Source organism: Cololabis saira, chromosome 2 (assembly GCF_033807715.1).
Source record: "Cololabis saira isolate AMF1-May2022 chromosome 2, fColSai1.1, whole genome shotgun sequence".
In the NCBI taxonomy this organism is placed as follows: domain Eukaryota; kingdom Metazoa; phylum Chordata; class Actinopteri; order Beloniformes; family Belonidae; genus Cololabis; species Cololabis saira.
The window spans coordinates 41742610-41814698 of NC_084588.1; the positions used below are offsets into that span (position 1 = coordinate 41742610).

Below are 72089 nucleotides of genomic sequence, written 5' to 3' on the forward strand. Positions count from 1 at the left end.
AAAAAAAAAGACTCACATCTGTACTTTTGCACCAGTCACACCCAGAGTGTCAGTGGAACGGCTCTTCATTCAAGGAAATAGATATGGTGCAAACCGCATCCCATAATGAGTCTGAACAATTTGTATTATTTAAGCGTAAAATACAGTACAATGTATTTTATAGACTGGGTGGCAACTCTATGCAGTCAGAATGTTTACCAAACCAACACAGAACCAAAAGGCCTAAAATTCCAAGCTCCCATGCATTGAATAAAACATGGACTTTAGTGTCTGTGGGACTCTGGTCCAAATCACATAGTTTACAGCTTTCATAAGAATAATATCTGGAAAATTGTATAACATTTTGGTGACTTCAGTGCATTGAAACCTTCCTCTCCAGCCGTAACCAAGCTCCAATTTCTAATTAAGTATTGTTTTGCAAGCGTGATAAATACACGCCACGTAAAGAATCACTAGTCTGACAACGTATCCATGCAGGTTCGTTGCATCATGTTAGACCAGCAGTACCCCAGAATATTCCACAACACAGGATATTCTAACATTTTTTTGTTCCTGCAGCAGAGACATCTTGCCAACAAGCTGCAAAGTCATTTTAGTGGGATTCAAAGTGCTGCATTTTATGATGCTTGGATCTTTCTCTGTGTAAAAGAGACCGAATGGAGCTGAAAATGCTGCAAGTTCACAAACCTGCTGAGTGATTTGGATCAGAGTAAACAAACCACGTTGTGTCGGGAAGCTTGCTCAATGACAAGTAAAGCTATTCATTCATTCAAGCACCCAGATTGATCTACGTTCAGAGGTCATTGGGTCCATTTGTGTTTCTGTCTGACTTTTTAACAAAACAACTATAAGTGTTTTATTTTCAAAGCCTACTAGCCTGTAGTCTCTATACAATATTCATTCGTTTTGGATGCTAAAGTTTAAATTGTGCAGAACAGAAATTCTTTTCTAAGAGTATTCTGCTTTAGTTGTATGCTAAAGACAAGCTAATGCATATTTTGGTAAGTTTAATCGTCCATTTCCAGTAATATTGTACAAAGCTGCAAGGCAACCGTTTGGATACATACATGTATGGAGCAGCGCCTGTCCCAGGTTCATAAAGTATTACATTTTCCCAAATGAAAAAGACAGTAAGTCCTGGTAACAGCATGTCCAGGTTAAAAAAGTTAAACATTAATGCTGACAGAATCTTCAGACATTTTCTCACCTGACAGATGCCATGGCAAGAATAACGTTTGACTGTGTCTCTTAACAAAGGAATATGTGTGGAGCAGTGATTTTGTATGTCTTTAATGACAATACAAACAACCTTTGAATCGTCTTTGTACATGAAATGTGCCGTACACATAAACTTGCCTTTACATCTGCAGTTCAGGGGAGGTTTCTGTCTATGTTGTCACACAGGTGTGTTTGCCACTATGGTGCAGAAAGCAGTGCCAGTGATATGTACATAATGATAACTCTGCAGCAAAAATCCACTTTCTCTAATAATGCAATACTAAGATTTTATTTCTTGTAACCATCGGGAGAATACATCTAAAACTGCACTTTAATGTTACTGTGTTTTTTGCATGAATACAGGACTTATCAATATATATTAGACATTATATTAACTCACTCATTCATCATCAAAAACAGGATTTTTTAAAAAATCCTCAAGAGAACAGTGAACGTCGTTGCAGCTTCTGTCTCAGACTAAACTCACTGCCCCTTGTGTCGTGTTGAAAATGTTAACAACTTGTCTAATGTCCATTAAATCTGGAAGACCATAAAATAGCCTTATCTTTAACATTTTCACTTTTGGAGCCCAGTAAAATGAACAATACAGTCAAGATACTGAAATCAAATTTAAAAAAAATTAGCGGAGAAAATTTCAATAGTTTATTTGACGTCTAGAATATTTGAGTTATTGCATGGCCCCTCTTCACATTCGGCACAGTTTCCCCGGGCTGCGGGGGGGAACTCTGCAGAGTGTAATCACATGAATTTACATGAACTAGTAGAAAGCAGAACGAGTGAGTAAAAGTTTCACGCAGACATGCACTGGCCAAGTCTAGCGGGGCGTCTTAAATGTGCACTGTGACACACACACAGCACACAGTACGTTTAGTATAAATCTGGCAACACAGGCCTTCAGGACTAAAAGGACTGTAGGTGATAATGTGTCGAGTGTAAGTGCAGACCCCTCGCACCCAGCAAGACCCCGGTTCTCGCACCTTTCCTCCCCTTTAACTGGCCCCTTTTGCTCTCTGCAGGGACTAAACAAAGAGAGAGCCCAAACAATGGATCAATCTGAGAGCTGAATGGCTTTGCGGGTCAAGCACCAACACCCCCCCCACCCCTCTGACAGAAAGACAACCCACACTTGTTCTGCTGAAGAGAGGCCGGCCCTCGCGGCAGAGAAATAATGAACGCTGCCTGGGCATTAAACTGATAAAACTACTGGGACTGGAATCATTTTGGCAGACAAATCACCTCTAATGGCATGAGGCTGGAGCCTGTCCTCTGTCCTGTCTCTCCCTTCTTCATTATAAGTCTACTGTACACAGTCCAGGCATCCACACAGCCATGCTAAGCTGCTCTGCAGAGTTCACAGCACAGGACGTGACCTTAAAGAGCAGATGTCTGCTTATTCTCCAGCCATCGCTCATTTTTATGTGTGTTTAGCGCTGTGTGTGCCACTCAAAGTTGCCTGAAACAGTGATGCAAACAAAGAGGCCTGTATGCACCCTCATGTAGAAATGTGTTGGGGAGTTACTGTATTTTGTTAGGCAAATAGGCAGATCAACTGCCACAGGAGCCTCTGTTTTATAAGCTCCACCTATGACATGCATCAGCAGCAGGCTGCCACCCAGGCATTTGCATGTTTCGTAGTCAGTTTGCTTAAATATACCTTTGCAAATGATCTCTAGATTTTATTGTATTCCCTTTTCCTGGAAGTTTCGTAGCGTTGAACAGGTTTCATAACATCAGAGAGACATGAGAGGTATTGTGAACTCTTTCCTGTGTCTGTCTGAACCTTTCTGCACATGTTTCAGTTGTTTCATGGCTACTAAACACACCTGAACGTGTCCAACAGCTTCCCCCTGACCCGTATCCTCACCGCTTGGTTCACAGCAGCCACTTTCAGGGGATGGTTGGATTTGATATCTTTTTTTATTTGATTTGATATCTTTTATTTCGAACACAAGCACATATAAAACAATATTAACCATTAATAATAGATGTACCATCGTAAACAAAGTAGATGAAAATCAATAAATATAATAGCAAAGTGTCATGCTCGAAAAAGGAGTAGGAAGAAGTAAAAAACCTATGAACTCCTAACCCTTGAACTCACTAGGATTTTTTTCAGTTGGAGCCTTGTTATTAAATATGAAAGAAAAGAAAAAACTTGACATAGTTAAACGTTGCACAAATTAATAGTAAGAATTTTATAGATATAAATTGTGGTATACCTGAGTATTAATCACCTGAGTTATTTACCCAGAGTCCCTATTCATTTGTACGTAAAAGCAGACATTATATATAATTTATATACCCCCGTGTACAATCTTATTCATTACAAACATTCTAGCTCAAAGATACTTCTACACACATTAAAGCGTACATATACACATATACTTGTTTCTGTTCATATATATATACAGTAGATACACGTGTTTCCACATACATGGGATGGAGTCAGGGACTTGGATTAACTCCACATCATTCTCCTCCATAGTTTATGCTTCTTTTGAAAGTAGTGTGATTGCTTTGTGCTATTCATATATACACGTACACCAGATGTGGCATGATGGGAAGTTATGTGGAGATATAGATGAAGAAGCTGAATGTGATGTCATAGTACGTTGTAAATCTGGACGGTTCAGTGAGTGACACATTTTCAGACCCAAAATCCAAACAAGATTGCTTTACAGTTGGTGTTTTTGAGATGGATGCAACTTCAGATACCCAAATAAATGCTAATAAAATGTCTGATGTATGATGAGACAAGCATCATGAATCCAACAGGTTGCCATGACGAAGACCACCATCTTTTGCTGAGGCCCCTCTCCTCTTCCAGGTTCTCCACTTTAACGTTGCTCCATCCAGAGCTGCTGTCTCACGGCTTTGACGATTAGTCAACCTTCAGAGAAGAAAGTCTCACCCAAATCGTTCTGTAAATTGATCAAATCCTGTGTTCACCGCTCGTCAGCCACAGCCAGCCCATTTTAAACTCTCTTTTTTGATTTGTTTTGTTCTATTTTGTTGTTTTTTATTGCTTTTTATTCCAATTTATTTATTAAATTTTTATCACATGTATGATGTATGTCTTTGTAAAACCCGTTGAATCACCTTGTTGTTGAATTGTGCTATACAAATTGCCTTGCCTTGCCTTCCAGATTGGTCTCTAGCTGCTGTGTCACGTCTGCGTGGCTCAAACAGTGGTTTCCCGTCTGCGCGGGCAGCTGGGGTCTGGAGGCATGCATGCTGCCGCTCTTTCACCTTTGCTCGCTTTTCCTCCCCCCAGGTCAGCGGACATGCATGAGATCAAGCCGGGCCTCACGGGGTCGAGCCTCTGACAATCAGACCACAATGCAACGGTGTCACAAGATGTAAATATGCCTAATCAACGTCTAGGATTCCAGGACATCCACTAGCTATAATTCAAAAAAAGATATCTACAAGATTACGCAACAATAAGACTGGATTTGAGTTATGAGCCAGAAGAAAGAAGGGCTTTAATGCCACCACACGCAGACTGCATGAAGAATAATGGCGACATACCTACATCTGCCAGCGCAGGCTCATTCATACGCTGTGAGGGGACTCTATGGCTCATTTGCCACGGCTCCTCCACCCCGAGAATTGACTGTGTTAGAGAATCATCCTCAGCTTGAATCAGTTATCACCTGATCCTGCATGTACTGTTGCAAGTCTGCCAGCCCTGCAGACTGAACACCTCACGTTTAACCCCTTCCCCGTCTCCCTGCTGGATGCCAGCCCGTTTCCCTGACTATTACCAAGAGTAAATGTTTTCCTTCACCCTCTCCAATGAGTAGTTCTCCGTGTCAAACTTGTCTCTAACCTTTTCCAACTCCCTTTTGTTTGGCTTTTGTTTGGCAACAGCTGTTATCATAGATTTCTTTTTTTTTTCTCCTTCTCTTTTTTTTTTTTTTCTGGTCAGCTGTGATTGCTCCGGGCAAAACAGGAGCAGATGGTGTTTTGCTATGCATGAATGGAGCGTTAGAGGAGTTGGACTGAATAGGCTAAGTTTTGAATGGTGTCTACACAGCACCTGCCTCTTGTAGCAGCAGGGACATCCTAGTGGCATGATCTGTCTTGGCTTTGCTGCCATCGTAAGGGATGAAAGAAAGAAACAGAGGGGAGACCTTGTTGGGTACCGTCCATATTTATTGATTTTTCTGCAAAGTCGTGGCATAATGTGGTGTACAGTCAGTTTGAGTTAATTGGATGTGACACAGCATGCACATGTAATCTATCACTCCAGTCTCCTGGTACACTTTATCAGTTTTGTTGCCATAGAAACATGTTGGCTCTGTAATAGCCTATATTAACAGGCTAAGTAAGTTGCAATAAAAGGCAATTTCAGTGTCGGGATCCTCTGCTGAACACAAAGCCTATAAAATGCTGATTAAATAAATGGGAAAGTGTCAGCGAGGGGAGAGTGGGTAGGGGTTTGGCATTCTTAAACCAAACAAAGTCCACATAAAAAGAAACTGCTATTGTTTCCGAGCAGTGCAGGGACATCTGTCAACCTCTGGGGCATGATGATCTGTCACAATAAAGAAAGCTTTCTCAAATCACTTATGGCATGCTGAGCATTTTTTTTTTCTTCCTTTTAGAGCATCTGTGTAAAACAACTGAGAATAAATGCTCCAGATGCAAAACACTGATAATTCACTCCAACAAACATGGTTAATCATAATCATCTGAAACGAACTAGATCCTTACACACATATGCTGGTAGTTTAGCTTTTGGCTTTGCATGTTTACTCCGTGACCTTTGCGAATGTGACAGCAGCATAATAGAGATTTGCTTATCTCGTCAGGCTTGTGCTCACTGACACAACATGTAACCCAAATATATATTTTTTATCAAAATATGACTGAAAATATATTTTTTACCAGCAGCACACCATCTGTTTCATTCCCGTGTGATTCTTACGTACTGCTAATCATTTACCTCTGTCAGGAGAACGGATGAATCATTAACAGCGACACCCGTCACCAAAGTGGAGACCAGTGCAGCGCGTGCTGTACATCAGAGAGGATGCATCACAGCTGTGACGGCGGGCCGTGTGCACGCCGGCGGAGGTCACAAGACCGACACGTCGGACTTACCTTAACAGAATCCAACAAAAGTGGGGGATAAGCCTAATGGCTGAATCACTCCGTCTCCAAGGCAACATCATTGTGCAGACATCCACGGGTGGAAAATGTGTTTGCATGTGTGCAGGGCGTGCACGCATGAGGTTGTGAAACACGACAAATACAAGAAAATACAGAGAGCAAGTGTGTGTGTGTGTGCATCCCATTATTTGTGATTTTATTTTCTCCTTGTAACTCATTAAAATGAGTCATAACTACATTTGAAATGATCTGATTAATTCAGCATTGAACAAAAGAAAGCAACATTCCTGTGGTTATCAGAAAGGTTGAGCAGAAGTATCATAATATTTATCCTGAAACCACTGAATATGCTATTAAGTTTGCTCTGAGGCATCTGCTTTTAGTGTGGTGGGTCAAAAGTTCTCTAAACAAATGTTAACATTGGTCAGGGTGTCAACACTCCAGCCAGCCAACAGAGCAGCCACTAACACCCCCCCCTCCTCCACTCCCCCACACCCCACTCCAAACAAAGTTCAATATTCATCTCAGGGGTCACTCGATATTTGGTTTGTTTGTTGTTATTTTTTCCCCGTTAAGCTCATCAAGAATTCCTCATAGACGGCCATTTGACTGCAGGTCTCCGTGTAAACAAGCCTTGGCATCGGACCTGCAGGCTGGAGCATCTCCGCGCCCCCGTCCGGACCCCGGCTCCTATCGGTTTTTATGTTGTTTTTTTTTTTCCAGGCTGTCAGCTCAGAGTGGCCGGCTCTGCATCTGCGACCAGACTGTGAGAGTGGCTGCAGCGTGGGTCTGATGGTCAGATGGTCAGTGTCAGCAGGGCTTTTGTTACGCTCACATTGTATCTGTGCACTGAACGGTAAAACAACAAAAGGACCAAATAAATCATTAAAATACTAAATCCCTCAGCTTCCACATCTGACTCCTTAGTCATCGTGGGCGCAGTGCTGAGCCACTGACCTCAGCGGGGAAGAGGGGGACAATTAGGTCACTTCATGATTGCATTACTCAAATGACACATTACTGTCACAGCACCCTTCATGCCTTTCATCAGCGCTGGTTAATAATGATGACAAGAAGAAATAAGAGCAGAGGATATTGATTGCTTAATGTTTCTATTAAATTGCTCCATGGGAAAAAAAGAAAAAGAAATTTCTCCTCGAGAGCTTGTTTATCCACCTTTTCAAGTTACACTGCCCATTATGAGAAGTCTATTTTCTTGTAAATGATGTGTGTGGATAAGAGTGTTTTGAAAATATATGTAACCTTTTTATTGCACAGTCCCATAACTCCAACCCTGGCTGTGAGACATTTGTACACACAGTGACCGCAGTACTGAGAGGTTATGGAATAACAAGGAGCTCCATGCATTATTAATGGGCTCTGCTGTGAATCTGTTCAGAATAATAACAGCGATTTCCCAGAGCCTCATTACTGTGTGTTTTTAAAGCATGTGTTTGGTATCCATGGACACCCGCTCTCACCCTCCCCGCCCCACACCTCTTTATTGAGATTCAGCTCATGCACGGCACTTGCTGTTTTTAATTTTCATTTCATCATAAGCACTTTAAGACTGTTGCCAGCGCTTATTTGCAGTTTTCCTGCAGACCTCTTCACTCGGGGCTTCTGACAGGACAGATGCCGCAATTAATCACAGCTGAGAAACGGGTGTCATTTCCATGCCGAGATGAAGAGCCAATCACTGCGTCGGCAGGGGCAGCGGCGGAGCCGGGCCTCCGCTTCAAATTACAAATGTTTTCCTAAAAGCAGCTAATTGAAAAACAAACCTAAATCTGAGCGTTCTATCAACCTGCTATCACAGGAGCACCTTCTCTCTCCTAATGTGTAACCAACATTAACCCGTGTTTGAAATGTCTCCACTGCAACTGTGAGGGGGGAGAAAAGAAAAGAAAAAAAAAGGAAAAGGATTTCTTTGGGCCAGTGGATTCACAGCCTATTGTGAAGATATGATAATTATTGTTTGCCTGCCTTCCCTCCCCCGCTCACCATATTATTCAAGGGAGCTCAGCAAACCCCTGGGGATGTCTTGGAAATGAAGCGATTTTTGAAGGGAGTAAGAAAGAGGCAGAATCCAATGCACTGGTGTGTGAGAAGGGGACTGTTATTGAGACAAGTACCAGTTACATGCTGACCTTGTCCAGCATCAACACAGTTTTGTGCTGGATTTTTTTCTTCCACACAGTTACAATTGACTTCCAGCCAAATCACTGAGAAACAGCACACGCTATAATAACGCCAACATAAACGCTCGTATATCCCTGCAAGGTATTTTTCTCATATTTCTCATAGACTTACTCCATCGAAAATATACATATTTGTTCATGCCTTGTAAAGAAGGGAATGCTCTGATTATTTAGAAGTGTACGTTTTAATATAGCTGAGACGCAAAGAAGTACCTCACAGAAGCGGACGCCAATAAAACTTTCTCCAAAGAAACCGATTCCTCCAAATAAATATTTGTGATTGATAGTTTAATTTTGAACAGAGACACAAAGAAATATATAATACTTCATACAAAATTATGGCTACGATCATATTAGTGATGGAATGTCTCTGGATTTGTCTTCATGGCAGAGCTGAAACTCCAACATTGAATTACACTTCCTATCTTGAGCTGCAAACAGGTGGGTTTTTTTATGTTTTTTTTCTTTAAGAACTCCAAACTGATATGCATTTATTCTATGGACACTTTTCATATGCAGTTGATTTTTCTTTTTTAAGCAAAATACAAACAAAATTAAATCGCTGCTATTGTAACTCATAAAAAAGTATAAAAGAGCAGAAATGCACTATGTGATATAGCAATCCACAGGTCGTTTAACAATGTTTTAATTAAAGCCTCACATATTAAAACTTTACAACAGGTGATATGAAAAATGTACAACATTTTCTTTTTTCCTTTTTTTTTAACCTCCAGAGACTTCTGTACAACTGGCAAAAATACCTTCAATGCCTTTTTAGTTGGCTTTGGCAGTGCAACAAAACTGGCTCTGCTAGTTCTCTTTTTCTAGTTTTTTTCTTAAAGAATGACAGTATCAAGGAGCAGGGTAAAAATACATCAATCCCCAAACCATCTGCCCTGATCCAGAAATTTTGCATTTACCATAAAATATCCCCTTTGTTACACAAAATAAAAACATAATTTAACCGTTAAACATCTGACATAAAAACAAATAGATTAAAGAGGAAGGTTTTTGCTCGTTTGTGTTTGTTGAGGGGGTCCAGCTACACCCCTCTGGGTAGAAAGATCTGGAGGGTAAATGACTGGATAAAGGCGATTTCTATGCTCCCCTCTCTACAAAACATGTACAGCAGATTACAGCTACAGCCTGATGTGATGACATGAATGATTTATGGCAGTTTCTGTCTTAGTCAGTTCAGTCACTCTTGCACAACTGCATCCCGAGACCTTTTGTTTCCAGTTCTCCTCATTCTTCAAAAGACATTGGCTGCATTTGTGACATGGTTCAAATGTGTCCTCCAATATCACCGGGGCTTCCACCGAGTGATGGTTTCAACAGTTACATCTGCGAGACTGATGGAGTAAAGAAAGTTTGCTATATCGTGGCCACTGTGGGAACAAAGACTGATGTGTGTGGTACTGGTTTCCAGCGAGGATCCTGTGAGTCATTCAGCCAGGCAAAGAGTGATAAAAATGCTTTTGTTGGAACGCATTCCCAATGTCCTTACACTGAGCTGAACTGACAACTCTGGCCTCATAAATAAAGCTTTTTTGTTAAATAAAACAGTGAAAGAAACACGTCTTTCAGAACATTGTGTGCCCAGTCAGTTAAAATTAACAACTGAAATACCTCACAAACAAATAAACAATCACTGGGTGTTCCCCCCTAACATTTTATAGACAAACACCCAGCTAACATGTCTGTCCCCCTGTACACTTATGTGCATATGTGTCTACAACAATGGACAAGTTCTTTGTATAACATTCTAAATCTTACACACTTCTTAAGTGCAACTTAGAAAAGCAACATGAAATGATGCTTTTATTCTATTCCTGTTCTTTCAGATAGGATTTTCCATTTGGCTCAGTAAATGCTGACCTGGGACAGGACCTGGGCGTGGGCCTGGATTTGGGAGGGGTGTGGTTGCTGCTGGGGGGCGGGCTGGGGGCTGCCGAGGGATGAGCCTCCCACTGAATGGGGGGTACCAGGAGAGTGCTGGGTTGGGGAACACTGGGACTGGTGCTGCTGCTGCTGCTGCTGTTGCTGCTGCTGGAGATGTTGAAGCTGCTGCTGATGCAGCTGATGCTGCATCTGAATGTGCTGCAGTTGCATCTGCTGCTGTTGTTGCTGCTGCTGTTGGTGCTGCTGCTGCTGTTGGTGCTGCTGCTGCTGCTGCTGTTGCTGCTGCTGCTGCTGCTGCATGTGGTGTTGCTGCAGCTGTTGCTGGAGGTGGTGCTGAAAATGTTGATGCTGCATCTGCTGCTGGATCTGCTGGTGATGCATCTGCTGCTGCTGCATCTGATGGTGCTGAAGGTGCTGTTGCAAGTGTTGCTGCTGCTGTTGCTGTTGCTGCTGCTGCTGCTGGAGCTGCTGCATGGCATGCTGCTGCACCGGTTGCATGGGTGGGCTCATCTGAGATACCCCTGTGGACTGGGCACCTGCCCCCATGGCCCCTCCGGTACCCATCTGGCCGAGCATCTGCGGTGGCATCCCAGAGGGCATGTTCTGGTGGGAAACTGTAACCGAGGTCACAATCTGGTTGCCCCCTAGTCTCATCTGCAGAGGTTTGGGAGCTATGGCCCGTGGCAGGGCTTGCTGTAGTGCCTGGGCCGCTGATTGCATGGAGGGGTGCTGGTTTAGGGGCGACGGCAGCACGAGGCCAGGAGACAGGCTGGTGGAGGCCAGCGTCTGCTGCACCGTCCTGATAGTCTGAGCCTCGGCGGATTCCGCTGCAGCCTGGTTGCACAGAAGAATATGACAAATGATTTTCAAAAGGCAAAAGAACTCAAACTCCTCCTTGTGTGCCTTTTGGCTTCTGGCTCTTACTTGATATGAAATAAATCCAGAATAATATCGTTTAATTCTTTGTTCAATTCACACATTTTTCAGGTGAAAAGAAGAAACATTTTCTCACCTTGGAAACCAGGCTGGCGCGGTATGCAGCGAGGGCTTTCAGATATTCTTTCTTGGCAGCTTCTGTTTTGCTCTTATAAACCTGTAAAGGTGCAAAAATGTGTGAATGAAGAGGTTCAGTGCCTAGAAAGAAATCTAGCTAATGAACTTTAGACATATGCCATTCAGTGTATATATGTTTTCCTGCCTGCAACTTCCTTCCTTAATATCTAACGTTTCGTTAACAAATCTAGATGATATTTTTGACCGGTGTGAAAGGCATCATTCTGCAGTACCTGCTTCTGTTCCTCTCCCAGGCCATCCCACATGGATGCTACAATCTTGGACACTTCTCCAAAGGTGGCGTTGGGGTTCTGACCCTTGATGGCAGCCTGGGTGTCCCTGAAGAACAGGGCATAAGCCGACACTGGCTTTTGGGGCTCATTGGGATCCTTCTTCTTTTTCTTCTTAGGAGTCTTGGGCTTCTTTGTGGGATCAATCGGGGCTGGCCGCTTCTCCCCAATGACCTGCAACGACAGAAGACCGTGGTAACAACCTATTTTAAGTTAACCGACTCGGCGGCCTAGGCCAGTCCCGGTGTTCTCCGTGTCTCTGCTCACCCTGTTGGCGTCGTCCTGCTCGTCTTCGTTGATGGAGCTGGAGGGAGAGGGCGTGGCGGACTTGCTGGCGGGTGGTGATGGAGAAGTGTGGGCGATGTTGGGTCCCGCCATGTTCAAGCTCAGCTGGGTTTGGTTGATGGTCGTCAGCTGATTCCTCGACACCAGGCCGTTGTTCATGTTTATGATGGACTTCATCACCATGGATGGGTTGGATGGATATTGACGTAGATGGCCTGGTCCCACATTCTGGAAAGAAAATGATTTTAAAAAAGACAACACGTTTTGGTTTAATAAACAATGTTTACTTTCAGTCATTACGTGCATTTATTTGTGTTTTTTTTAGTTCCTCTGACTCATTTCTCCATCTCAAGGTCTGTTTCTGCACTGACAGTGGGGCTGGGCGATATATCGAGATTTTAATATATATCGATATATTTTCAAACGCGAAATGGTACGAGACAATATCGTTTATATTGAGAAAAAAATATATATATATTTTTTTTTTATGATTTTGATATAGCTTATTTTGTGACAAATTGACTTGAATGTTTTATTTGAGATTTGCACAAATGTTTTGTTATTTGCACAACTGTCAACCTCAGTGGAAAAGTCTGCCTGTTACTGTCTACATTGTATTAATTGTACAGTGTATTTTAATTTAATTGTTATGCAGGAAAGGGATATTTGTTTTATTTTATTCAAGAAGCATTTTTATTCTATATATGCAGGCAGTTTCTTTTTATTTCATTTGTTTTATACATTTTTTTTTTTTACCTTGTCTGCACACATATTATTGATTGACACCATGACGGTAGAAACCAAAAGTGTATATGTGTGCATTATTACTATATTTAATATATATACGCACACATATGCGTACACATACATAAATATACACATACAAACCCAGTGTTTTTTTTTTTTTGTTTTTTTTTATACATTTTGATATTGTGCAGATCTCTGTTAATAAATGTACCTGTGTGACATTTGGCACGAGGCTTTGTATTAAAACTGACTGTTTTTTTAAGGGTTTGCCTCAGAAAAAATGAAGCTAACAGAGATGCTATGCTATAATGCTTTGGGGGAAACCCCAATTATGGCACAGAAAAAATATCGATATATATCGAGTATCGCCATTCAGCTAGAAAATATCAAGATATGACTTTTGGTCCATATCGCCCAGCCCTAACTGACAGCGACACCCTGCCGCCTTATGCCAGATCAGAAACCGGCTCATTATGTGGCAGGTCACATGTCGAGATGTCCTGCCTCTTGAATATCTCCTTCAAGAAATGATCAAACATCTTGACACACAAGGAGCCAGCTTTATTTGCCAGGAGTGGACGTCCTCAGCCTCCCATTCATTTCAAGACTGTGTCCTATGGAAATCTACAACCCCGATAGGTACACAGGTGGTGCACAACTTCAAATGCCACAATACAGTCTCTGTCTGCGTGCTCCAACATGTCAGTTTAGTTTGATGTAGCCCCGAGCTCATATGCTTTAGTAAAGGTCACAATTCTGTGAGAAAGGTACCTCTTGTGTGTCACGTGAAAGATCGAACGAAAAAACAAGACTCGCGAGCAATCGACTCCATTAATCAACAAGCCGAAGGCATAAATCTTAAGAGCTTTGGACAAGTTTGTCCACTTTACCATCCAGAATTGAATGTAATACCACTTTCAAAGTCCCTTCCACCTTTTTTCCTAATAAACATTCACCTCTTGAATTGAGAGAGTCTTACAGAAGTTACAGTTAACATGTTTGCGTTGATTGTGGCGAGGATGAAATTACAAGGTCTCCCGGGTCTCGGGGGGAAAACACTGATCAGAGAGCCGGCCAAGCTGACATGGAGCGGAGAAGGGGACGTGAACAGAACAGAAAAGGTTATTTGTTCTCCCTGGGTACATCCATCTGGTATTCAGCAGCACAAACTCAATCTCTCCCAACATCAACACATCATAAACCCATGCACCTGGCTTTATTGAAAGAACCTTATGAATGCCCGTCTTCAAAAACAATATTGTAACAGCAATTCAGACAGGCACATATTGGATCTACAATCCATTTCTTTCTCATATGCCATGTCTGCTGCTTATCATAAATACAATCTTCCAAGTGAGAGCAGATTTATATTTACATGTGCAAGCAGGTTTCTGCAGAAGGTGAGGCAAAGTTGGGGAGACAAATTGAACACGTATTGTTCTAATTCTTCAAATATGGAGAGCTTGCAAATAAAAGCTGCAATAAACAAGCCTGCAACCAATGGACTGTGGTTCACATTTCAGCAATGCACCACATTCAAAGTCCCACTGTCATCCTCGTTGCTGGAAAACTTGGCAGCTTGGCATTTACCCTTTCACTTGCTGCGAACATCAAGGAAGCACAAACGGAGCTCATTAGCTGTGGCCATCTGCATGTGCAGTAATAACACTTTTTCCCAATCCTTATGGAGCTGTTTTGATTTCGAGTAATGGCCCATTCTGCCATTTGTTTGGAATATGGTGCGTTCTTTGAAATGGCTTCAAATTGAATGTGCCGCATTTTTAGAAAACATGCGTGCCTGACCACAGTTTGACACTTGATTATATTCCATTCAGCAGCCTGCTAAATATATATAATTTGAATCTGATACTTGGATGTTTACTTCTGTCCCTCTGCCTTCTCATTTGCATTTTAATTGCAGTATTGCCAGCAGTCACAGCAGACATCAGGCTAGATATTTTGATAGTCATCATGAATCTGCAAATAAGTCTTTATCTTGAGTACACAGTGGCCAGATGTGCCCTCCTTTGTCAGATGTGTGTGTGTGTGTGTGTGTGTGTGTGTGTGTGTGTGTGTGTGTGTGTGTGTGTGTGTGTGTGTGTGTGTAGTGGGGGGATCTCTCTGTTTGTATGTGTGACACTAACAGGCTGTAATGTACTCTGTAATCATTAAAGGATTTTCGGATGTAAATCCAGTCTGTAATATTCCCTATTGTGCCGTTTTTAATGCAAAAAGCTGAAATGGCAAGAAACAACACAATGCCGCCGACAATATGCTTGACAAAGAGGAAGAACTAGCTACTTTTGTGTTTTGAGCGTTACTGTTGGCCTCAGCTGCTCTCGACACAGCAAACACTCCACGCAGAGCCACATAAAGGATCATGAAAACTAGCAGATGAGGAAATAAACATACTATTGACAACGTGTGAAATCCTTTCCACAATAAGCGCAGGCCAATAAACATAGCAGCAGGGCTCAACTGCAACATTATGCATCCGCCGTGCGATAAAAATCTCAGCACTGATGTCAATGAAAACAGCCTCCAGTCTGTTATTTAAGATATTGGAAATCAGAATTTGGGGAGAATTTATGAACAGTGGTGCCAAGCTGTAACAGGCTGAAAAGAATGTTAACAAGTTCAATTTCCATTCAATCAATGCCAGAGCTCTTGGAAACGTTCCATGGCAGGAGAGGGGTAAAATCATCTATATGGTAATTATAAGGATGAATCCCCCAGTAACTTTCGCCAGCATGAAAGGTCAGTCCTATTAAAGATAGTTTATCAGCGCTCTGCACATATTCCTTTACTCGGCTTCTGAACGGGTACATCATTTTATTTTTTTTCTTCCATTTTCTGCAACCTGCTGAAGTCTGTGCTTAAGCCAAATGAGAAAAATGGAATTCTGAATGCCAGTAAAGGCTATAATAGCACCAAGATAAATTGTTTTTCTTTCCCCTGCCCTGTCTCAGTCAAACACACTTCATTCTCTTTCTCCCTCTGTGGTGAGCAAACTCAGTCTATCTATCTCGCCAACCTCTAACCCCCCACTTAAAAACAAATCTCCCCCGTTCTCCTCCTCCCTCGGACTCTATACGTTCCCTCCCCTCGGTCTGGTATAGCCACTGACCCACACTCCTCTCTGCCATTTCTCCTGATGCATTATGTGTATTTAAAACTTGCCCAACATGACATCATTTCAGTTTGAGAGCCGTACGAGAAAAGTAAATTACAGAATCAATCATGCAGAAGGTCAAGCTGAGACTTCATTACAAGTATTGCATGCCTGCATGAATATCTTTCATTTCTGACTGACCCAATATGTCACAATAGCTGTCTGTCAAGAGAGAAAAGGAAAAAAAAGAAAGAAGGAGAAGAAGAAAAAAAATCCACTCTCTTAAATTGATGTACAACTCATGTCAGTGCTTCTTGGCTTGAAAGGGAGATAAGAAGGATGTGTAGAAAACATGCTTTCTGCAACAGTGCACACATTTTCCATTTCATTCAGTGGATAGTGGGTTTTGACCAGTCAGAACTGGGCGTATTGTCCTCACGGGGAACCTGCACACCACCACAACATATCAAATCATGTGAACAACACACTGCAAATGGCTTTTTCATTCCCACTTTCATCTTACATGATGTGCACCAGTCAAAGACACTATTATTAAATATTAGCATATCTTTAGAGCTGTAAAGCTAATGGCATGTGAAGCAGCTAGTTGGTAATGAAAAATATATAATGCCCCAGCACATAGTGGTAAATGTAATAAGACAGCGGGGCTCATTTCTCCTGAATATAGATTTTAACATCCAATACAAGCAGTCGGCTACTGTAGGCTTCGAATCCAATCACAGAGGACACAGAGCACATTTCAGTAGACGCTTACATGTGTCAAGGAAAACCTAAAATGTGGTGAAGGCACCAGGTGCTTTTTGAAATGAAACCCACAGACCCTCGCTGTGCAGCAGGGAGAAAAATCGAGAAGAAATTGTGAATAAAGCAATACTGGCAGCTCTAACTCCAGTACTATTTGGCACTATTGAGACTCAATCACAAATCAGGAGGACACATGCTGGGAGACAAAAATGAGAGTCAGAAGCTTGTTAGGAGAGCAGATTAAATAAATAATGACTTCAGATTTAGGGCTTGCCAGGCACATTGCAGCTGAGAAAATGTATTTCTCTTTGTAGAAGCCCAGCATCTGTGGCCAATTTGCAAGACATACGCTGAACATTAAGCGGAGAGAAATTAACAGAACACTTGGCAATGCAATGACATGGAATAAGCTTCTGACAATAGCCCAGGTACATTCACTGGTTGGGTCTTTCATTAAGTAGTGATAAGGGAAAAAGCATTCTGCACCGGTAAGGTAGCACGGAGGAAGAAAAACCCAAACAAGTGTTTGGGAAATATGAGTATAGCGGCTTGATGAAAAATGTAATTGCAACAGTGCACGGTTTATTTGTTTGCCCCTGCAGCCATAACAAATAACACAAGAATGTAATCATGTATATAAGGTTGTCATTCCTTTATCAGTGCGCTGACAAAATGACAAAACACCCCTCTCAGGGCCTTCGTAAATCATTGTCTCTGCATATAGGAGACAGTGCAAACGGTGCCGTTACTTATCTCATTTAGAAGTTCTCTTTTTTGAAGCCAAGATAAAAACCAAAGATGAATAGAGTTTACATCGGGATTGTCGGCGGACTTTGGGGGATCAATCCCATTTGCGGGAGAAATGAAGGGCCACCACGAGCCGGTATGCGATGACTGATAACGAGCGAGTGGTGCGCCGGGCGACAATGCCACTAGGCAAGGAGCAGGGACCCACATTCTCCCCTCAGCTTTTAATAGAGTCTCTGCACAATCAGAGACATGAGCCATGCAAATGGTGTTAAAGAGGAATAATGTTTGAGAATCAAATCTAATCCTCCAGCAAGTGGGGAGAACAGTCAGGAATGTAATTGTGTCAAGGTTCCGTTTCTTCCAGATGCAGAAAGCTTAACTGACCATGAAATGAAAATTCTTTAGGCAAAAAGCCTTCAGGGGCTCGCTTACTGTACGCGGCAGAGATATTTTAAAAGCTGCAATTATTTTATGTGCCGGAAGCAGGGAAAAAAAAAAAAAGGCTGTAAAATGTTACACCTCCTTCCCGTATGGAATGTAAATAAATATCTATAATATCAGCGTGATTCAACAACTGTGTCATGGAGACGGGGGTGGGGGTCTTACACACTCTTCACAGATCACACAGCTCAATGTGCAGCACCAATATCATCACTTCCTCGCATGCCTTTGTCCTTTTTATTCTGTCCGTCCTAAATGAATCTTCCATTTCCGTAATAGGTCCGTAAGACAACTACTCAGCCAGTGACATTTCCATTTTTCCTTCTCAGTGCCTCTGTGATTGTGGCATTTGAAAATGCCTTTCAACCCCAAGACAACAATCGCACAATCTGCGGTGCAGAATCAACATTAATAACGTGATTATTTCCTCCACAGTTCCACGTTTGACCGCCTGGATCACCAGGAAGGACCGCGCTCCTTCACGTCCGCCCACATCTTGCTAGGTGGATGCATCTCTCTTCATCACAAAGACCAAGCTGATCCCACGATCCTAACGTGGCGCGAGTTGTTTCTGAAGAGCTCGTGTGACTGTTTGCCGAGACACGGTTCAGCCTTTACAGTGGCAAGAGAAAAGGCTTCGGGAGGTTAACATGAATTAAATATGAGCATGTGAAACTGTGGCACTTTTGGGTGCCATTTCCACTGTCCTTTCGGGGATGAATGTGCTTTGTACTCCAACACCTGTGATCTCTCCGCATCTGTTCACCTTACAGCGGCGGGTCGCCGGGGCTCTGGGCGCATCTTTCTTTTTAATTCTCCCAGTAAGTAACATAATATGATGACATTTACTAAATGTGATCGTACATGTCCAGTGATGTAAACAAGGCCAGATGCTGTGCCAGATGCCCTGACAACAGGAAGTGTACAAAAACAATGAAGGTGACATTATGGCTCAGTGAAAATACTCATTTTAAGAGTGATGTCATCGGATTCCAGTAATGTAGACCTGTAATTCAGATTGGATTAGGGCTGTTCGATTTTGCCCAAAAATAAAATCTCGATTTTTTTCTCTCAAAATCCGATTTTCGATTACGATTATTTTGTGAATTGACAAAAGGCAAAGAAATGATTTCAAATATGCTGTTTTTTTATTGAACATTTGCCCCATTGGGCTTTAAGTGCAAACTTTGCTCTTATTAAACCAAAAATGAATGAATAAAGTGCAAAACTCTGTAAAATAAGTTGAAAAAAAGTTTTAAAAAATATAAAGTTTTATCTCTGGAAAAAAAAAATCTGCAAATCAGCACTTGCAAACATACAGTAAGTTATATTTCCAATTAAATAAAACAAGACATTTTCTAATTAAACTAAACTGGGTCTTTGGATGCTAAATAATATTGCAACCCATGAAGGAGGTAGAGGTGTGTAATGTCAGTCATTACATTTGCTATTCACATTTGCAAGTTTTTTGCAAGGAACACGAGCCGGTCTACCGCATCTGGCTTGAGGGATGCCCGGTGGCATGTTACAACGCCCCCTCCTACACTAAAGAGCCTCTCCGATGGGGCACTTGTTGCAGGTATTGAGAGGTATCGATTGAAAAATCGATTTTACGATTTTCCCATTTTAACATCGTTCTAATTACAAAATCGCGATTACGATTTAAAATCGATTAATCGAACAGCCCTAGATTGGATATTGTATATATGTGTGATAATGAGAGACAGCATGAATAGCGGCGCTCACCACAGGCTGGCCAGTGTTAACGGAAACCCCGTCTTGGTCCATCATGTTGCGTGAGATGGTGATGGAGGGCAGGTCCAGGCTCTGAGGGGGGAACTGGGGGATCATGGGACCCCTCTGCAGGGCCGGGGGCTCTGGCATCGCCGGGAACGGCGAGTCCACTTCTGGTCCCAGGCCGGACTCCGTCTCAGGTGGAGGTGTGATGGGAGGAATCTCAAACTCCTCGTCCCCCAAACTGGGCGTATGAAAAGTCTGCAAGAGAGAAGAAAGAATAGAAAAAAAAATAAAGCGAATGAAGGCTTATCTGACACGCCGGAAGAAAACCGCAAGGGATTAAATTCAGACAACTTTGTTTGAGAACGAATGTTTTGGTGGAACGATAATACACCCGTCTGTAACAGACTGAAGTCCATGCTGAGGAAGAAGAGGGAAAAAAGGTGCGTGCCGGGAGATACGTCAAAAGTAAAAGAATCTCCAGCAGAAATCACAGGGGGGGGGGGGGGGGGGGGGCGGGTACATGATAAAAGCCCTTAATCTCGGGGATGGAATATGTTGGGTTGAAGTGCAATGAAAATACACGTCACAGGGAGATGGGTTTAAAGAAAATTTTCAAAGATTATTACGCTTGGCTAGAAGTGTTTCTTTTTGTTCGCCTTGCCTGCACCCTTAAATCTGCTCATCAAACAGCCTAATCCTTCTGCCTTTCAAATTAAAGCTTTTGGTCACACTTAATTTGCTTATGTGCCTTCTTGGAGATGGGACTGTGCACCTACTTGGGTCTTGTTTTCCATCGGCACATTGCAGCGAGCTACTCTTTGGAAAGCCGAAAATATTCATACTGTCACAATGACCACGCTGCAGGGGCGCGGGAATGCCGAGCCAGGCGGCATCGGAGGTCCCGGGTGAGCCGGCTGCTGCTAAGTTACCGAGAGCCTCATCAAAGCACGGCTGTCTTACTAAAAAGAAGTCCCTGCTTACACTTTCACAACATCAAGGCATTGTGCTGAAATCATGTTCTGGCGTCGGTGGATGTGATGAACAACATATGGAGCTTAACAAAAAAGAAGCGGGCTCTGTGGTCAAAAGCTGCTTCAGGTTAATCTCAAGCACAACATTTCTTACTTCTAACACAGTGTTGCGTGTTAAGCTGCTGCCAGTGCCCTCATCAGCTATTAGAAATTTCATGGCAACCCTGACATGAAAATATTTGAGTAAGAGTAAAGAGGCCAAGAGGCAGTTAAGCCAGTTTGCACAATCCCTCGCAGAGAGATGAGTCTGAGTTGAGATGGGATTGCTTTTTCAGATAAGCCTTGAAAAGGGGCCCAATTTTCTCACTCTCTCTTCCCTCGCTCTTCCCAACATTTGTAAACATTACAAGTACGGACATGTAAATCACCGAGCAGTGTCCTGCAGGTTTGGCCCGGTTTAAACGGCGAGAAAAATCATAACCCAGAAGGGGTTAAAAAAAAGAAAGAAGTGCCATCTACAGATCTGATACGAGTCCAAAGATCCGCCGATAGAGCAGACTGGCCAACGCTGCTGACAACCTTGTCTTCCTCTGCTCTGTATCACCGTTTCTAGCAAGGGGAGGGGTAGGCAGACCTTGATTAGGGAGTATTAATGTTCCCCTTGCTTGCTTTAGCACACAGACACTTGACACTAATTCATTGCCTACTCAGGGCAGCTGTCTTGACAAGCACTGATGAATTCCAGTGGCAGGGTAAGCTAATAGAGTTTTCATTCTCCCTTTTTCTTTCCCTGCTCCTCTGCTCCTGAACACTGTTTCACTTTTCACGCACTTGTTTCACAGCCAAAGAATCAGTCCTCCGTCCTAAAAGGACTTCATGCAGTCCAGGACCCCGGGGTACAGAGCTCAATAACAAGCAGCTTCTCTTCCCACTGAATTATGATGATTCAGCACAATCAAAGAAGAATCAGGAACCCGTCATAGCTCGCTACAAATGCCTGCACGCAATTCAAAATGCAGTGTAGGTATTAGGGATGGGCGGTATGGACTAAAAAATGTATCATGATAATTTCCGGCATTTATCCCGATAACGATTAAAAAATACCAATTCAACTATAAATCTATCTCGCTCTCAGATTGATTTCCTTCCTTCCTTCCTTCCTTCCTTCCTTCCTTCCTTCCTTCCTTCCTTCCTTCCTTCCTTCCTTCCTTCCTTCCTTCCTTCCTTCCTTCCTTCCTTCCTTCCTTCCTTCCTTCCTTCCTTCCTTCCTTCCTTCCTTCCTTCCTTCCTTCCTTCCTTCCTTCCTTCCTTCCTTCCTTCCTTCCTTCCTTCCTTCCTTCCTTCCTTCCTTCCTTCCTTCCTTCCTTCCTTCCTTCCTTCCTTCCTTCCTTCCTTCCTTCCTTCCTTCCTTCCTTCCTTCCTTCCTTCCTTCCTTCCTTCCTTCCTTCCTTCCTTCCTTCCTTCCTTCCTTCCTTCCTTCCTTCCTTCCTTCCTTCCTTCCTTCCTTCCTTCCTTCCTTCCTTCCTTCCTTCCTTCCTTCCTTCCTTCCTTCCTTCCTTCCTTCCTTCCTTCCTTCCTTCCTTCCTTCCTTCCTTCCTTCCTTCCTTCCTTCCACTCAGAACCATAAATCATTTTTACACAAAAACTTTATAAAAGGGAATTTATCGTTTTTACCGCGAGATGACAAATTCTTATCGTGAGGAATTTTTTGGACGGTATATCGTGAACGGTAAAATATCGCCCATTCCTAGTAGGTATGTAAAGTTAAATCAAGCAAAGCTGTCACGACTCAGACACAAGGTTGTGGGGAGGACGTGGAGCGGACCAGAGGTCGGCCGTCATCACAGAGCTCCTTCCCGTCTGGAGCAGGGTCAAACTCTGCCGGCTTACTGATCTGTCCGCAGTCTCTTCTGGATCATGTCGTGTAACAAACTGAGGACACCGGCACTCAATTACCATCACTCTTACAGCAACTCATCTGCCCCGTCTTAATCGTGAGGTGCCCGACACCATCAGTGTCACAGACTGTGAGATACTCTGGCACCACAAAGGTAAGCCACTGCAGCGGGGGAATAAAAAAAAAAAAAAAAAAAAAAAATATCAATTGCACATTGTGTTCTTATTCAACAATTGACGCAATTTGCTGATGGGAATAGCTTTTTTGTGGCGTTATATCAATTAAAGTTAAATCAGGGCAGGATTATATAGGACACTGGATTCTATATTCCCACGTACTGTGGCCTGAATCTGAGCCAACCTGGAGATTTGAGACAAATGTCAAAGATGAAGGTTGGCTGAGGTCATATCTGCTTTTGAAGGAGAACAGCACAAGCATGACTGTGACCTTTAAGTGAAACACAGACATGCACACGGTGCAGAGGAATGCTGGTGTTTACTCTCTGCTAAACAGTGTGGAAGTGCAGGATTGAGAGAAACAAAATATTACTTTGGGGGAGGGAAACGGAGCACGATCAGTATCAAAGACGGCTTGTGTGCATCGCCTTCTCTTTGTTAATGACAATGCAAATTACCGTCTACACCAGGGGCACTGATAATGGAGACATGGAGTTTGAGTCTCATATGGGGGGTTATGGAAGATGTCAGCTGTCTGTGAAGAGAAGGCCTTCTCCCTGGGGAGGAGGTGCCAGATTTTACTGGTACCCACAGAGTGTTTCTGTGTTGTACACTGTTTGGTGTCATTTCACATAAAGCCAGTCTAATTCTGCACCAGGAGCAGCTTAAGGGGCTCTTTTCAGAGATTAAGAGATGCACAATCCACTTTCTTTGCATCACAAGCCTGATTATCCATTTAAATTTTTTCTGAAGGGCTCAACAGAGCCAATTGCCATGTCAGATGGTGGGTTAGGATGTACGGGCATGTACACGCTAAGAGCTGGGCAACGGACAACACGGCAGTGAGAGGAGCTGTGTGTCTGTTTCTCATTGCACTGGAAAACAAGAGGACATAGAAAAAGGCTCGTAACAGAGAGGCTTGATTTACGCCAGCACAAGCATCCAGAGTGGGTGTGGGGGGGAATCTGCATTTCTTACTCACTGTTAGAAGTATTAAATGTAATCCATTATAAATACAATTAATCTTTCACATGCAAATATATCATAGCTAATTCCACAGCACTACAGTGAACTACATGTGAAGGTTTGCATGCTAACATGCTCAAGAATAGCAAAACTAATGTAAAATCAAATTAAGCTTTATACATCTCTATGTTCTCCAGAGATAAGACCCTCTCACGACTGAATTATGCAACTTCTTTAGTTTGTTTTAAGTGGAGTTGTAAAATTTATGAAGTTTGAGTTGTTTTAGTTGGGGAAATGTGTTCTTCTACAGCCATTATTCTGAGTAGATGTTGGCCTTGCTTTCCTTCATAATTCCTCAATGATTCTCAAAACATAGAGCGCTCTGACCCGTGTTTACTGCAGGTAAGATACCAACTGCTCAAAATAACAATACCTCATACAACCCCACTCTCAGCCGAAAAGAAAACACAATTTTTAAAGTGGGAACAGGAGATGATCAAATGTCTGCTGCACCATTTAATTCACTACGTGTTTTTCTTTTCAGAAACCTTCATATTTACGATTATGAATTTATTTACATTGCACTGATTTGAAATACCCCATAATTTAAAGCGGATACTAGCCTGAGGGATCAGACTCTACAAAGATGTAAGGTCTGAAAAACGATCCATAGGGCCCCCCAATCCAACAGTTGCTTATCAAACTGCCTTTGCACGCAATTGGTTAGCAGCACTCAACCTATCAGACCAAAGAACGAGGTGATGTACTCAGAGCGAAGAGGACGAGTCAACGGGAGAGTGTTGTGAAGCAGAATAAATTGAACTTTTGTCAGCAAAACAGCAAATACATCAACCTTGCAAATGCCTAACTTGATGTCGTCTTCTGTTCAGTTTTTAAAGGAAAAGTCTTTAACTTTGGATGCCAAAGCTGATTCAAACAGTCCTCAGCTAATCCTCAACTGCAGCCATCTCCACTCTCTGGATCCAGATTACATCGCCTGCTCTCTTGTCATCCAACTGGTGGTAGCTAGACATACCTGCAAAGCTAATTTAAATTTGTTAGGAGCACGTCTGGATCTCTAGCCTGAGTCAACCTCACTCAACTGTCGTATGTACTGTAAAGTGAATATGTTATCTCTAAAGAAAAACAAAGGAACTTTAGCCTTATTATAGGTCTCCTAAAGGTTTGGTTAAGTTGCTTTTCATTTTATTAACATACTCTAGTGTGACATTCTTGTAAAGCAAAACACAACTGTGCCAAGAGAAGACCAGGTGGAGAGTCAACAGATACCTTGGATGATTTTACCGATAGTAGGGACGGGACACCGTTAAGGCTATACAACACTTCCTAAAAATAATCTAATATTCCTTTGAATACAAAAAAATGTTACTTTAAATTATTCCTGAGGTCTTTTTCCTTCAAATCTCTATCACAGATTTAACATTTCACTCCCATCACCTATGTTATCTTTGTGGTGGCAACAATGAAAAAAAAGTTAAAAAAAAAAGGTGTTAAGTGTATTTCAGGGTCAACAGAAAGTGTTGGGACTGAAATCAGGCATACTGAGCATGACTCTGTACAATGAACCTTAAGTATAGTCCAGCAGCATCTGATAGGTGGGCCATGCGTTGATGGACATTCAAACTGATGACAATTATGTTGCTGGCATAAATTACCAACGTCCAACAGGATTAAAGTAAAGCTTCAACTAAGCAAACGGTATGATAATATGCATGTATCCACACTCTTATGAAATTGCAGGATTGAAAATAAATAACAGACGTGTTATGTCCTTAATGTTCCAAAAACAAAAATCCAGAGAAGAGAAGAAGTCTTCATTAGGAATATTTGAAATACACTCCTCCCAATTAAGACTTTTCAGAAGCACATTTTGTCTTTTGTAGCACAGCATAAAGTTTGAAGCTAATAGACTGTAAATAAGTCTGTATTAACTTTACACATCTAGTTTTTGGAACGTCTTTCCTCTTTTCTTTGCAAACAAGTTCAAGTTCCTTCAAAATATGAGGAGATCTCTTCTTCATTCCTCTTTTTGGGCAAATCCACGGGTTTTCAATGTGATTGAGGTCTGGGCTCTGACTGGGCCATTCCAAGACTTTGATTTTCCTCTTCTGAAACCATGTTTTATTGATTTTCATGTGTACTTTGGACCATTGCCATGTTGGAATGTAAAATTCCTCTTCATTTTCAGTTTTTTGATAGAGGACAGAAGGTTTTGTGCCACATATTTGGAGCTATTCATTTTCCCATCTATCTTGACAAGTGGCCCTGGCCCTGCTGAAGAGAAGCAGCCCCAAACCATAATTCTATTCCCATCATGCTTTGGCGTGGCTTTACACCAAACGTACATTTTAGAAGTAAAGCCAAAACATTCTGCATTTGTCTCATCAGACCAAAATATATTTTGCCAAGTGGTTTTTGGGTGACTAAAGGATTTTTTTGTACAATTTAGATGGGCTTACATAATTCCTTTTTTAAGGAATAACTGTCTTCCCAGCGTACCCCACAGCCCAGACTTGTGCAGAACAGGAAATGGTAGTCGCATGCGAAGAGTGACCAGAACCTGCCAGATAGTCCTGTAGTTCCTTCAGTGTTGCTGTTGGCCTCGCGATATCATAAAATGCAATACAGTAATCGCAACGTAAGCAATTATAAGGCTGTCATGTGATGCGAGAGTGAGGGGCACACTTGACTGCATCAACTTTTCATGCTGCCCTTTAATCTGTTGCGTATTGGCCTCTGGCTCAACAGAACAGTCTGAAGCTGGATCAGCTGAAACTTTAGTCTGAAAGAGTAGCAGCCCATTTATTATTTTGATTATTTGCGTTGTTAAAAAAAAAACAAACAGAATATGCTTCGCAACGTCAAGTGTGCAGAGCAAGCTAACGTTGCTTCTCCGTGCAGTAAAAGTAGAACCTTATTCAGCACTACATAAAAAAAACCCCACCATGGAGTCATGTACGACAGTTGTGTGGCTAAAACTGTCCAAAAAGAGGACACAAATCAAGTTCTTATATAGCTATAAATATGGTGCCAGCGCGGTGACCAAGCCTGGGTTTATGACATTGTTAAACCGTACAGCAGGACTTAAATTTGTCCGGGCTGAGCCTGGGTACATATAAGCTGGTGTCTAACCAGGAGAGACACATCTTAACCAACAAACATTTCTCATGATTTTAAATTTTGAATAATTCAAACAATATTTTTTAACAATTAAGCCAATGAAACTTCTTAATGGTTCTTTTCTCCCAGTGGGACATTGGATACGTAACTATTTGCCTATCAGTGCTTTGATTAAAACTATCAATATTCTATTTTTTCCTTCGAGTGAGTTGGACACGTTGCAACTTGTCAGTCTCAGTTCAAAGATCGTGAGTAAGACATTGGTTATTTATGTTGCCTTGAAAATAGATGCTTAAACGAGTAACATCAGATATGCATTACATTTATTTGAGCCTTTTGGTGAGTTTAAATGTCACTTTGAAATGGTGTGGGAGCGATCTCTGCTAACACTGAAGTTTCTGAATCACTCAAGACTAAACAACATAATACTGAAGTTAGTTTCTGAATCACCACAACACTAAAAGCACCGTTCCATCACCTTTTAGAGCAACATGGTCTGAGAGCAGGTCCAGTTCAAAAGGAACAACACTTAAATTGGTCAAACTAAAATGAAATGAACTCACGTGGAACATCTTTCATTATTCGATTTGTGAAAATATGAAATAGTTCAATTTCACTGCATTTCAATTGGTCCTATTATTAAATATTTTACTATTGAAAGAAAGATGCTTAGTCTAGGAAGAACATTTTAAATATATATAATATAGCATTAGTATTAAAATTATCCATTATGCTTTACTGAAAAAGAAAAACACTTGCTAATTAAATTGCAATATTTATTTTCCTTCCTGGTGCTGGTGTTGACAGTGTAACTCCAGTGTCTTTAATATTCTCATTTTTTAATCTTTTTTTCCCCAACTGATATCTTTCAACAGTTGAGTCTTGCGGCTTTTTTTGGTGACTCTTTGTACTCCAAAAGTCTCAGCAGTATACAACTCCAACTATTATAGCAACAGCTAATCTCAGCTGAATGCCATCTATCTACCTATCAATCTATCTACACACACATACATGCACTTTAACCCTATATATAGTAAATGAAACAATTTAACAAGGGAAAAGAAGATAAAGCAGTGAATGCTCCTTTTGGTGTGATGCCATGATGCTTTTTCAATATCAGGGCAAAGAGCAAGAAAAAAGCTTTTCAGGCACTAGTCCCAGGCTCTCAATAAATGTAGTAATGCAATTCTCAGATGCAATAACCAAGACTTGTTAAAGGCAGCAGCATGCAATTACTGCCTAGAATAAGCCTCGGAATCAATAGAGGCTGGATTGAAGATCCAGTTTCAAATATCTAGATGGCCAGAGTGCAGCTACTCAAATGACAACATCAACCATAGCACCATAATGAGCGTTATTTCAAATTTGGATCATTTGTAGTCCATTTCTACATATTTATAGCTCATTACATGAGTCTAATTTGATTTGGAGAGTAAAACGATACATCTCAGTGGAACACAATCTCAGTGTACAGTATCCTTTTCCCTGAGGGGAGCAGCCCAGCTTTCCCCCTCTAGGATGTGTGCTTTACCAGTCACACCAAGGTCATCTTATCTCATCCTCTAAGTGCACAAGGTAAATGATACACTGGCCGTCCGAACACAGCAGATACAGGTCTGCCGTCCTCAAGTAGGAGCATTTCGTCTGAACGACAGCATCCACATTGACTTTGAAAGGATGCATTGTGCAAACAACAGCTGGACGTAAACAGGTGTCTTTATTTAGCTCTAAGCCATCCCAGTCAGTCGCCTCATATTACAATGCATTCAGCATTAATATTATAACAAGCATTTATAATTTGGCACAACATATTGGCTGAAGTAAAAAGAAAATATATCTAAAAAAAACTCCCAATTTAATAAAAGCTGGTTTAATTAAGGGAACTTCGCAGTTAAAAGTTAGAGGTTTATTGTGGAGTCATCATAAACAAGACTTTTCTTTTTCTCTGGCAATAAACGATTAATTAATCACATGAAGTAGATTAATGTAGCCTCATAAGTCAAATGAGTTACTTTAGTCTCCCATCAGCTCATGTTGCAGTAAACACCACTCTACTACTTTAAAGAAAATCTAAGTCTTCTTCTCCCTCTTTCTTTCACTCTAAGCACAATACCATCTGTGCCCTAACACTGGAAACAGTTGTTCCTTTTGATTAAATGCAAATGAGATGGGCTGTTTTTATCAAGGAGCACCCCCCCCCATCTCCTCTTTCCCTCGCTGCCACAGTGGGCCCTCACAGCTGGGGGCTGAACGCTCTCCAAGCAGCCTGTGTTGATGTGGTCTTTGCTGCAGTGGGCCTCTGCAGCCCGTGGATACAGAGGATGTGCCCACTCAGCGTAAATGTGGGGGAAAATTAGACTTCTTCTATAATACTCTGTGGCTTTGTGAAGGCGGCCAGTTTACGAACACAAGGTCACGCGCTCTATACGCTTGCGTGTAGCTGCCTGAGCTTGTATGTCACAGTTGCATCCCTGCTGCCCAGCTGACATGAATGAATACAATGAGCTTAACAATGACATCTATCTCAGTATATTTGAGCTGTGCAATGATGCTTTGCTGTGGGATTTAAAGCCAGATCAATCTCTGAATGAAACCGTGGAGCACGATGGGTATTTTTGGTACACTTGTCTCTAATGACAGGGCAGCGGAGTGGGTGGAGGGGGGAATAAAAATGGGTAAATTTAGCTCAGTGTTAAGAGCATTATGGCTCACAGAAGAAGTTATATACCACCAGAGAAACAACCACTCCCTTCTTTCTTTTAATGCAATAATACAGGGCGCTATTATTCCTGCAGCTCCGCAGCAAAATCTGGTCGGAGATATTTCCCTTTTTGTAAGAACCAACAGATAGAAAGTGCTCAGAGTTGACACAACTGTGGAATCTCTTTATAACCCTTCGTTATGTCCTTAAAAGATGAAGAAAACTGGTGTTTTATATAACCAGTTTTGGGAGATATCACCTTATCTCTCAGAGTGCAGTCAAAGCTGTCAGATCACATTAAATTCAGCTATCCGAACTACGTGACAGTACAGGGTGAGCTTACTTCATCTTTTCATATCTGTGAACTATTGTATGGCTTTAAGAACAAAGACGAGTGTTTTAGACAGTCAAAGACATGTTTCCTGTGATCCTGAAATCTTTACTCATCATCATAAGTACTTCTTATCGGAAATATTTCATCAGACTTTGGTTTCTCTTTCTGCCCTGTGCTCCAATAGAAATTTGAATCTGGAAAAAGGTAAGGTATACTCACGTCTCCTGCAGCAAGCAGGGCGCCATTTGCTTCAGCCATGTTCATGTAATTGTTGTTATTCTGGAACTGCAGATGAGAAAAATGGAAAAAACAACACACAATTAGCCCAGAAACATCCTGTGTAACTTGGCCAGCTCTCCCTTTTTTGAAAAGACACATGTCACTCAAACGGACCGTCACACTCGGCCCTGAATGTTTGCACACCGAGTTAACCCTTTTCTCTACATGCACGGCCACATTCTGCCACTCTGCGATTATTGTTACATGATGAGAGGCAGGAGAGAGGCCCTGGCCAATTCAAACCAGAGTAATGAGAATCTGGTCTGGCTATTCAGCTCTTATGGGATGGCAATTAAGGATATGTTTGCATCACAAAGCCAAGTATCACGATGCAGTGGCAGGTTATTAACTTCAAATAACCTATGGGAGAGGAGTGATACTGGGGGGAAATAAGGAGGTGGAGAGTGTTTTTAATGTGGGTGGAGTACATTGTGGGTCAATAAGAACTGGGTTCAACATTTCATTTAACTCCATGCTCATGAACAATTTCATTTCACTGTGTCACTACAATAAAACATTATTCTCTACTCCAGTGCCAACATGTATCAGATTAATAAATGTGAAAGCTAACAATGCAGAAACAGTGAGATCCGCCCTTGCAGAAATGCAACGGCGGTTAATGCGGCTCATAATCTGTTAAAACCACGTCGTTTGGTAAGAAATAGCATGTTTTCATAACGTGCCCCTCCGAGCCCACAAACACTCTGCTGGCAAAATGGCAGCCACTTCCTTTCTTCGAAGACACAACCACGCTGACAGGTAGGAACAATGGGACACAGAATGAAGAATTATGGGCTAGCAGCTGGCCCCAGGAACACAATGCACCTCTGTGTGAGTGAGCAGAGCAAAACCCAGCCTACACAGCCCAGAGGAGAAAGAATCGCAGCGTATTTGTGTCTTTGCGAGGTTCCACCGACAACTCTACCCATTTCCAACAAAGCTCCGCAGTTATCTCTTTTGTGTGTTTATTACAAAGTCGCCCTCTTAGAGCACCATCAAAGATGAAAAAGAGAAAAAATGAAATAGACAGAGACTGAAAAAATTATGCTTCTTATCAGAGCAGAGACCAAACAATAGTGAAAACAAATTTAAGATCAGCGTGTGTGAACTCAACAGTGCATTCATATATTTTTCTAACTATTTGTGTTTTCTTTTAATTCTCTTTTTTCTTCCGAGTGGTTAGTATGTGTATGTAATTACTGAAAGAACTGCTACTAATCAACTGCGAATGGTATCCATTAATTAGCCCATGCCCTGGAGAGCGAGCGGGGAGTCAGCAGCGGTGTTAACAGTGTTCTGCACCAATGAGAAGATGAGTCACAAGCACAGCCAGCGGTTGCCGGAGCAGGTGGTTGGAGCTGCCGAGGCCTCCGGTGCCGTCGTAACCTGGAGCTGTCCCACTAAACTACATCTGACTTTACATACAAATGCTCATGCAAATGTGTAAAGGCACATGCACACACACTAACAGGACTCCAGTGAGCAACATCTGTCAACTGCTAGCGCTCCCCCACTTCCCAAACTGCATGTAACTTGGAGACACGACATGGCTGGGTTACGTCAGCCACTTGGCTGCTAATTAACCTTATGCTGGCCTTATCTCGGAAGTGTTACTCTGTCCCTCTTCTTCTTGTAGATAATAAATTGAAGTCACAGAGATATCCTTCTCTCTTCAAGCACAAGGAACATTGTTCTGATTATGAGTGGAGATAAGGCTACATACAAGGCCGTCTCTCTTTCTCCCGTCCCTGTGTCTGTCTGGATGTGAAAACATTTCTCAAGTGGGCTGATTATTGCCCTGTGTAGATGGTTCTTAGAGACTCTGGGGGAAATTTCTTGTTTGGGGTGAAAGCTGAAATCTGTGGTGAACCATCCGACTCCATGTAAATTTCTTTCTGGCGTTAATAGTTTTCAACTCACTTGATTGGAGTGTTACACATCATCGGGTTGTGGAGATGACAGCTTAACAAACACGGATGTTTGTAAATCACAACACGATGAGTCATTAAAAGCAAACCTCATCAGATGAGGTACGCCCCATCAACATATTGTAACCGCAGACATTGATCTGACTCACATTAGCTTCATTAGAGGAAACTCAAGTTAAGTCCAAGTGCCAATTAGTGGGGCGAAGCTCTGTCTCTGAGAGTCATATTTTATTGGGTTTCTATGGGCGTCGAAGAGCAGCTCTTAATCTCCAAAGAGGACTGGGACTAAATATTCTAAGAAATGTCCCCAGCCACTGATATCAACCTTCACTATTAAAAAGGTGTACCATGTTGGGCTGGAGGCCTCAGCGGACAATTACAGCAGGCAGTTGAGACTGTTACTCCCAATTCATTTCTGGGAGGGGGGGGTGCGTCCAGTGTTCATGTTTGCGCCACTGTCGATTGAGTCAAATGCCAGATGAAATTAAGTGTGATTGGAGGGACCGCGCAGCTGACGGTGAGGGACTGCGCTAAAATGGGTCAGCGCAGACAATGAAGGCTCTGTAATTAAAATGATGTGACGAGCTACATGAGGGGAGCCAACTGCACGGACACCAACGTGTAGAAGATTTATGGAGGCAAACGCGGGACGTAAAGCAAAAGTTCGGTAACCTGAGGTGTCCGGTCGCTCGATTTCTGCGTGACAAATACCGCTGAAGCGCAACCAACTGTCACAAGCTTCTTTCGGTTTACATGCCCTGGCAGAAGAGAATCATGGTGAAACCATAGAAAGGGCACTTTAAGACAGCTGTGGGCCTAGAGGCTTCTAGTAAATTCACTGTTAAGGGTGCTCTGTAACGTGAGCCACGCTACGAGCCAGACATGGCTGCATGGTGGAGCTGGGCACTCGGTGTTTTTATTTCTCTTTCTGCACCAGCAGCACATTTCTTCAATAACTGTTTAACAGGAGAGAATTAAGAGCTTACATGGACGCTGATCCTAATGTGAAAAGACTCCACTGTCTGCATGATTGCAGGCAGACAGGAAAGCCAAGCAACCGTGCAGTGGGTGGCATAAATCTGAATTTTTAGGGTTTCTTTCAATGTATTGTTCATTTTGTTAGCCTTTCTAGTTCAGGTAATACTTCAGACATATTATGTGAATAACTATAAAAGCTGCAGTCAATCTATCTATAACAGACAAAGCAGGCACCATGAAGAGGCAGTTTGTTGTTGTTTTTGACTAAAAGCAGTGTAATTTTAAGCCCCTTATTTTCTTCTCTCTTATTTTCACCCTTACTTTTTCAACCCTAGTGAAGAAATATTTGTATGAAAGTATGTCCAGTGGGAAATAAGGTGTTTTACAGCTATTACAGAAAACAAAATTATTTCAACCTCAGGGCAGACACAATATTGCACCAACATAACCCCGTCTCACCCCCAATATGATGGAGTAACCACTCAGATGCCATCAGTAAACATGAACTGGATAACAAAGAGCCATATTACTCACGCCTGAAAGTCTCTGATATCTCGTCCAATTTCTGCGTGCATGCAAATCCAAAACATTCACTGGTCTGTACATTTGTATGTAAGCTTTAAAAACTGCTTTGTTAATGGCTCTAAAGCATAAATTGGAAAGTGTAACATGACATTTTTTTCCCCTCAAAGGAAAAACAAAATAAAAAGAAAGCGTTTTCTTTCAACATGCGTTTTCAGAAAAGCATGAGCAAAGCGCTGTTTGGTTCTACAGTACAATCAAAAAGTCACAATATCAGTGCTGTCTGCGTGTGAGTAACCAAATTGGACACGTACTTGCTCCCCACTGAAAACCACCAAACTAATTCAATCAAGAGGCCAAGCTTTTCCAGAAACAAATCAACTGCTGACAAGTGATTTTACAGTTCAGTTTGAGCTCAGTAATCACAGCCTAGCATGTGTTCCCTGGAACATGACACTTGTGCTAATACGTTCTCCAGCGGTCTCCATAAAAGGCTGCGAAAACACAACAGTTAAAACTCAACCTCCAATCCCCAGAAACCACTATAATCTGCTATGTATTATTTTATGCAATTTCCTTTAAAGTTCGGCTCGCTGCCAGGTTTGAGCTGGTCTTCTGAGCAGAAAAGGACCGGAGTCAGTCTCAACAGCGCAACACCTTTTTTTTTTTTTTTCTTTCCATCCCTGTGATCCTGGTTGGGGTCTTTTGTAGCCTCTGAGAAAGTTATCTTATGATTCCTGAGGTCCTGCTCGCGAAATATTTATAACCCCAATTTAGCATAAACACTCAGCAGCTACCGCCCTGGTGATCACAAGGCCCATTCACACCCAGCAGGCCACTGCACAGGCAGCGCTGCGCTGACACATATACTGTAGATATATATTCCCTCCTATGTGTGCAGAAGTCAATTTGTATAGCGACTCCACAACACAGCGTGCCTGACAGTCAGCTTGCAGGCTGTGTTCTGATCTGTAGGGCGATCGATTGGTAATTCAGTTTAAAGCTAAAATCATTACTCCCCTAGCCCAGCACTGTCTTCCACCATTAAGACTGCTAGTCCTCAACCGCATGAGGTGGCACTGACAGGAAGTTCACCGTAAGCCTCTCACTCCTCGTTGGCCTTGCAGTGGTACAATCACAGCAGCAAGGAGAATCCGACATGAGAAAAAGCCTAAATGAGGCCAATTACGGAGTTGCTCAAGCTGTTTGGCGATTACTCTCCCTCCCAAACTACACACAGACCACAGCGGCCTGAAATAGTGTCATCGGAGCTTGTTTTATTCTGGCAAACATGAATGCGAGTTAAAACGCTAAAAGAGATATCAACCGTCCCACTAAATGCTCACCAGATCTCAAAAAAAATTTCCTATCTGATATTTCAACGCTTTACTTTATTTTTCTAGAGGATGTCATTACTAACTTTGGTTAAATATGAGACATTACAGATGTGGCCGTCCAAAATAAGGGCCTTAGTTCCTCAAATTGCTCTTCATGGTATAGGAAGATTATAATTCTGTCACAGTGTATGAACTTAGGTTTCCAACCAAAATGACGAGCTTAACTATCAAAATAACGGAAAAACTTGCAAGTGAATTCACAGCTCAGCAATATGCTTCGTGTTTTTTCAGGCTTCCCAGTCATTATGGCAGCGTTGAAAGACAGTAAAAGGCAAACTGCTCTCTGTGCATTCAGCATATTCCTCAAATTTATATTCCAACACAGACTTGGTGTAAAAGAGTGATAATATGAAGACACAAACAGAACAAAGTGAAAAAAGTGTGTATTAATTCTGTGCCATGTCCTTTTAAGTATTAATGAATACGACTGGTTGAGTTTTCTGCATCAGTTTAGACATTAGTTCAGGCAGAAAAGCTGTCAATCACCGAGCAGTAGACGTCATGTACACAGCTGCATTTGGTTTTCTACTAGTTTCTTTTTCTCCCCAACACTGCAGTTTTACATTTTTCTGTAAGGCAGTTGATTTGCACAAAGGTTCTTACAGCCAGCTTTGAGCTAATATCAGCATGGCATCGACAACTATGAACAACAAAGCTAAGCTGCTGAAATTCATGCGCAAAAACACTTCATAGTGGTTTTGCAGGAATTTGGTCAAAGAATTTAAAAAAGTCACAACAATTAAGCCTCTGATGGTGTTAAATTATCAGTTTAGATCGAATCCGAGTACATTCTATGCCAAAAGTGACCCGTTTTACTCATCCACTAGAGTTATATGTAAAGTATCTTAAATGTTTAAGAAAAAAAAAATCAAAGCAGCACAACTCCCAATTTTGTTGTTACTTCAGTCTAAATTAAATTAAATGGGTGGACACACCCACCTACTCATCACCAACATGAGAGCAGCATGTCCATGCGGCTCAAAGTGACTCTGACTTCAAATTATAGCCAAGTTGTAAACATCAAGACATCTCATCTTAGAGTTATCTTATCTTACAGTTTCATGTATAACTGTGAACATGCTGTAAACAAAACAATCCTCATTATCTGGATCAAACCATTAAAAACAACAAACGTCACCAACAAAAACATATCACACAATGCCCAACGATACACCGATGTTCATCAGTTACCTCTTTTTAAATCCCATTGCATTTAATTTTGTGCTAGTCCCGAGGGTTATAAATGCTTCTAAAACAAAGATGCTCTCAGCATTTGTCATAATGGACCAAGAGTCTGAGCCCAGCAGTCTCAATAGGAGCCGGGTCAACATCCAACATCCAGCTTTGTGCCTGCTTGCTAAAACTGCTCTGTACTCTTAAGAGCAAATCCTAAAAGAAAGCACAAGCTAAACAGGGTTCCATCTTTGATCTGGCAGGGGGCAAAACCATTGGCCCACAGCCACAAAAGAGCTTAGGGCGATGGAGAGGGCCTCAGAAACATGGTGTAGCTTTCTCACAAAGGCCGCTGTTGCACGGACACACAGCTCTTGAGGAAGCAACATGAGAAAGGCTTGGCTTGCCGCTGATGTCTTGCTCTTACTGTTAAGCCATCTCCAAAGCCTGTTTACTCTCAGCAGCTTTGATGCGACTCCAGCTCTAGATGGTATCGGAGGTGTGGATCTTAACTATAGCACTGCTTGTCACTTCTCTACACAGGATCAAGAGGACATTAACAAAAGAAGAAAAAAAAAATAGATGGCCAAATGTCATAAAGAAGAAAAACAACTTTCTGCCACTGGAAACAGGTTTGTTTTCGGTGACTGTAACGATGACGGCCGAGCCACTTTTCCTGGTTTGTCGGATGGCTTTTGAGCCCTGGGACTTGGATTCACATAAAGCTCTTTTGAAAGCTGCAGGGGGTGGAGTCCCCTCCTGCTCCAGCAGCACTGATGCATTTTTCTATTCCCTGTGTGCCATTACTGGATAATACACTCATTATAAATGGCTTTGGGAATGTGCACAGTCAAGAGCTTTTAGCGATGGACTCAGAACTGGCTCCCATTTCTTCTCTTGTAATGTCAGAATAGCACTGAATTTCATTTTTGTGAATCAAAACAATACATTACGATGCACATTTATAATTCAGGCAACCACAGCCCCAAACAAGCGGTTCATCTGTAACACATTTAACCATGTAGTTGCAAGAAACGATGAGACCATAAACATCAGGCCAATGTTGTTAAGTGATGAGCCTTCTTCTCGGTATTGGCAATAAACAAAATTCTATTTCGTATTAATGTTTATTTGAATCAGCTTAACTATTATCCACCAAACTGGAGCACATATGTGCCTGTAAATGCAGCCAGCTGGAAGCATCTCAATCTTTTCCTACTTCTAAAGAAAATGTTCAAGTCCTGTAACAGATTTTCAGAGCTTCCTGTTTGTGCTCTGACCATAGTTTCCAAGCTGGAGTGCAACCTGTGTCTTTCCTGTTATTCTTACCAGAGGACCACAGTAAGCACAAACCAGCCAGTTGTTCAATCTCTATAAATCTGAAAAGCACAAACTGCTGAGCGGTGACTCATATATCAGTCTATTATATACTACAGGACTGACTGTATTAAACAAATAGCTAGGCCTGCAGCTGGAAAAGAGAGGCAATATAGAGAGAGCAGAGGTTATTGTCTAATTTAAATCTTGGCTGCTTTCCCAGAACTGTACCACATTCCAATTTGTGGCTGTGTTGCTTGGCGCTATTGACAGAGGTCCGGCTGCAAATACTCTTGGGCTCCCCTCCAAAAAAGTGTCTCCAAACTGACAATCAACAAGTTGGCAGAGATTAACGGAATGACAGGGGCAAATTACACAAAATAATGAAAATGCACGGATATAGATGCTTTGCTTTGTTCCATTTCCACACGCGTCGTTTTTTTTTTTTTTTTTTCATTCAACTGTGGCTGCAATAATGTACCTATAATCATAAAGACTTGATGTGCAACAACACTGGATCATAAAAAGAGCCAATGCATTGCTTCTGTAATGTCTTTAAGGTCCATAAAGAAATGGCAGCTGGAAAAGACATCTGTGAGCACGTAGTACTTACAGAATGCCTGAGTGAGCTCTAAGACACAATTAGCTGTTTCAGAAATGTTCTCCTTAGCATGCTATTGTCCATTCATCTGCTAGATTGACAGCACACCAGGCCATCATTAGCAAACCTGACAGCTGTTGAGTCACAGGCATTGTTTTTCCTGTGACAGCCACCGTCAGGCTAAGTGCTTCACTAGTATTTTTAACAGTATTTAAACTCAAAATGTCAATTTTACATTTTCTACTTCAAAAGGAGCGTGAGATTGAAATACCAGCTTTGAATAATTACCAACACTGAGCATTAAATTGATTCCATATCATTGCACTGACACATACCGAGATTAAGAGCAAAGACAAAAAGCCCATCTTTAAACCAGAATGCTAAACTGTGCCGTTTTCTCGACATTAGGAGGACGGTCGGAGATTCATAGGGTGACTCAGATCATGCCCTCACATGTCAGGAAAACAAGCCTCTATGCAAAATTCATTCCTGTTTGATGACATTAGTCACCGTGTGGCCAATCAAATGGGACTCTTTAAATCCAAGATTTCCCTATTAATACCATCAGGCAAATAAGTGAACGTCAGTTTATCTTGCACTTGCATGTGCGTTATATAGGGGTGTAACGATACACTAATCTCACGATACGGTACGATATTGAGGTCACGATAACGATACGATATTATAGCAGTATTTTTTTAACAACCTTGCATGAGGAACATATGACTAGAAAAAAATTGTCTTTTATTTGAAAGACACAAAATAATGCTGTGCATTTGCCCTATTGTTACAGTTTGTAATGCTTTATAACTGTTTAAGTTTTAAAGAGAAAGCCAGGCCAACCATTTTCCACAAACTGAACTAAAAGTAAATGTCAGGTTTTCATTATGCATCTTCAGTTTCATCCAAGTACAAATATTTTTCCACAAACTGAATAGTTTCTCTCATGTATGATTTGACTTTTTTCTTTTCCAGAAATTTCACAAGTAAATAAATACATACAACTTTACATCATAAATAAGATTGATTCATGCTCACCTTATAAGTGTAAGAGGAGATTTATTTTTGTTAAGGTTATTTTGGTAATTCAGGGTTCATTATTTTATAAATATATTCTTTATATTCTGATGTAAATCAGGGACTATAATTACACTAGTCAGTTTATCTGTAGTGATTAGTCTGTTTTAGATTGGGCGGAGTGATACAGCACTAGGTGCTGTGTTGATGTTCTGAAATCCTACGCTGTTGAGCGGACATTGAAGTACACGCAAACTCACGCAGAAGTTGTCCCCGTGTTTATCCTACTCACGACCCGAAAAAGGTTTAATTTAATAAGGTAAAGCTTAACTCTACACCAGCCTTACATAAGTAAAAGTAAAACGGTACTACTTTTTTCTGAGCGTAGTAAGATTTTGGTCCGCGGGTCGAGGCGCGGTCGGCACGCGTGGTCGGATGCGCGTTACTAGTCAACACAATAGATTAATATTAATAACCCAATATCGCGATACACCTTGTCACCTCCACGACACGTATTGTGACGTTTTTGTATCGCGAAATTTCGTGGCACAATATATTGTTACACCCCTAGCGTTATATAAACTCAGCAGTTATAAAAAAGGAAAATAAAACACATGAAAGAGTGCAAGCATAAAAGAGTGCACAGACAAATAACTCTGGACCTCTTCATTTTATACAACTGGACATAATCATATACATTGTGTCTGTATACCCCCCTCCCGGCTCTGTATCGATTTGCTCCTTTGACCAAAGCTCCCTCTGAGCACTTTTATCCCATTTCTTAAGTGCAAGGAGCTAAAAAAGCAGGTCACTGACATTTTCTGTATTTGAGCCTTGACCTCTATTTTAGGACCATGCTGTGAGTTTCTACACTAAAATAAATGAATGGAACACAATCTGCTCTGCACCTGCACATTCCCCTGCACATGTTCTCCCATCACTCTTCATTTATCTTCATTAGCCGTGTTTGACCCACTTCTCCAATCCTGTCCCTCCATGAGATATATATATATATATACATATATATATATATATATATATATATATATAGCATCAGAATGCGTTACATCTTGAGCCTTTTTCTTGCACATATAGACATAAAATGTGAACGAGTTTGCAACAAAACCCTTCTATAGATCATAATATTTGAGTTTCCCTGCTCCTGTATCAGAACACAAATACCACTAATTCAATTAATCAATTATAAAAGAGTGATGAGAAAAATCACTGACTTCAACAGGGGGAGCCATGGTGTAAAGTAGTGATTAGAGCTTGAAGTCGGAGGGAAACAGAATTCCCACTGTCAGCTTGTCATCAGCTAATTTACCTGAAGCCAGAGAGGGAGATTCACCGGACACATAGAGAGCATTAATCTCTTCATTTATCTTCACTAAAGACGTCGAGCCAATTAGCTCGCCACACTGACTGACAGCGCTGGTGTTTGCTTTCCTCCCTTGACTTTTCCCTTCCTTCCCAAATCGAGAGTCATGCTATTTCTGCAGGTTCCACCTCATGGCCTCTGAAATTATTCAAGGGTACAGAACACCAGTGAAATAACTGTGACGTCTTTATTCAGATCTGCTGAGTCTGAAATATTCACTGCTGCAATTTGCTGTGACTGATTAGCCAATGGGAGGGTTGCTCTGGGATAGCTCTCCAGAGCTCTGTAATTGAGCGGATTTGATCTGGAAGAGTGTTTTTTGTATCTTTCTTCCCCCTGCTGATAACTAGACACATTCCTTTTTTTTTTTAAATGTGCTTTTCCTTTTTTGGCTATCCGAAGAGCCGGTGAAGACACAGTCGAGATGCCTGCAGAAGCAGCAATATGTAGGACAGTTTATATTCAGATTGCCCTCCCTAGAAAAATGTGATGCCACATCGTCTTTCATCTGATCATTTTCATCTGTATCGCTGGCTGTAGCCCAGAGACCCGTCAGTGCAGAAACGTCACATCTGGAAACTCAAACATCAGGGACAAGTTGAGCCCTCAAGACCACTACTGTTATATAGAAAATGTCAAAAACAAACATCTCTGTACTAAAACTAAATCTACATGAAAGACATGGAGTGTTACATGTAAATGGGTACTACTTTATGGGTTACATTATTTGTCATGTTTTGCGAGAGTAAAAGTGTTAATAAGCCTGGCAAAACATTGTATTACCCCACAGGCACCTTTGCTTTGCATTCAAAGAGAGACAATGATATTATCTTGAATAAAAAAAGAAGATATTCTTCTTCTAATCAGTGAAAGTTTAACTCACAGGCAATTAAACGCATCATTGCACTATCTAATACGTTCAGAGGTTTGGCTGAAACAGCTCTGCTTTTGAGGTTATGACTCCAGGCTCATGTTAGGTGATATTAGCAAGATTTATATGACTGTCCTCATCTCTCTGCCTCTGCTAACCTTATTGCACGGCTTAACAATTACCGCCATTTCTTGATTTTTTTCCCCCTACTCGCTGCCACATTTGTTAACCGATTAACAAAAAAGGTAAGACTTAGTAAGATTTCATGGAAACCGTTTCACCCTTCCATACAAATCTCTGTAGTATAATAATAATCAAAATAATAATAATAATAATACTTCCTGTTCGAGACTCTGAGTCACAATTTTCACAGTTAAAAGGGGACGTACTACAGTTGACTTGTATATGCAAGAGATTGCAAAAAACCAAACCCTTCAACAACACTCCAATGAAGGGGTAATCTATCAAACAATGTCTAATAATGAGATGTTTCATTCTAATCCTGCATGGTTAATTATGAGATTAATACGTCGGTCCTGGTTTTGGCAGGTTCTGATGCCAGGAAAGGATATATTTACAACGATCCTGATACAACAATGCACTAAAAACAGATTTCCTCTTGCATATTGTATCTCAATTATTATTATTATTAATATTTACAAGAAAGATAGTTTTTTTTTTTCTCCCAAAAAACACACCACTAGGCTCTGAGGCACAGTTGGTCATTGTTATTCAGTGCTCGCTCACCTCCACTTAAAACATGATCCTTCTGGATTTTAATTAAGCACCAAGTTACCTCTCAGGGGGGTTCTGGCTTGGAAAAGGAAACTACTTTGATTTATGCATGACTTTGTTGTTCCTGCTTTAAGCTTACCTGTTATGAGAGAATGTGGTGATGAATGAAATAACTTGGCAATTATTTCTATTTGTTAATGTCCTGTTAGGGCTGTAATGTTCAGAAAAACATTGACATCCTTCCCAGGTGATGCTGAACACTGAGCTGGCTCTTTGTGCGCCTGCAATGTAAATAATTACGTTAGGACTGGCTGACTGCATATCGCACTACAAACTGTGGGTGTATGATCATACACGATAGCCTAAATTTGGTGGAAAGGCGCTGCTAAATCAACTAAAGCTGGAAGGAATTTGCTTCTGTGCGTCAAGCAGCTGGATAATACAGCCATTTACATTTATACCCCTCTGCCCGGTGCCCGCCCCTCCTACACATGGAAATAGCACAGATCAGCAGAAGCGCTTGCAGAACATTATGACAAGCTATTTCAATAACAGCAGCATTTAAATCAAATCTGCGGGCTGTTAAATCCGTAATTAACAGTGAACACTGCAGGAGTGTCATAGGCAGAAATGTACAGATTTGTCTGTTATCAACATGCCCCTCAGACTTCTCACGAGGATATTAACACAAGATTTATTATGAGGACAATAAAAATACATACTTATATTAAAGGATAGGAAACTTTGCAAAGATAGATGAAGCTGTTCTTCAGCTCCCTTTTACTTCATAAGTAGACCTAACATTGCCGTTCCTCTTTGTAGATCTGCTCTTAGTAAAGGCCGACGTGGAAAGCAGCCAGGTTTCTATACGAACTGTGTGGAGTGTGATCCAGACTACCCAGGTGTTTAATATGCAGCTGTTTTTATAACTGGCCACATGCCTTGCAATAAAAGACTACAAGTATTCACAAGTGAGGTAATATTGTTCAACTACTATTATCATTATGTAGGTGGTGCAAGAGCCGCAGTGTTGGACAGTAACGGAGTAAATTTACTTGAGTACTGTACTTAAGTACATATCCAGAGGATTTGTACTTTACTTGAGTATTAGATTTCTTTGGTACTTATTACTCTTACTTGAATACATTTCCAAGACAAATATTTTTACTTTTACTCAAGTAAATTTCTAGGAAGGCTGAAAAGTACTTGTTACTTTCAGGTCTGCTCTTTTTTCTTCTTCCCTAAAATCCTATTGGACACAAACTGTTTTTGTCAAAGGAGGAGACCTATCACAGTGCACGCTCTCCACTGGGATGTACGTAAAGCGGAAATACGTCAAGCCTCCTCAAAACGATAGCGCCAAAGTAGCCTGCGTTTGTCAAGACAGAGCCGCAACAATTAATTTAGAAAAAATAGTAATTTACTGATGTGGAAAATAAGAAATTTACTCTTACTCTTAATTTTACTTAAAGTAAATTTAAAAGCATTTACTTTTGGATACTTAAGTACCTTTAAAAGCAAGTACTTTTCTAATCTTACTCGAGTAATATTTTGACTAAGCTACTTTTACTTGTAACAGAGTAAAGTTTGACCAGTAGTATTTGTACTCTTACTCAAGTACTGGGGTCCAGTACTCTGTCCACCTCTGAAGAGCCGTATAGTTGTGCCATGCTGTCCGAAAAAAATGAAGGTTTGTTTGACTCTGTTGGTCATTGACGTGTCAGCCTTAACTGCTGGATGCACAAATGCATGTTCACAAATCACAGCAGCAGCCGAGGATGCACCTCACGGTGGTGAATGAGCGTGAGAATGGGTTGCCTTCCTTGGTGACGAAACATCGGCTTTAGAAAAAGAAGTTGTGGAAGCTCGTCTTTCCCGGATGCATATCAGAAACTAATGGACTCTCGAAACTGCGTGGTGCAGAGGGATCGCTGCGATTAGCTAGTGGAACTGCTGAAGGTCAGCACTGCTGAGCGAGCAGCCACAAGCCTTCATAAAACCATGCAGCGTATCATTATTTTCAAAGTGTTTCATTATGGATGGTTAACCTTGGCTAACTCCAACCTAACACTTTAATCAGCTGCCTGTAATGCCTTTGAAACAGTGTAATCATTCAGTTTCTCCTCTTGTTCATCAGCAGGGGAGGGGAAAAATACAGTGTATTCAAAAGAAAAAGGGAAAAAAAAAACACAACAACATTCCTTCCCCCAAGGTTGTGCAGGTATTTGAAAAATTACACCATGATTCAGAACCTCTGACGAGGAGAAAGTGGATCAATTTCCCTCGTAGGAATGTCATTTAAAAGAATCATCAGTGGCTGTACAAAGAGGGGAAGCCCTGCCAACGCGGGGCCTCACAGGCCTTGATCTCGCTTCTGCCGCTGCCATCCCGCAGTACGACTACATGCAAGAGTTCAGAAGCCAGCAGAAACACACACGGACATGCTGTAAATGAGCCGGAGCTCCCAAAAATATTAAAAGTCTGATCAAACATTTCATGTAACCAATTGTTAATCCCAGCGAAGGTTTCAGGACCTTCATAATGTGGTGAGAGCTTTTCCTGAGACCGCGTGCATTGTTCCTCTTGATTGTGTAACTGAATAAAAAAAAAAAAACCAGACAGACTCATGAATACTGCAAGATTTTTTTTCTAATACTTTTATCAAATGCAGAAGTCTCTCAGATGGATTCTCAAAGCAGTGATATTTCAATAACATGTTCAGAGCTGCGTTCATTTAAATGAAAGTTGATGTGCAATTACAGTCAAAACGATGATTCAATAGTGACAAATCAACTGCTTACTTTTTTCCCTTCCAATTAAATTAATAACATCATCTCTTTCTTCTTTACAGGATTCGGTCCTGACAACTAAAGCATGATTTACATCTTTATGGTTGCATTGAAGTAACCATAAAAAGCTCTTGGTTGAGGGTTAGGAAAAGATTACAATCTTAGATCAATATTGAAAAAGTTCAGCGCTTCGTGCCTCATGCCTCAGGTCAGGTTTGCACAGTCTGCTCAAACACAAAGGTTCTTTATGGGGAGAAATGGTACAAAGGGTTGTAAAATCTGCTGATAAATCACTGAGTAAGAAAGCAAGGCTAGTAAATTGGAGAGCAGAAATATAAGTTACTGCTATTGAGCTCTTTTACTGTTGTTGTACGAGAACAACGCAGACGTTTCTGACAAACCGCAGCACTGATGCAACACTCCAGCCCAAACATAGTCGTCCAGGAACGGCTGTTTCATTCCCCTCCAGGACTCCGGCAAGGGTTACTGATATCTTGATATAATTCAAACAGAACAGTTGTGACAAAAAGCACAAAACCCGTGTCAGAGAGATCTTATCAAGTCTGGTGCGTGTACGTGAAGTTTACGAAAAAACCTGTTTCTGACAGTTTTCCAATTCAGGGAGATGACACTTTAATGGGCTGAAGCGGTTTTATAGGTGGCTGTTCTATTACACAGACTGTACAGATAGATATTAACATCCAACTGACGCAGCCTCCATGTTTGAAGAGGAGGCAAAAAAAAACGCAAATCACACAAACAAGGTACCAAGGATGTTTATTCAGTCTGTATATACAGCTTTAGAGATGCTTTAAAGAAACACCTGCATGTTTTGCTGTGTCATAAACAGGTTCTGTTTAAAGTTAATCTTACTTGAACCCTCAAGCTGTGTCTTCCTACATGCCGACTATCTTACCATTCAAATAAAACTTATTTACCCGCACTATTTAAGCTCTTTGTCCATTGGGTCCGAGGGATATTTGCACACCTGCTGCTATTGTCAGTCCTGTCAGTTCAACCTGGTAACAGGCTGCATTATGGGAATGTGTGATGTAGGCGAGGGGGAGGAGAAATAAAGAGGATTATTCACACTGTGTAACATGTCGTGCTACACACCTGCAGCTCATGCTATGCTAATGAGGGGAAATTTACTCTGAACGCAGCACAAGAGCCTGTGGAGGTTTCTGGGAGTAAGCCGCTTCCCTTTGAAGGGTCAGAGCTCAAGTGGAGTACAGACGAAAAAACAATCCCCCCCCCCCCATCAATGATTCATTTTGAGGTTGATATATGGTTATATTTCAAATGTGAACACATATTGGCGTATTTGACAAACCTGAAACTCACCTGGAGAAAATGAACACGGAGAACAGTGAGAAATATGAAAATACAAACGGTGGATTCATCGAGTTGTGACTAGAGAATCCGATCCTTATCAGGAAGACAACGAGGACATTTGTCATGGGCGTGTGCTTGTTGAAAGGAAATATGGCCTGAAGTCACGTTAAAATAAAATATAAATGTCTTTAGAGTAGAGATGTTCTGATGCAGACGGCAGTGTTGGAAATACTTGCCAATACTGCTGAAAATCAGAGTAATATAGAAAACATGAGCAAGTACTATAGATCTTTTATGAACAGAATCCAAATACTTTAGGTTACGTAATATTACCCTGTTTTGAGTCACCGGGTGAAGAAACGGATAGAAGCAGCCATCTAGACGTGACGTTATGTTGGCAATATGGCGTTAGTTTAGGCTGGAAAGTCCAACCAGGAAAGCTGCGACAAGTTCACTATGCAAAGCTTTGGTTTCCAGAAAAGTGACAAATTTTGCTAGAAAATTTCAGGACCCATCATATGAAAAAGCAGAAGTTTATCATGACCGAGGGAAAGATAGATGGATCGGATTTTCAGGAATGAGAGAAAGGACCAGCTCCTGGCGGTTGTTGGAAATGTTACATCTAATGTGTAATTGAATATCTGGAGTAGGGCTGCAACTAACGAATATCTTTATTGTTAATTCATCTATCGATTATTAAAATGATTAATCCACAAATCAGATTAAAAACTGAGCTGTGACTTAAACCTTTTTATGTAGCTATGAGGTGTTACAATAAGCAGAATTATGTTAAAGGCTCATGCCAACTGACAAGAAAAAACACTGGAAATGATTTCTTCACACTTTAGTTGATCTCTCTTGAGATTTTTGATTCTATTGAAGGAAAAAAAACCTGCACCAAGCATGTTTTTGATGGTATGTGTATGTTTTCTCTGTTCTCTGCACTTACAAAAACAAGCATGCGCTCACAGGTAAAACACACCCACCGTCGGACAGAACAAACCCAAACAGAGACAAAAATATCTGCTTAAAAAAAAAAAAAAAAAACTCTTCTTTAAGCTGTTATATTGATTGATGCCATTAAAAAAAAAAAACATGAACGTCATTATTCCTTTAAGAAATCTTGGAAGTTCCGATCCAGCATGAAACAAGACGTGTGATGACACAATAAAAATTGATAAATAAATTTACTGGCAACTAATTTAAACATTGATTTTTATTGGCTAAATGGATTGTTCACTGCAGTCCTGATCTGGAGCCGTGGTCGATTCCCGAGTCAGAGATACATCTCTGAAAGTGGTACGAGCCTGAACATATTCAGTTGAAAGAAGAGCAGAGAAACTTCTGTGATGGACAATTGGCTCAATGTGTTCAAATCTCAAAATATAAATGACTGTTTTATTCATCTGTAGCTGCACTTTAAAATTAATTCCTGAGTTTTTTCATTAAATGTATAATTTTTATTTAATTTTCATTAAAAAATGTTTAATTTGTTACGAAAATTAAAAATCATGCTGTTAATGGTTCAGTTAGGGCTAGTAACAGCTAGGAAAGCCTTGGTATCGGAAAGAAAAAATTAGACAAGTTTTCAACAACATAATGAGCGCGTCTTAACAGTGAAGATGAACTTTACAGGGACCGACATCAACGGAACCAGCCAACCAGAAATGCTTGACTGCTCCTTCACCAAACTCTTTAATTCACATTAAAAGCGGTGGACTTTCCTCCATCCCTTCATATATCAACACGATCAATCAGGATGATTCAAAATTAGCCACAATCAGATTATAACAGCTGATCATAATGGAAGAATATCTGATGCAGCTATGCAGAAAAAAAAATTCACAAAAATATCAGACCCCATCACAACAGCCTGATTTATGGTCCCACATAGCAACTGTGCCCGTAGCTTACATATAGGACAGATGTTGTAGCCTCTACTCGGGCTGTAATTACATCACCGAAGGCTAGGTGGCCATGCAGGTTCTGCTATTACTTGCGCTGAGCCGCACCAGTACGGCGTAATTCACGACGTACGGTTCCACACTACGGCGTAGATGACGCTGCTGGTTCAGTGATGACGCATAAATTCTGAAGTTTATTGATGACCATGGAAGATAAGTTAACCTCGGCAGAAGGATCAGTTTTTGTTGTTTTCTTTCACCACGTGGGTAACACGTAGCACATACAGCTTAGCATACCACTAACACGCCTAATGTTTTTGGTACTTGCGTTGGGCAGAATCGAATAAATCCTAAAACGAAAACGTTGGACAACATAGGACGTTGTCCTGCTTAGGGGAGAGGTTAACTTTCCTCCTTAGACAGAGCTGCAAGCAACTGTCTCCTACATCAATTTGCCGTTTGTGTGGATCTATTGAGTTGACGACTTTGTGCATCTTCTCCCAGAAAAATAATTGTTATCTAATCATACTTAAATTGACATACTTTTTAAGAAATGTAGCATTGGAATTAATGGTCCGATGTGTTTCATTTAAACCCTAATGACGCATAATTGAAGCAAGAGATTATAGTATGGGGACAATTAGCTTTCTAAAGCAATCTAAATGTTCATTAACATTACATTTAAACAACAGGCTAACACCCAGAGCACTGGATGAGCCATGGATGCTGTGCACATAAAGGCAGTGACTCCTCAGGAAACAGGTCCTTATGCCACCAAGAGAAAAGCTTTTGAAGCACGAACATGAACATCCAACAAGTTGTTCAGAAAAAGAAAAAAAAAGTACTGGTTTCATTAAATGAGGAGTAACAGTGAAGGAGTAGCTCCTGGAGAAAACCTAACAGCAGGAACCCTTGCTAACATCACACTGTATTGTAATAACAATCATGTAATAATGTCTAATTCAGTGGTTCATCTCTGAGATCCTTATTTTTCACTGATCATGGGACCAGGAGACATTTAGTGCATGGGATGGTCTCTGTCAACAGCCGGTTCAGAAAGCCACATATTTCACCTTTGAGTTCAAAACCCACCAGCTGAAATGCAACTTCCCAGCGTGCAGTCTGCTTAAATGAACCGCACCGAGTAATGCAAGAGGAGATGTAATGAAGTGGATTTATGAGCGGTGATGGCAGGATTACAGAAGGTCTTTACGAGTGCTGATCTGGGTTAATGGTCTGTGTCTGCCTAAGATTTTTAGAGCTTTTGTCACATCCACTTTATAAACAAAGCAGACAAGCTGGTCTTAGGTTTTCCCCTCAAGTCCACACCATTGGTTCAGGTACTTTGGTTGTATTTGTGAGAACATGCTGAAATAAACCAAAACACTGCACGCTTACATTTGTCCTGTGTGTTTATATCAACCACAGCGTTGTGCTACAGGAAGCTAGTCAGAAATGTGACAGCTGTGATAATGTTGTGCTACAGAAATTAGGATCGATCAAGGTCATAGTTTGATAAAAGGCTATTGACCTTCATCAAACTGATAACGTCTGCCGTAACAGATAAGGTCTGCTGTAAAGGTTATGCATGCATTTACCGCATCAGTGTTGTTAGATCCAAACAATCATCCCTTAGTTTAAAAAACAACAACAAGCAGCATGAAATGGAGAGCCATACATGAGTGAAACGTGAACATCTATGCGTTTCACACAGGACATACAGTCTCAAAGGCAAGAACATTGAAAAGAGCTTGTGTCTTTGAGCAGGCGGACTAAAAACAACACTGTCATCTCAGTGGGAAAATGAGATGTGTAATAAATCTGCTGAACTACATCGCCTGACAAGCTACAATTAAGAGACTCAGCAAAACACGTCAGGTATTCACTTCTTGAACATTTAAACACTTGACTTGCACCTCGAAGCCATATCCATCAACTCTAAGATTAAACCCTGGTCCTCCTGCTCCCATGGAACATACACACTGCATCACCACGTAGACGCGCATCTAAAGTTGGGTTTGGATATTGTGTGTGATGAAATGGCACCAGCTGTGTACACTGTAGAGATGCACATGGCCTCCTGATTGAGCTGAATGTTAACCCCTTCCCTGCCCAGGAGTACAAGGGGACTGTAATAATAAAATAAAGAGGCCCTGGAAGTGATAAGCAATCGTATCCCTGTACAGCTGCACACTAAAACCATCCCCCTGGTCATTACACCGTTGCTGTTGTTGGGTACCTTACACACACACACACACACACACACACACACACACACACACACACACACGCTTCTGTTCCAACTAAAACACATTTTAGAAGCTCAATAACTGCATCATATCACTTCAAACCCCAGATCGTTTCTTACATTTATGGTGAGGGGGATGATGAAATGTAAAGCAGATCACACAGTGGATTATTTACATCCAGTAAAAACAAATGAACAGAAAAAGAGTAGTAAGAGAAACTGTGAGGAGAGAAATGATCCGAACTAAAAGCTCTATTCCTCGGATTTTAGAAATGATTGGTGGATGCCCTTGGTTACTAATGGTAACAGCTCATGTGGTTTAATACTACAGCAAACACAGCTTGAGCTGGTAATTTGTCAGAGGGGAAAGTGTTTATTCTGGCTGTAACTATCAAATGAGTTTTAACGAAGGCGTCAATCAATAATTCAGATTAAATAATTGTGGTTTCATTCTGACTAAATATGCCAACATAGATACACACACATATATACAGTATGTGTGTGTATACATGTACATACTGTACACGCACACACAATTTTAAAACACCTTTATAATTGTTGGACAGAAAAACACTGAGTCAGCTTTGCAAAACATTGCCTCAGCCATTTCAATAACTTTATTTAAATGATTAATGAGTATAAAATGTAGTGAAAACAGGCGTGACAGAGCCAGCGTTTAAGTCACATCACTGAAGATCACTGATGATCAGCTGTTTCCACTGGGTTAGATACTATGTAGGTCAGCATCAAAGGATGGTTAAATCTCCACTACAAATGATTTTTTTTCCACTCTCTCAATTTATTATATAATAGTTTTTAATGTTTTTTCTCTCTTGATATGGGTCATTGAAAGCGATCTCCACTGGTACAAAACGTACCAAAACAATCGCAGTGGTGCAGGCGCAGCATTCGTGTGATGACTCGTTCAAGAGGCAATATTCAAAACACTCAAGGTGCCAAATTGCTAATAACATCTTGGATCAAAAAGTTATTACTACAAATCCAACAAGAGACATTCACCAAGCTCCCACTCCACTGCACGCTGTCCATGTGACATGATAAAAACAAAAAAACTCTCTCTCCCTTTGGGTGTATGCCTATCCAATGGTGTGCAGAGGTGCTTTCCTCTGGGCTTGTTGGTAGCAAGCAACTCTGGAAATGAAAGTCAGATTCAAAGAAACATGACAATTTCCTTTTCTTTAAATAATAAATCCACGATTAAAGCAAAATGAAGATGGCTGACCAGGCTGGGCAGCTACACCTCCATGACTATCATCTGATGAAACCAACCAGCTTAGTTTATTTATCCCAAACTCTATAGTGGATCCACTTTTCATCTGTATTTTCTATTTTCTTTCAGACATTCTTGGTGTTTACATGAAATCGAAGATGTTGTATTTATACATTTTTGGTTAAATCAAGTGGATGAACACCAAATAATAATACTATGTGGGGAGGGGGGGTCCTTGGACTGTAGGTGTTTACACAATCTTAATGTTTGATTAAGTTTCATAAGACCAACATACATTTCATACAAACATATACATACATATGTCTAATATCCAAGTCTTGTCTCCGAGCAGGTGGGAAGTGTAAGCCATTCTGAACTCTTTAAATATTTAGATTTGAATTTTTGGATGCATCTCTGAGTTAGCGAGATATTCTACAGCCCTCTCAACTCAAACTGTTTTCCCACGGCTCTGCTGCCAAACCCGCCCCCCCTAAAAAAAAAACTACCAGTACAAAATCTCTCTCAACCAACGCTGCTGTTTTACCAAGAAAAAGGTTGCTTGGATTCTTACAATAGCAGGGAGGACAGGTCCTACAGATGTTCTTAGTTTTAACAGTTACATCCACTTTTCTGCTGTGTAGCCATTTGTCAATGTGTTTATCTACTTCCCTCCTCAAAGAAGCCATTACAATAATGTATGATCAAGTGGTGCACTACAAATAATTATGGTGTTTCTGTGGTGCTGGCATTCATTTAGAGAATAAACCTGAATGTAAGCGTGAATGCAGGTGAAGAGTTTGTATTAACATCTGTTGGTGATTTCTTGGCGCCTGGAGGTAATGAAAGCCCACACTAAAAGGATACTGTATCTGAAACATTATTAAACCTTGAGGAGAAAAAAAAGACCAGATGGTCATAAATGTGGGAATAACACTGGGTCTCTTTAATGAAACCCTTAAATTCAGTCACATTTGACTTTTACAAAAACCAAAACCAGTCAGATCCAAACAGCTCCTTGCCCTTGGTTGATGCTACGAAGGATTGGGGAGTTTGCCCAGAAGAAACCCACAAAACTTGAACTGTCCCATATCATTAGTATCTTTGAACTTAAGGATTGAGACAAATAAAAAGTAAATACGAAAACAAATATGTGCATTTCTTCCATCCATTCTAATTTAAAGTTTTACAAACCTTTACAGGCAACTTGTAAAAGGTAGTAACTACAACCAGGTGTTTCTAACTGAAGAGAGAGAACCATGAAAGATATTATCAGACAAATATGAAGCAACATCCCGTTTAATGGTACGAACCTTGGTGGGTAACTGACTGAGCCAAGCTGAAGTCAAGGTAACGTAAAGGAAACCGACACTATTACAGAGACGGCAACGTGCACCCAAACACTCTGCTGCTCACATTTCAAGCCCACAAGACAAAGAAAAGTTTTAAATTTGACTTTTGCTGGGGAGGCGGTGTTTTACTTTAATCAAATTTCTCCTCGTTATAATAGATTTTATAAGCATTTTTCAGCTGTGGGAAGTTGTTTCTCTCCACCACCTCGTTCTCCTTCATCTCGGCGCCAAAAAAACAAGCAGCTTCATTAGTCATGACTGCAGCAACTAATTAAGTTTGTGCCATTCGTTTGGATTTTTCTGTAAATTTAAAAGAATCTCTGATGTTTCAAAGTGCCTCTGGGCCCTTCTGGCTCTGCTGCCATTAAAATTGAACATTTCCCGCGCCTGCATTTTCAGAGCACTGTCTGTTTTCAAAACAAAAAAACTGAAACTCACAAAAGTTTAACTGTTTGCAAAAGGTGCTGCGACAGCTTATAAATAGATTAAAAAGAGTAATACTTTAGTTGTGAGTGACTTTTAAGCATGCCACATCTTTTGGATGACTAACCGCTTTGTATTGTGTCCTAGCAGATTCAAAAAAAAAAAAAGAAAAGAAAAAAAATTTGGAGGCTTATTTGAAAGATTCATGCAAAAGAGCCTATTTGTTCACTGTGGAAAGGCATCGTAATTGGCATGAAATGCATGCTTTGTACTCTCCCTCCCTCACTCCCTCTCTCCAACATAACTGGGAGAGATACTGGATAAGCACCTTCTCACCACCCTCCCTCTCCTTGTTTTTTGCCTCCCTTTACATTCTGGCCGATTACAGTTACAGATGGAAAATTTCTCTTGACCTGGGAAATGTATGAGCAGATGGGATTACAATTTTTTTTATAAATAAATAATATCGCACTTCGACTGATACACCAATTCAAAGAAATGTAGTTAAAGTTTCTGGAGGCTGATGAAGACATGATGAAACTGGGTACATATGACAACTTGGCCACATGACAAAGAGCTGATGAAACAGTGAGACAAACCTGGTAACTGTTTTGAGACGTATCAGACTGCAAACAGGGCTGCACCGTGGAGCTGGGAATTTAATTTTTAATATTTTTTTTCTTTTTTTGGGAGGGGGGGGGGGGGGGCGTGTATGTGTATGTGTGTGTGAGTTTCAAGTTGGGTTGGGGGACGTAGGCGGTACTATTGTTTAGACTTCATAAAACCCAAACGCAGCAGTTGTGTGATTTTTGCCTGTCGTAACGATGTTCCCTCGTGCTGGGGTACATGGGAGTCATGCTGCTGAAGGATCACGGGCCAAACCTTCAACTGTTACATCACAGACTAAATATCACAAGCCATCAACCAAGTTCCACATATGGCTCATGTTTTACTGTGAATAAACTTGTACCTCAGCAATAATCTAGAGCACAACTTGGAGACAGGGCTGTCTGTACAGAGCTCTGGGGAAATGACTAAAACATTTAGTAAAAAGGATGCAGAAACGTTTGAAGGAAGGTTATTATTGATGCCATAACACCACACAGCACTGACAGTGAATCCATTTATACCAGGCGAAAAATACTGGGCTCTCTATTTGTCAGTCTGTGTTGCACATGTGTTTCTAATTAAACCAGTAAAGATTAAATGTGATAATAAAAGACTACATCTTAAGCCATGTCTGCAGAACCCATCAACACCCAACTCTAACGAGTTCACACTCTAAAGTAAAGTTTAATAACCGGCACTTAACCGAAGGGGCCAAGATATTTCTATGACATGCAATTTAATTGCATCATGTGAAAAGTAATGAGGAAGAACGGTGCAGTTGATGCTTGATGCTCTATATCTCCTTCTCATCGCATATTATCAACTGTAATGCAAGGGTGCTGATGCAAGGATCCGCCACTGATGTTGAGGAACGTGAAACCACAAAAGCAACAGCACCTATGTTTGCTGCTCACTCACATCACCACTGAGAGGAGTTTAGTAGCGCAATGTGGCTGTAAAAGAAAGTAAAGGCTGATTTATGGTTCCGCGTTACACCTACGGCGTAGGTTTACGCAACGACGCGCACCGTAGCGCGCGGGTCGCCGCGTACCCTACGCCGTAGGCTACGCCATCGATTTAACGCGGAACCATAAATCCGGCATAACACTGTCACTACACTTGTCCTGTGATCCCGGGTCCTTCACAGACACACAACAACAAAGTTTCTGCAGCGGTGGGGGGTTGGGGTCAGGGGTAATAATTGGGCAACTTCTGAGAGACAGTGGGGACTGGGGGGGCAGTTTAAATGAACTTAGAGACGGACTATCACAGATAAACACAGCGCGCTCACACAGTCCAGCCGCAACGTGGTCACAGAGAACAGAGACGGTCAAACACAAGCGGGGGTTCTAACCTTATTGAAGTTGTAGTAGCCCAAACAATGACCAAAATCCAGGTTCGGTGGGTCTCCTGGAATAGCATTCCCACCAGCGGTCGGGTAAAACCGTACATCCATGGTTGCAGCTGTGCTGAACGCTGCTCTCTCTGCGCGCACCGCGACCCGCTGCTTATCCACGCGCTCCGGCAGGGATGGAGACCGGTCTGAGCCACGCGGCGGCCACACCACCGACCAAAACTTTGGATGTATTCCTCGTCTTATTTGTTCTTTTCTTCTTTTTTTTTTTTTTTTTTTACACCTCGTTCCGCCGCTTCATGTCGGAGAAAGCCTTGGCGGAGGTTGCTGTCCGTCACAGAGCCGCCGCCGATGCGCGGTGCGCACACATTTACGCACAGCTGCTGCTGCTGCTGGTACAAAGAAGCCCCGAGCAGGTCCGAGCAGGGGGGGTGGGGGGGAGAAACAAGAAGAAGTGGAGGCAATAAAGTCCGCACGTCGAAACTAAAAAAACTCCCGTGTCCTCCGCCGTGTCTCTCAGAAGTTGATTTGTCCAACTTGGGAAAGTAGTTGCCGAGGCGGTTGCGAGGGAAGCCGGGGCGAGCTGGCCACGCAGCGTCAGGGAAAAACACGGCGGACTGTAGTCTCCACGGATGGGCTGGTTAATGAACTGATGTAGTACACTGAAGATCCCTCAGCCCGCAGCTGTGCCTGTCCTTGATGAACAAGGAAAATGTGTGAACAAGTCAGCCACGCCCCAAGCGCACCAAGCCACGCCCATGGAAACACTGCATTTAAATCCTTGTCTTATTGGCATATAGATTCATCATAATTAGGGTTCATTTCTTTTTCCTGTTTGTTTGTTTTTACATTTTTATACCCAATTAAAGTATTATAGAACATGACTACTTTTATATGAACAATAACAAGTTTTAAATAACTTACATTACATTTTGTCCAGGGGCGTCAATTGGGTACGGCAGCCGTCACACCTTGGCTTCAAGGGAAAATGTAAATGTTTGTTTTTTAAATACATTTATGGAATTACTCTGTGTCTATTTGTATTTATTATTCTATTACTTACTTATTATTACTTACTAATACATATAGAATAACTACAAATGCAAATCAGAACAACATGATCGATTTCACTAGTTATTTTACACTGCAAAAAATCAAAATCTTAACAAGAATATTTGTCTTATTTCTAGTTAAAATGTCTAATTTTTAGTCAAAAAAAATCTCATTACATTTAAGACAAGACTCAAAAACAACCATTTTCACCTGTTTCAAGTAGATTTTCACTTAAAATAAGTGGAAAAATCTGCCAGTGGAACAAGATTTTTTTGCTTGTAATGAGAACATAAATCTTGTTCCACTGGCAGATTTTTCTACTTATCTCAAGTGAAAATGTACTTGAAACAGGTGAAAATGGTCAAATAACAAGTTATTTTTCTGGTGATGACTCTTGTTTTAAGTGTAATGAGATTTTTTGACTAAAAATGAGACATTTTAACTAGAAATAAGACAAATATTCCTGGTAAGATTTTGAGTTTTTGCAGTGAGTGAGACTGCATTTGAAAAAGTTCCAATTTTCTTGACCACACAGATAAGCTCTATAGCAGACTTGTGTGATGAGTATTTGCTGGACGTGTTGATTGATACTCTAGTTAAGTTCTGTGACTCGTAACCTTGCCATACCTTAGCTTCGACTGAATTGACGCCACTGATTTTGTCCTCCTAACCTCCTTCATCAATAATGGTTATGGTGGCAAAAAACATACCATTGCTTAAGCAAACTTATGCTTAATGATTATGGTAGCAAGAGAGTAATTCCAAACTGCTTTATACATTGTATGTTTTTCTAACTTTTTTTATTTGTTCTGTCATTACTGAATGTTTTTCCTTTTGTGCTGTACGTGTTCACCTCAAGCACCTAGTAGTGTGACATGGAGTATATAGAGTATAACTTGAATGTTTGTCTTGAAACTCCAATTTCCACTTCATTCTTTCCCTTCAAGCTTCTTTATTTTCAGACTACAGATGTTTCTAAAAGATAAGATTCCTAAAATTGTGCAGCCTTTTGGCAACGAATGTGTAGAAACAAGCATGACAGTATATCAGGGTGAGGAATTAAAATATGATGGTCATTGTAAATCACTGTCTTCTCTGCCCCGTTGACTGTTCAGTCATGTGTAGGCCTATGTTTTATGCAATGTTTAACTTCCAGGTTGTATCTATCCAAGAAGTAGGAACAAATTGGACTTCACTGACTGACCATTGGTGGGTGGCTGCTTAAGGCAGTCAGTCTCTGTTGACCCCCATGTTAAAATGACCAACTTTGCTGCTTAAATACACATACATAAATTATTTGCATATCTCCACAACCCTCCATCAATAATGCATACCGTGTAATGCTTGTACATACAGCATATCAGCTACCCTTGTTTATAGTATAGTATTTTATCTCTTATTGTTTTATTATCTTTTTTTTGCTTACTCCTCTGTTTTGCACTTGGGCTGTGGTAATGCACATATTTCCCCTTGTAGGATCAATAAAGTCTTATCTTAACTCATCTTAAATCCTGGTTCAAAAAGCAGTTTTGGTCTCTGTAGCTAGATTTCACATCCATGACAATTTTAAAGGGGATGATTTTTTTTTGTACTATATCAGTTAAAATTATATAAAGCAACAAATTGTGTGTAATTGGGGGTGTGGGCTTTTGATTGGCAGCCTGTGAAGCCAATGGCTAGCTGTAATCTCCTTTTTTTACTCAGTGCTTAGCACTATATTGACCTCTGAGAGTATATTATGATCTGTGAATAAATGCCTAACAAAGCACAATCATTCATATTTTAATGTGAATATGCATTGTATTGCTGTTAATTTTGCTAATAGACCACTGCGACTGGTTGTGGGTTGGCCTTAAAATGGAGCTTAGCTTAGCAGCTGGCAACTTGGGATAACCGAGCATTGACTAAATGGTGTAGTCATTTCTGATTTTGCCACCGAAAACCCATTTGAAATGGGAGGTCCTTTTGCAAATGTTCGCTGGCATGTCTGCTGCTCATCCTGGATTATCAGGATCCTTCCAAGTGGAAGTCTGGTGGCGTCCACAGTATATCAGACTGCAGTCCTGTGATGCCAGTCGGCTTGGCCAACTACAACAGGTTCAAACCCAGTAGCTGCAGACCGGGTGACGCTCTGCTAGTCCTTGTTTTCAGCTGGCAGCGCTCTGTTTGCATATTATTTCTGTAGCAGCCCTTGAAACAGAGCATTGGTTGAAAATCACTGTTCTTACAGACTTCAAAATAAGTCAGACAACAGATGACAACAGTCCAACAAAAAACACCCTGAAACTGTAGCCAGTGGTTTTCAGTCAATCTCATGTGACTTCCAACACTCTGGTACCTAAAAAATGCAGGGGATAATTCGATGTTTTCTTCTGTGGGCAGGAAACTCTTACAATTCTCCCCTTCAGTGTTTGAGTTGAGTCGAATATTTGCACGGCATTAATATAAAGTGTTTTTTACTCAAACTGACTGATTTGCCATATCTACCACCTTAGATACAGTTAACCACAACATATTAATATCTATACTCTCAAACTTGCGTATCTTAGAATCACTGCATTCATGATTCCGTTCCTACCTTACTGGGTGTTCGTTAAAGTTTCATGGTAGTGGAAAACATCTTCCACAGGGGTGCCCCAAGGCCTGATACTTGAGCCTCTTCTCTTTGTCATAAACCACCTCTCTGGGCCAAATTATTTATTCATACAGTTTCTCATATCAGTTCTATGCAGATGATACACAACTCTACCTGTCATTTCCACTGGACAACCCCCCAATCTCAGGTGGCTTCTCTGACCTGTCTGCATGGATGAAGGATCCCCAACTTCAGCTTTACTCATCTAAGACTAAAGTCTTGGTCATCCTTGTTCAGTCTCAATATTTTCATCAATATTGGTTCCATCACTGTGGCTCCCAAGAAGGTTACAAAGAACCTGGGTGTCATGTTTGATGACCAGTTGCGTTTCTTGGACCATGCTGCCTCGGTGCTGCTTTGCTCTGTAAAACATTCAAAAATTAAGACCATACCTGACTCAATATGCAGCCCAACCCCTGGAACAGGTTATGGTTATATCCCACCTCAATTACTGGGATGGCCTCCTAGCCAGCCTTCCAGTTTGTGCGATCAAACCACAAGATGAGGTCCAGAATGCAGGAGGTGTCTGGTCTTTAATTAACCTAGACAGGCACATGTCACACTTCTGTTCATTAAGTTTCCCTGGCTACCTGTGGCTGCACAAATAAAACACAAGTCTCTGTCTCTTGCCTACAAGGAGATTTCAGGGTGCACACCTGCCTATATGAACTTGATCGCAAAGCCTTACAACCCTTCATGAGCACTATGCTCAGGGGTGCACACAAGCTGGTACTGGAGGGCTAGTCTACTGCATGTTTTAGATGTTTCCCTGCCTCAACACAGCCCTGATAGACAAAGCTGTGTCACCAAAAGAGTTGTGTAGACCTTGATGACATGTTGATGACGACCAGTGATAAGATTCCGGTGTGTTGAAGATGGGGAAACAAGTAAAACATGCAGTAGACTAGCCCTCGAGTACCGGCTTGTGCGCACCCTTGACTATGTTCTTCACAAGAACACAGACTGGCCTTGCCCTCCCTGCACACAAGGTGATCTCAGTTGAGACTGTTCTCCCATGTTTTTCCTCTGTGGTGGAACAGGTTAACTACCGTTATGTCTACAAGAGCAAAGCAACCCTAACCCTAAAACATAAAATATTTGTTATGGTTATATCTGGGAATCCTCATCACACCGGCGAAGTCAGCCCTTGACAATTGATTATTTTTATTTGCTTCAATTCTTGTGGTATAATGTAAATGGACAAAAGCCAAAGCATTTAGAAACAATGAGAGCAGCTGCACCCTTTCATCCATGGCAGTCTATTGAGCATACTCCCATTGAGCATGAATGGCTATTTCTCACAGTTTTTCTATTAAAATATCAACCAAACATTTAAGGCAAACACTGGTTGTGCTAAAATCATTAGCATTACTATTAGAGGGACATGTGAAAGGGGGGTTGTCTCTATAAACATCTGTTTCTGTGAAGATTTCCAGTGTGCAGCTGATCAGTCTAACTTGCATACTGTAATGTTACCACTTAGTCACTGCAGAATGCAAGTTTCCAGTGATCACTTGGCCACATGACCAATTTCCTGTTGTGTTGTAGCATAATTCATTTCCTGGTGGCATACAACATGCAAGCAACCACCACCAGATAAGTATGCAATACATAGTGCATACTGCATTGTATGTGCAGCATCCAGTATGCAGTTTTGGGAACACCGGTGTAGTTTATGTTTAATATCTGCAGTTCCTGCAGGACATGTGTTTGTGCTATTCCAGAGGTGTTGTTATGTATTTTCTTACTTTCAGCATCAACTGTTTAGAATGATAAATGTAAATCCAGCATTCCTCAAGCTCTTGTATAAACCGTGATCATGCTGCTAATGCCACAGCCCGCTGTTGCAAAAACCAACGAGTTGAGCAAAATCAATCATCCATCCATCCATCCATCCATCCATCCATCCATCCATCCATCCATATCCGCTTATTCCTAATCAGGGTCAAGGGAATCTTCTGGAGTTAATGGTGTCCTGTGTCAACCTGGGTAGAACACCATTCCATTGATTGCAGGGTTACATGTAGACAAACAAACCAGAAACATGCAACATAATCAGAAGACTTCCAATATCTGTGTCCATCTTTGCACAATATACAGGCTGCACAGTCTTTAATGTTCAGTAAAATCATGTTTTAGCCTAATGTGCCCTGCTTTGTATTCAACCTAAGCATTTAAATTACTCTTTTGTGTGCTCTTACACATAGGCACACATTGTCATTTGAGCTGCACAGCGCAAAGAGCACTTTTGGATGTTCTTCGTCATCTTTTCTTCTATGAAATATCTATTGTTGATAATGTTTAAAAACTGCTAAAAAATGCAATTTAACAGTATTCCAGCAAACTAGACATTCAGCTTTGCTTCAAAAACATAAACATACAGGTCAAATAACAAGGTCCAATAACAATGGGCTGTCTAGTAATTATGCAAAAAGAAAAATATAAGAAAGTACCAGAGCTAATGGAGAGTGTGGAGGGAGCAGTTCACTGAGACCAAAGAGAAAACAATACGCCCTCTTCTTGTTTTGTTAACTGTGGTATTTAAAACCACATTTTGAACTATATAATATGAACACAAATGATTATTTTAAATGAGCCCAAGAGAAATTGCCAGTAAAAACAACTTACACTTCCAAAAGGTTTATTGATACCACTTATTAACATTATTATTACATTCTGGAAACATTTGGTACCAGCACAGATCTTATTTTCTACTTTTGATTTGTACAACTTTGAAAGATAAAGTTATTAACTTTATTGATGCCAGCTTTCACTAAAACTTTGCTTGACAACAACAGTCTGATGAATGCATTAACATGAAACTTAGAACTGATTCAATCCTCCATATTCATGGATGAATGAATTATAATAAACCCACCAGTAGCTGAAACTAATTACCAAACAAAGCCAGAAACAAAGCCAGTTTCTGTGGGATTAATATGGGGGATATCACTCCCTAACGAGGAGGATAATATGATGCAATTAACAACTCATCATTGATTACAATAATTTGTTTTCATAGCAAAAAAAAAAAAAAATTCTTTTGCCATCTTTGTGAAATATTCTCTACATAGAAATATATTTCTTTACCCTTGATCCAAGACATAGATCTTTTTAGTCTATTGGCTAATTTTTTTATTTTTTACTGTGCTGCTAAAATTGTTTGAGCATCTAGTACAACGCCCCAGAAATTGATATGAAAAGGACTTAATTTCAGTTACATTTTGTGTATTATTTATATGTATTGCATATTATTAGACCGTCGTGAAACAGGTCAGTTTTACCCTGATGTGTTGTTGCAATAGTAATCCTGCTCTACAAATACAAATATGGGTTAAGCATAGAACTTGGGGGGAAGAACAAACAAAGAAAAAGGAAATAATAATAATAAGTGTTAGTCATTTACCATTTACCATATTGCAATCGTGTTGTATCTCAGGTTTTTGCATCAACTGACACATGAAAGAGTCAGTCAGAGCAAAAGTTTCTGGAGTGTTGTCATTCTTTGAGGGTAAATGGCATAAAATGACACATACACAGAAAAAAAAGTGGTTAATTTGCACTCAATATAATGAAGGAATAGTCTGTCTTATTCATGTGTGCACCTAACCGGAGAATCCTACCGCATAATGTTGTCACATACGTACCCACGGTCATCTGACTCAACCCTGTGTAGTTTCTGTATTGCAGTTCCTTAAAAGTATATTCACAATCGTAATAATATTTTCCACATTTCTCAGTTTCTAAGACACATAAAGGACATCATTGTACAGTTGCTATTTTAGCTTGCTACTAACAAGCGTTATTTCCAGATAACCACATCTGAGACATTATTTTTGGGCAAAGATACCTAACATCATTAGTGAAAATATGCATACCTGAGGGATCTATAGGCCAACCTACTGTGAATGTGATCAGGTTTAAAGGTAACTGTTGATGTGTGAAGAAAAGCTGTGAGGACTGAAATAAAAATATTCTAATCAAGTTTAAGGATATATTTGCATTATTTGCTCCATAGTTTTCAGAAGAATCAGAAAGAACCCTTACTGGAGACCTAACAACTATAAATATACACAAATAACACAAACAAACAAAAAAAAATAACTTTTTTTCTGTGCTTGAGACACTTTATTTGGGTCACTCCCAACTCAAAAACTCAGATGTGACACAACCCTCTCAATCTGTTTGAGGCAACCCAAATCTACATGAAAATGTGTGGTGCATTGGGGTATTTAGATCTGCAGGGTGCTGGGACATCGCATATCCAGATCAGAGTGGAACAATACAGCTCCCATCCTTATCTCCACCCAACTTTACATCATGATGTTTTTTTTACTATATCTCAGGGGTGAATGACTCAAAAACATATCATCATTTTTAAAAAGAGACACACATTTTGAAGAAGGGCAGAATGGATTTTGATCGACTGACTCCATCCAACACCGAAGCTGCTGCTGTAAATATGGCAGATAAGACATGGGTGTAATGGGAGCTAATGTGCTGCATCTCTGTGGTATTTTGACCAAAAAATATCACAAATACTTCCTCATTACATGTACCTTAGAATATCGTAAACCTTTGAAAAACAGGTCATAACGATTATGACCTGACGATTATTAACGATTATTTCAAATGTTTGAGAAAAAGAAACATGTATTAATAGATATTGGATATTATTATTAATAGTTACAGGAGACATATGTATACATGTATTTGAAGCGCTAAAGATTGTTTTGTTGCCTGAAACTCTCATGGTCGGTACTATATATTTACACAGACACAATATACAACACTAATATCTTGGAACATGTCTACATGGATAGAGCAAAGCTTTAACTAATGTTTTGAAATCAATGCTTTTTCTCCAATGACATACAGTATCAAGAGGTCTACAAAGAAAAAAAAGTACCATATACAAAGAAAATCTAACTAAACAACTGGAATTTTGCAAGTGATGACAGGAATTTGTAAAGATTTCAGAGAATTACTGCTCCCCTGCTTGTGCAGTAAGCACATAAAATAAAGGTCTTTTCATTCACCTGTCACATTCAGCTCTCAAGAGTGGAAAGAAGATGTCAAAATAAACACGAAAATCAATGCTATCAGCCGTGAGAAAACATAGCCACCCTTCTGCTTTTAAGATATTTCTCAGAGTTGTATTATTTACACTCAAATTTTTGCTTTGAATTACATTCAAATGGGTTTTGGTTTCAGGACATTGTTTAAGAAAGCATCCACCAATGTTTCTTCTCAGGTTGTTTCCTGCAAGCTCTCCAGTGTCCAGTGTCCAGTTTTTTAAATTCATGAATTGTTACCAACTGAGCACTTTCATCTTAAATAAAAAAATATGTTGCATTGCTTCAACTGTCTGTATAACGTGCATATTTGTCTTTCTTTGGTTGGACATGATAACATTCTCATTAGGAAACGGAGGACAACGCTATGGAAGAGGGGTACATGTTTGCATGTAATACATGTTTGCATGTAGTACATGTAAGCTTAATCAAAGACATATACAGCTATGCTAAACTCCACTGTGGTGTGCTGCAAGAGATAATCCATGTTTGAAAGCCCTCTAAAGCTCTCTTAGAAATGGTCAATAATCCATGGCAGTTGCCAAGAAATCTACATTGTAATTATATAAACACTGATGCATAAGCAAACTCTTTTTTTTTATCATTATGTCATTTGAAAGAGACGTTGGCATGTAAAATAAACGACACGTCTTCACATCACACACACACATGCCCACTAAAAAAAGTTCATTCCCTCATTAACATGCAGAAATATGAAAAGGAAGAGAAACAAAACACACAATCTCCCACACGACACGTATCTGATAAGTAAGCTCCAAAACATTCTCAATTCAGCTTGGTTGCTTTTGTTATTTATTCCTGTTCTTAATGTTGTTTGGCTGTGCAGCCAGGGAGCAGAATTAATATCCTTTCTGATGGCTGAGTGTCAGTGTCTCAGCCAGATGAATCATGCTTTTCTGCTATATGTCATTTCCTGTCATCCTGGCAACACTGGAGCCATTTGGTAACATGAAAACAAATTATCTTCTGCTGGCTTCAGCTCAAATTCAATTAAAGCGGTGCAGAGTAATTACACGGAGATACAAAAGAGTAATAATGCAAAAATAATTAATTAACCTAATAATCTTAATATATTTCACAAGTCCCTGCACATCACGTAGAGGAATTGCTCAGCATGTGACACCGTCACAAATAACTTTAAAAAACCTAATTAATTTAAAAAGAAGTGAGGCTCCACTAAAGTCCATTTTTTTATGGATGACAAAACACCAATTTTCTTTCTCATGCCTGTCCTTTCAAATTATTTTTAAAGCTGAACTACAATTGTGTACAAAGTCTGCAATCGATACATCTAATTTTATACGCCTAGTTTTGGTCAGAGTAACATTTATCGTCAACTATTGGTGTTTGATGCTGTCAAATTCAAAATGAGCTAATATTTTCCACGAAAAGGAAAAATGTCTCAGTTTCAACATCTGAGGTTATGTTTATGTACTATTGGGAATAAAATAAGGGTTTATGAGATGTAGAAATGATTGGATTCTGTTTTTATTGACAGAATTCTACACAGCGTCCCAACTTTATTGGAGATTGAGGTTTTACATCCCGGGTGTGTTTAAACCTGTACTTAAGTCTGTCCTCTCACTCAGGGCAGATTTTAATACCAGGTGCAAACAGGCTTTTGTTTTAAATTATATTTGAGGATGTAAGAGGAGGATGTATGGATACGTGATGGGTGCCAAGGAGTGAAAATAAGAAGATGGATTGTTTAGAGAAAAGACTGCCTGTGGAGCAAAAACACAGCATCCATGTCAACATAACATCTACTAAAACAAGATTAGTTTAACAGAGGAAAGGCCAAAAAACATGAAACAATATCTTAGGTACTTGTCATGCTCAAAGCTATTGCAAATGTTTTCACTCACGGAGAAAGGCCACTGTACACTGAGAATGAAAAGGTTTTTAAATACTTTAACAGAGGGTTGATTATACCAGATGGAATTCAGCAATCAGCAAGAGGCATTGTGTCAAACAACAGCAGAAAACAACAAACAAATGCACTGTAGGCAGAGATTAGTAAATTAGCAGGAGGCTGCAATTTCATAGCCATTGTATCATTAGAGAACAGCTAAAGGGGAAAGTGGGTCAAGAAGACACAGTTAAAACGGGCAAAAACAAGCATTTCTCAAGAAAATGTTAAGTCTGCTTGTTATAGAGATGACGTCAACATAACAGAGTACTGAGATAAGTTTATGGTTGTTGTTGGAAAGCAACTTCTGACAGAAACGGTGATAGAAGTAAACATGGAAATGGAAGACATCATTCTGTTGGTGCTAAATGTTGCCACTCGCTGGTTTTTTATTCGGAGATAATAAAGGAGGCTGCAAAGTTTCATTAGGAAGTAGCAGCATCCGCTAAGATGTCCATGGTTGAAATGAACAGAGAAGTAGCTGCAAACTCGTTAACGTTTTTCCGCTGTACCTCCTACATCTCATCTGTGTTTTGAAAAAGACAAAAAAATCCTCCTCAAGCAAACATATCGTACGATTTGTTGAAACGGCTGGTTGAACTGCTGACCTGATGCTGGCTTGCTGATTGGGTAACGTATTGCGTCACGCATCGCGTCACTTCCTGGTGTTGCGGTCTGTGCTGCTGCCGTCTCACGGCGTTTGCAGGCTCAGATCTCTCCCGACTTTTTATCTAAAACTTAGACTGTTTTCTGGTAAAATAGCACTATATCTGGTACATTACTGTCTTTATTTCAACACTCGCTCATTTTCTCTTCCGTAACTTTCACTGTCACCAATCACCGATACATTTTCTGTCCGTTAGCCTCCGTTAGCATCTTAGCATGGCCGCTCCGGCTCCCACCGCTTCACCTCTTTCCTGCTCAGTGTGTGAAATGTTTAGTTATTCCTCTGCCTCCTTTAGTGAAGACGGTAAGTGCTTAAAGTGTAGCTTATTTGCAGGGCTGGAGGCGAGGCTCAGTCAGTTAGAGGTCCGGTTTGGCCAACTAAACCATAGTCCGAGAGCCTCCTCAGCTAACCAGGCTAAGCTAGCGGCGGACCGGCCCGTAGCAGCTGAGCGTAACCGCTCCCCTGCAGCTCCCGAGCAGCCGGCCAGGCAGGGCAGCTGGGTGACGGTTCGGAGGAAGGGTAGTCTTAAAGGGCTCACGGAACACCACCCGCTTCATGTGTCTAATCGTTTTTCCCCACTCAGCGACACATCTGTTGAGAAACAGACCCTGGTGATTGGAGACTCTATTGTGAGACATGTGAAGCCGACTCCAGAGACCTTAGTTAGGTGTATCCCGGGGGCCAGAGCGGGCGACATAGAAGCAAATTTGAAGCTACTGGCAAAGGGTAATCGTAAATATGGTAAAGTTATCATCAATGTCGGAGCTAATGACTCCCGTCTTCGCCAGTCGGAAGTAACCAGAATGAATATTGTCTCGGTGTGTAACTTCGCCAAGACCATGTCGGACTCTGTAGGTTTTTCTGGCCCCCTCCCCAATCTGACCAGCGATGACATGTTTAGTCGCATGCTCTCGCTCCGCCGCTGGTTGTCTCAGTGGTGTTCAGAAAACGACGTGGACTTTATTGACAACTGGGAGACATTCTGGGGAAAGCCCGGTCTGATTAGAAGGGATGGCATTCATCCCACCCGGGATGGTGCAGCTCTTATGTCTAGAAATCTGGCCAATGTTATTAGACACTCCCCCTGACAATGCAGGGTCCAGGCCAGGATGCAGAGCTGTAGTTTAACAGGGCTGGAGGCGAGGCTTAGTCAGTTAGAGGTCCGGTTTGGCCAACTAGACCATAGTCCGATAGAATCCTCTGCGGACCGGCCCGTAGCAGCTGAGCGTAACCGCTCCCCTGCAGCTCCCCGGCAGCCGGCCAGGCAGGGCAGCTGGGTGACGGTTCGGAGGAAGGGTAGTCTTAAAGGGCTCACAGAACACCACCACCCGCTTCATGTGTCTAACCGTTTTTCCCCACTCAGCGACACATCTGTTGCTTCTCAAGGACCAACGCCTGCCAACAAAACTGTAGGATTGCATTATGTAATTAGCGACTCTAAAACTGTAGGATTACATGATATTGGCGACTCTGGCCAGGTGCCTAGCAAAATAGAAGTGGTTGCAGTTCCCCGCCCTCCAAAAGTTCACCAGGTGCAGCGTTATAGAGGCGTTAACCAAGATAACCTTGTAAAAATTAAAACCAATGTACATTTGGTACCAATTACAGACCTAAAAATTAGATGCGGACTACTAAATATACGATCATTAAGCTCTAAGTCTCTGTTAGTAAATGATATAATTACAGAGAGCAGGAGTGATATTTTCTGCTTAACAGAAACATGGTTACAGGAGGAAGAGTATGTTAGTTTGAATGAATCAACTCCGCCCGGCTACTTTAATCATCACATTCCTAGAAGCACGGGCCGAGGCGGAGGAGTCGCAGCAATTTATAACTCCGGTCTCGAAACAAAAATTGAACCTAAGTGCAACTATAATACATTTGAAAGCCTCATGCTTGGTCTGAAATTTCCGAGCCGGAAATCAGAGAAGCCAGTTGTGTTAGTGGTAGTGTACCGGCCCCCTGCTGGTGCGTATCTGGAGTTTTTGTCTGAATTTTCAGATTTCCTTTCTGGATTATTGATCAGCACAGATAAATTCATCATAGTGGGTGATTTTAACATTCATATGGATGTTGAAAGCGATAATCTTAAATTAGCCTTCGATTCTCTTCTAGAATCAATGGGTATCTCACAAAAAGTGGATAAACCGACGCACTGTTTTAATCATACTCTCGATCTCGTTCTCACCTACGGTGTTGAAACTGATGGTCTGTTGGTGTCACCTGTAAACTCCCTTTTATCCGACCATTACTTAATAACGTTTGAATTTAATTTTGTTGATGTTGAAGTGCAAAATAGGAGGTATTATTTTAGCAGATGTTTGTCTGATGAAGTTATTGTTAAATTTAGGGAGGCCATTGCTTATCTTACGACAGTGCGAAATAGTGATGTAGTCGAGGCCAGTGACCTGGGTTCTACCTCTGCAGATGTTGATTTCCTTGCTAGTAACACTGCTGATTTGTTGCATTCAGCTTTAGATGAAGTTGCTCCTTTGAAAAGGAGGGTTTCTAGCCACAGGAGCTTAACTCCCTGGTACAATTCAGATATCCGCATGTTGAAACAAAACGTGCGTAAAATGGAAAGGAAGTGGTACTCTTGTAGGTCTGTAGACTCTCATCGTGAATGGAAAGATATTCTAATAGTATATAAAAAAGCCATTCGCAAAGCCAGAACAGCTTATTATTCAACGTTGATAGAGGATAACAAAAGTAACCCACGTTTTCTGTTCAGCACTGTAGCCAGGCTGACAAAGAGTCACAACTCTGTTGAGCCGTGCATTCCTGCAGCTCTCAGTAGTGAGGACTTTATGGGCTTCTTCAACAGTAAAATCGCGAGAATTAGAGAAGAAATCAACCAGCCGGTTGTAGGTGTTTCTTCAGCTTTAGCGACTTCCCTAGGCTCTGACTTGTCTCTAGACTGTTTTGATCCTATAGACCTCCCTGAGCTGACTTCACTCGTTAATAGAGCTAAGTCAACCACATGTATGTTAGACCCCATCCCGACTCGACTATTCAAACATATTTTTTCTCTTATTGGTACGACAATACTGGACCAAATTAACTTATCCCTAAGTTTAGGATATGTACCACAGGTTTTCAAAGTCGCAGTAATTAAACCTTTACTTAAAAAACCTTCTCTTGACCCAGACACCTTAGCTAATTATAGACCAATTTCCAACCTTCCATTTGTGTCTAAAATTCTGGAAAAGGCAGTTTCAAGCCAGTTATGTGACTATTTGTATAGAAATGATCTGTTTGAAGTCTTTCAGTCAGGGTTCAGAATGCATCATAGCACAGAGACAGCACTTGTTCGAGTCACGAATGACCTCCTTATGGCCTCAGATAAGGGATTAGTGTCCATACTGGTTCTACTGGACCTCAGTGCTGCTTTTGACACTATAGATCATGGCATTTTACTGCACAGGTTAGAGCATGTTGTTGGGATTAAAGGGACAGCTCTATGTTGGTTTAAATCATACCTATCTGACAGGTTCCAGTTTGTTCATATACATGAGGTTTCTTCAGAACAGTCAAGGGTCTGTTATGGTGTTCCGCAGGGTTCAGTGCTAGGGCCAATCTTGTTCAGTTTATACATGCAGCCGTTGGGAAGTATAATCCAGAATCACGGCATACAATTTCATTGTTATGCTGATGATACGCAGCTCTATTTGTCTATGAAGCCGGATGAAACAGAACCGTTAGTTAAACTTCAGGCATGTCTTAGGGACATCAAGGACTGGATGTCCAGAAATTTCCTGCTTCTAAATTCAGATAAAACAGAGGTTATCATTCTTGGTCCAGAGCATCTTAGGAAGGGATTAGATGGTGTTGCGATGGCTTCCAGTGCAACTGTGAGAAATCTTGGTGTTATTTTCGATCAGGATTTGTCGTTTAAACCATATGTCAATCAGGTTTGTAAAATAGCCTTTTTCCATCTCCGTAATATTGCAAAGATTAGGAAAATCCTCTCACAGAGTGATGCAGAAAAACTAGTTCATGCGTTTGTATCTTCTAGACTAGATTACTGTAATGTGTTGTTAGCAGGATGTCCAAGTAATTTGCTGAATAGGCTCCAGCTGATCCAAAATGCAGCAGCACGAGTACTGACAGGAATTAGCAGGAGAGACCACGTCTCTCCAGTGTTAGCGTCGCTCCATTGGTTACCCGTAAAATTCAGAATCCAATTTAAAATTTTATTACTTGCGTATAAAGCCCAAAACGGCTTAGCTCCGCATTATTTGCAAGACCTGATAGTGCCTTATGTTCCTGTCAGAGCTCTCCGTTCTCAGAGTGCAGGTTTACTCGTAGTTCCTAGAGTATCTAAATGTAGATTTGGAGGGCGGGCGTTCTGCTATCAGGCGCCACTACTATGGAACCAACTTCCAATCTGGGTTAAGGGGGCTGACACCACCTCCACCTTTAAAACTAAACTTAAAACATTTCTGTTTAGTAAAGCCTATAGTTAGTGTTTAGTAAACCTCTAGCTGGTGTTGGTAAATCTCTAGGTAGTGTAAACTTTAGTGTGTCAGAGTCGCTCCTGTGGTTTCTTGTGCTGGCCCCCCCTTCTCCTCCCTTTTCTCTCTTTTGTCCATGTTGCAGCATCCTTTGCCGGACACCGGAACCTGCAGTGTGGGAGTGAGGGGGGCAGGGTAACGGCCCCTTTTGGGCGGGGGAGAATGTTCGTCCCTCAAGACTCCTCTCCCTGGCCCTGCCCCTTCTCAACCTTTCCCCGACCCTGCACCCCAACCTGGGACTTGATGATTGGGCCGGAGCTTCGGGAGCTGCGTGCTGGCCTGCGGTCCCCACCCCTGGTCATCCCGTTGCTGGCCCCCCCTTCTCCTCCCTTTTCTCTCTTTTGTCCTGCAGGTGGCCGTGGGTGGCTTGTAGCTTGCATTACGGAGCACAAGTCTTTTCCTGACCCTGCACCCCAACCTGGGACTTGCTGATTGGGCCGGAGCTTCGGGAGCTGTGTGCTGGCCTGCGGTCCCCACCCCCGGTCATCCCGTTGCTGCTTCCACCTGCCGGCTGTGCTGTTGCCGTCCCTGACCCACCAGTCTGGCCCTCGGCAGGAGGGTCCCCCCTGATGAGCCTGGTCCTGCTCAAGGTTTCTTCCCTCCTAAAGGGGAGTTTTTCCTTGCCACTGTTTGGCTTAAGGTTTTTCTCCCACTAGGGGAGTTTTTACCTGCCATTGTTTATGTAATAACTGCTCGGGGGTCATGTTCTGGGTATGGGTCTCTGTAAAGCGTCTAGAGACAACTCTGTTGTATTAGACGCTATATAAATAAAATTGAATTGAATTGAATTGATCACGTTGACAAAGCTGAGGAATGAATCCCTTTTCCACGTCGACTACAAGAGAGGGATGCAGCATAATTCAGTGGCACTTTTAACACGAACAGCATTAAAATGTCTCTGGGTATCAGCAATAAACTGCATTTCAAAGTGTGAGTGACAGTGAG

At 41.2% G+C, this 72089-nt stretch overlaps 1 protein-coding gene across 1 annotated transcript; it reads right to left on the reverse strand.

Annotated features, from left to right (window-relative positions):
- Nucleotides 1–8787: 8787 nt before the first annotated feature.
- On the reverse strand, nucleotides 8788–55964 carry tox3 (TOX high mobility group box family member 3). The gene is made up of 7 exons (XM_061745787.1): nucleotides 55271–55964; nucleotides 30049–30114; nucleotides 19650–19898; nucleotides 12071–12316; nucleotides 11747–11977; nucleotides 11473–11553; nucleotides 8788–11294 (listed from the first exon to the last, which is right to left on the reverse strand). Exons 1-7 carry the CDS (start codon nucleotides 55370–55372, stop codon nucleotides 10422–10424), a joined length of 1848 nt encoding a protein of 615 aa, XP_061601771.1. The 5' UTR covers nucleotides 55373–55964; the 3' UTR covers nucleotides 8788–10421.
- Between the last annotated feature and the right edge of the window lie 16125 nt (nucleotides 55965–72089).

Coding starts and splice junctions, on each gene's coding strand:
- tox3 (XM_061745787.1), bottom strand. CDS start 55,372: ATGGATGTACGGTTTTACCCGACCGCTGGTGGGAATGCTATTCCAGGA. Junction 19,899..30,048: donor CCCTGCTTGCTGCAGGAGAC/GTGAGTATACCT, acceptor TCTCTCTTGCAG/ACTTTTCATACGCCCAGTTT. Junction 11,295..11,472: donor GCGCCAGCCTGGTTTCCAAG/GTGAGAAAATGT, acceptor CTGTGCAACCAG/GCTGCAGCGGAATCCGCCGA.